Source organism: Nycticebus coucang, chromosome 13 (genome assembly GCF_027406575.1).
Source record: "Nycticebus coucang isolate mNycCou1 chromosome 13, mNycCou1.pri, whole genome shotgun sequence".
Classification (NCBI taxonomy): domain Eukaryota; kingdom Metazoa; phylum Chordata; class Mammalia; order Primates; family Lorisidae; genus Nycticebus; species Nycticebus coucang.
Genome location: NC_069792.1, coordinates 46785938 through 46858026, shown reverse-complemented (window position 1 = coordinate 46858026; position 72089 = coordinate 46785938). Strand labels below are relative to the sequence as shown.

Genomic DNA, 72089 nt, shown 5'->3' with positions numbered 1-72089 from the left:
GTAACAGGCAGGCCTTTGCACCCCAGGCCTGACAGAACATGAAGAGGGGGTAGATATCAAAGCAGAGAGCTAGACAGAGAAATGGAGAGAGAGAGAGAGAGAGAGAGAGAGAGAGAGACAGATGCAAGACCCGCTGCCTGGTACAAATGGTAATTCCTGCTTAAAGATGCAGCAGCCACAAGTTAGTAGTTCCTAAATACACTTTTCGACGTCCCTCTCCTTCCTTTTTCCAATCTCTTCTATAGCTCTCGGTTGACTAAACATACCACAAGGCAGAAAATGAGACAGCCTTTGGTTGAGTCCACAATGATCAACTTCCCATAGTACGGGGCACAGTGGAAAGCAAAGAAGAACTGACCTGGAGATGCAAAGGGAAGTGGTCCAGCTCTCCCCCAGGCAGTGCTATCTGGTGTGATCTGTTGTTTAGCTTTTTTTCTTTCAATTTCAAGTTAAGGTGATGATACAAACAACTGGGTTTGCATTTCCCAGGGAGACCCCTCTTATCGTTTTGTCCTACACCAAGAATGTGTGCCATATACCCTTACATAGTGTCCATTAAGTGGGAGCACACCAACCCCTCCCTTCCTGCTCTCTCCCTTGTTCCCCCTCCCCACAACCAGAGTTGAATTGAATTCTTCTCTTATGTTGGCTTGTAGATGATCTGTTGTTTAGCTTTAAAGACTGTGCCCTCTCCAGCAAAAGGGATATTGGAAATAGAAACAAGGATAGCTGCTCTTTGTAGCTGCAGAGGGCAGACAGAATCATAAACTGCAAATCAGTTTTGAGGTCTGCTTCATTTGATTCGCTGTAATAAAGTGTTAAGCTGAGAAAATGCACAAAAATTCTCTTATCCTGTTCTGTTTGTCAGTCAAATGTAAAATTGTCCTTGAAAACAAGTTTTTTCAAGAAACTTACATTTCAACAATTGTTTTCATGTTTTATAGAATGTATTCGTCAAGACCCTTTGGGCATGTTAAACTGCTGGCCTCGCTTATTAAACCATGAATTACCTGAATAATGGTTTCAAATTCCCACCTTCTTTAATAGTCTGAAGTCCCTTCAAATTCAATTCATTTCCCCTTGTACTTTAAGGTATATTCAACCCCAATAGACTTCTTTTTTTTTTTATTAAGTCATATACACATAGATCATGAATACAGTTACGCATTTGTGGGATTCAATGTGTTGATTATTCGTGCAAATTGGAGTGCTTACCTCCTACTAATTAACATAGCTTTCAAAAAAAAAAAACCATAGCTTTCATCTCATTTACTTAATCACATTGTTAAGACATTTGTGTTCAATACTTGACATATTTGACTTCCTATGTTAACTAAAATGATAAAACTCTATGTCTCATTCTATAGCATCATACAGATCACAAATGTATGATTTGAGGCAGTGACTTCTACTTTCCATAAGTTCTACCAGCAGATATTGAGTTCATAGTATAATTAACCTACTCAAACTTTTATTTCTATATTTATAAAGTAGAAAACAAAGCTATAATTCAAGTTCCCTTTATGGAAAATAAGAATTAGAATGCGTTCTTCCTTGGTTTCTTTTTCAGGCTTCCAATTCATTGTCTGTGTTGAGTTATTCAAAAATGTAGGATATAGATTATGCACAATATGCAAATTGTTGCCAAGAAAATTGTATTTTAAAACACATTTTCAGTATTTTTACTTAATTTGTTAAACACATGTACAGAAGGGTAATTGTAGCTGGGTATAGAATAGTGAGTTGTTTGAGTTTTCACTTAAAACTCTGATAATTCTTCAGTATATTATGGCATTGGTATTTTGTCAGAAGAAATCTCAAGCCTGTTTGGTTCTCTATTTCTTTCTAAGTAATCTATTATTCTCTGGCATTGACATTTTTGTTCTGAAAATATATTATTCCTAGCCCTAAAATACCAAAATATCAATAGGATACATGTAGAGGTTTTTCATTAATATTCTCTAGAGCAGTTGTCCTCAAACTTTTTAACAGGGGGCCAATTCACTGTCCCTCAGACCGTCGGAGTGCCGAACTATAGTTTAAAAAAAAACACTGAACAACTTCCTATGCACACTGTACATATCTTATTTTGAAGTAAAAAACAAAATGGGAACAAATACAATTCACACCACTTCTAGTGGCCCACCGGCCGCAGTTTGAGAACGCCTGCTCTAGAGTGTGGTGAGGCTTTCCATCTGTGATGAGATTTTTGGATTCACTGTGATATTTGATTCACTTTACTATAACACTCATGTTTTCTTTTTTCCAACTTATTTTGTACTCTCTGTGCAAATACTATTTTTCTTAAGTTAGAATTCCATGTACTCTCCGTACTCAACTTTCTGTCTTGTTTTACACTCGTTTTCATTTAATCTTCCTTTAAGAAAGACTATCAAGGGCAGTGCCTGTGGCTCAAGGAGTAGGGCTTTGGCCCCGTATACCAGAAGTGGTGGGTTCAAAGTCTGCCCTGGCCAAAAACTGGGAAAAAAAAGAAAAGGCTATTGGTGGCACCTGTGGCTTAAAGGAGTAGGGAGCTGGCCCCTTATGCCAGAGGTGACGGGTTCAAACCCAGCCCTGGCCAAAAAACTACAAAAAAAAAAGGACTATCAATTTTGTCCTGTATCTTACTAACATATTTTTCTGAATTGCCAATGTTTTCTACACTGCTCATTTAAATCACTTTTTCTGCCTCTTACTTTCTGTTTGCTGTTTCCACAATATCATTTTCATCTAAATTTCTTTGCTGTCTCCTGCTCTTAATGTCTTAAGAACATGAAAGAGACACAGGAGGAAGAGTATGTGGGCACCTCACCTAATGGGCACAATGTGTGGTTTGATACCATACCCCCTGGTGAGGGGTTCTTTTACAACTGAAGCTTTACCTTGGAAGTGAATGCAATGGAATCTAAAAATTTGAAGCCTCATATTAATTTGAAATAAAAAGGCAAAATGAAGAGATGGACATAATCATATTCGCATATAATAAGTGTAACTTTGGGTCTAGTAATCAGACATCTCTATAAAGAAAATTGACTGAGAAAGGAAGATAGAAATGGAATCATAGAAGTGGTTACAAGCTGGAGAAAGATTCATTGAATGACTAAAGAGGCTACAATGTGTTTGTCAGTTAATGGGAAAGAGCTGGTGTTGAGGCAGCTATTGTGGAGAAAAATTGCTGCTGCTGAAGGAAATGATGATCAATATAGCTGAGAAGACAGAAGAAAATAAGGATGAGAGCGTCACAGGTGCAGGTGCACTTTGCTTCTGAGTCCTGTGAGAAAAAGAACAGAAAGGAGGTGGGTAACTGAAAATGATGTCCAAGGGAAAATATTGAGAAAATAATCCCTATTGGTTTAAATTACTCCGTGAAAGGGGAAGTGACACCCAGGTCTCCAGTAGAATTTTAATGTAGAATTTTGTGGTGAGTTTGAGAAGAGTGGCAAAGGTTTTGATGGACTTCCATGGGAAATGGGAAAGACAGGACCACTGAAGATAGTTGCAAGTTCAAATGAAATCCAGCGTCATGAATTATAGCTCCTGCCTTGTGTGATTTCTCCACTATCCCTTGGCTATTCAGAAACAGTGAGTGGAAATATGGGGAGTTTGTAGTAGGGTCAAGGTTTTGCCAGAAGGGTGCTTGGCCATGGTGTTTAGACTGAGGAGGGATGAGAGTGCTAGAACTGGGCTGGCTACCTGGCACACAACATAGGTTTAGAGACTTCAAATTACTGTCAGGTCACAGAGCAGGTAGACACAAAATGAATAAGCTGCAACAAGCAGCATTTGGCAATTAAACAAAATTAGCACAATAGTGTTAAAGACTATCCCTACTTGCATCCACTTAACTCTTTGACTTCCTCTAACCTGAATCTCTTTTTCTCTTAGTATTATATAGGTCCCCCAGGTCCCTCTTCCCAACTCACATGAACTGCTTATTGACAATCTCCTCACAAGCAACACTCTCTTTATCTTACCTCGTACCTGCAGGATAACACACACCTTACCTGTCCAAATACTGGCCTCATTCAGGACCCAGTAATCAATTAAGCCTGTGATATTTTTATGTTCCTCACTTTTCAGTGAGGACACCACACCATTAAGATCCAAGTACCTGTGTGCATCCACGACACATGAGCATTCCCCACATAACAGGTTCTTTTCTTTTTTTGTTTGTTTGTTTTTTTTTGGCTGGGGCTGGGTTTGAACCCGCCACCTCCGGCATATGGGACCGGCGCCCTACTCCTTGAGCCACAGGCGCCACCCATACACATAAGAGGTTCTTTAGCACCATCTATGCTGTTCTTCAGATGCTCCTTCAACCTGCCCAGTATCCACAACAATAACCCCTCAACCACTCCCATGCACCCTTAACCACCTGTGTGATTCTCTGCTCACTGACAACTTTTTCTGAGACATGACTAAACCACCATTTTCTGTAACACATACCCATCTTTGTCCTCCTCTACAGAGATGCAAGTCCTGTCTTGCTTAATCCTCCAAGGCGGGGGTGCTCAACTTTCCTAGTGCTGTGAGCCTTTAGTACAGACCTAGTGGGTCGCAACCCACAGGTTGACAACCGCTGCTCTAATAGATATAAAACAGATGAGAGAGGTGTGAGCTGCAATATAATTCCATGAAGGCCAACAGATGGGAAACAGTCCATCGTCTCGAACTTCCTCAGGCAGGGAAGAGGGTGTGTCGGGACATAATATTCATTCCTTGACAAGAGCTCCAGGGCACAGGTCAACTTTTGGAGGCTAAAATAAGCAACTAGAAAGAAGTGAACTAACTCCTACCAATCCAACTAAGCACACACTCTAGGTTCCCCAAAACCTATGTTCCCAAGAAAGCACAGAGAAAAGACATGACTCTTAAGAGTACATTTATTGGAAGAATCTCTTGATTCTTATTTTAAGGTAGTGATTTTTTTCTCACAGGAAATGCAAGGAAGCAGAGAGACCCTGGAAACTCAGCACTACGGGGGGGGGGGGGCCTGAAGGCACCAGGCCAAATTTCAGCCTGCATGGCATCATGTATAGGGCACAGGCTCTCTGTTGGGCATGGGTGGGGAATGGTTCTGACACAATTGGGGGCTGCCCTTTTCCAGAGAATCTTCTTACCCTTCTGTTTTATTCCACATTTAGAAATCCACTGCCAACAAGGAAGAATTTACTTTCTAATGTGATGTTCAGTAGGAGGCCATCCCTTCAGTGACAGAGATGGGGAAGACATATGCTCCTAAGCATGTCCTCATGCATCTTCTCTATGCTTCCATGAGTGGGGCAAGAAGAGTCTGCCTGCCATTCTTAACTGTAAGTTCTCTGTTGGCTCATGCTTGGCATAAAATGTAGATTTTCTTAGGGCTGCCTGTCCTTCCTTTACTCACAAGTGAGGAGGGAGGAGGGGATAATCCCAGCTAGCAACTGAATTTGTTGTCCCAAACTGTTCTAGTTGACTAGCTTTAGAGCTTCTTTGGGGTTGGGGGTTGGACATCCCACCTTCAGAATTTGTTGATACCACATGTCTCAGTTGTTTCTGACCTAGGCTCACTCTTGAGGGCCTTGAATTATTCCCTGAAATGCTAAACCTTTCAGAGAGTTAGGCCAAGACCCTCATGTGAAGACCTCTCTGGATCGCTCAACAGATGATCTTTTGAGCCATTCCTCAGGCTAAGTTCCTGATCCTTCTGAGTATCTTTGTTAAGTGAAGCATTTCTCAGTACCTCTCTTAGAAGCTTCCCATTTGGCTGAATCCAAAATTCTCTTGTGATGCTGATGCTCTGTTTTCTTCAGAGGCTCAGTGCTGAGAAAAAAAATCTCCAGGAAGGATTGGGGTTGGAATACAGACCTTGGAGGACTGACTTGGCAATGTGAGGTTGGGAACTGGAGGACAAAATTCTTCAAGGGATTTATTGATTACAGAGTATAAGCCCCACATAATTTGCTTCTCTTTCTGTGACACATTACAGACAAGATGGGAAATGTCAGATGGCATAAGACACTATGCCTCATTCTGGGGTTTATGAAAACACACTCCCCAGAACATAATCTTATCAGGTTCTGTGGTCAGAAACAAAGTGATAGAACTGGGAGTGGGAATTGAAATTTGGCCTGAGAAGGGACCTGAGTGAGGGTTAAGGACTGAGATTGGGCATGGTTTAACACATGGAGAAAGGTTGGAGATGGTTAACTACTGGGGATCCTTCAGCTGTGAAGGTATTTGAGACAGAAGAACACAGATGTTGCAGAACAGCCACTTGGGACAAGCAACACAAAGGGCAGGGACTCACCCTGCAGAGACAGGAGAGGTCAGGAGAGTCAGGAGAGCTGGATGTATTTTGCTCTATGTCATCCTCAAAGTTCTTAGGACACAGGAGCTGCTGTCCACGTGCAGGTCTTCTGGTTTGCCTTTGCTTGTTCACAAAGGAAGAGAATCTGCTGAGCCATGCTTGTTGGCTATTGATACCAACATTGTCCATGAAAAATTGACCATTTTTTGCCACATATACTGTGCACCTACGTTTTTGGCCCAAACATTCCGGAAAACACAACTCAACTCTTGGCCAAAAGACAAATGAGGGGAGGGTTAGCATTCCTCTGTAAACATGCAGATTGTGCCACCCTTCTGCAGACACACTCTCTGTGAAGACTGCCCCTTTCCCATGCTCATGGGAGCCATTCCCTCCTCACCACTTCAGGGCCTGCACACAAGTTTCACACACATGTGGCCACTGGGGCAAGTCCTTCAGAGATGCTCAGCCCAAGGGCAGCCATGATGGTCCCTGAGGCCTGTGCAGGTCTCCCAAACCTACCTGTGCAGAGCTTGAAAACATCTCTGAAGAGGCCACTGAATCCTCTCTGTGCAGAGCTCCCAACCCACTCTGTGCAGGAACACCATGGGCCACAGATTCCACCCCACAAGGCCAGGGCCTGCCATGCCAGCCCCACCACAGCCCCCTCCCTTAGTCATGCCACTAGGCGGAGGCCACGCTGGCTCATTCCCAGGCAAATATGGGATTCTCCTGGACTGGAGCCCCCAAAACTTAGTAGGCCCAAGAGGGAAAGCACAACAGCTCCTGGAGGCCCATTGCACAACCCCACTCCCAAGCCCTACTACCCGCATAAGATTTGCATTTGTGTTTATCCCTCAAAAATTAGGGCAAAAATTTGCACATTATACATAGCAAAGTTTGGTAGTTGGGAATCTGGCCTAAGGGTCTTTGGGAAAGAACTTGTTTTCTTTTTCTTTTCCTTCCACATTATGAAATCACCACGGTTTTTTTTTTTTTTTTTTTATGAGAAACACCTTTAATATATTTTCCAAACATCCACTCTTAATATTTTATTGTCTCTCACTGTGCATATATAGCACATGTTAACCTAAAAAGAAACCCTCTTCCACTTGATTAGAGTATATTTTGTGTCATTATAATAAAAATACCTAATGGCTACATCATACAGGGTGTCCTGAAAGTTGCCCCTAAAGTGGCCATACACAGGGAAAGTGGGAGATTATAGTTAAACGTACCTTTATTGACAAAATATTCACTATGAAATTTTACAAAGAGGTGGCCAACACATATAGAATATTTAGTAAATGTTCGTAACAATTTTATAATAAATACTTTGAAAATAAGAATACATTTAGCTACAATTCCTCACTTTCCCTGGGTATGGTGACTTGAGGGGCGACCTTTGGGACATTCTGTATTTTATCACATGTATATACTATAATTTAGTAATTACTTTATTTTTGCTTTTTATTTAATCATTTCCAATTAAATGCAAGAAATTGTGCTCTGATAAATACCATTATATATAGATATATTTACATCTCATTATTTTCATAAGACATATTCCTAGAAGCAGACTTACTGTAGGACTCCCTTATTAGCGTTTCTGCTGTCTGCAATTTTGGTTACCTGTAGTCAACTGTGGTTTGAAATGGGTATAATAAGATACTTTGAGGGAGAGAGAACACCACTATACTTTTGTTATAACATGTTGTTATAGTTGTTCTGTTTTATTAGTAGTTATTGTTGTTAATCTCTTACTGTACCTAACTTATAAATTAAACTTTAGGTACGTTCTTATAGGAATAAACAATATGTATACACATACACATATAGATGTGGTTTGGCACTACCTACAGTTTCAGGCATTTATTTACTGGGGGTGTTGGAATGTACCCCCTTAAGATAAAGGGGAACTTCTACACTGAATTTAAAGTATGAACATTCTTAAGGCTCTTGATAAACACTACCAGTTTACTCTCTTACCAGTAGTATATAATAATGCCCATTTATTTTTTAAATGATACTTTATCTTCAGTGGGATTTATTGTCATTAAAGAATCTTTTCCAATTTGAAATAAATATGGCATCTGTTAGCTGCTTTAATTCATATAGACTATTACTCATGAGTCTAAGCCATATAGAAAATGTTTCTCAGCAATTTGTGCATTGCTCACATCCTTTTCTTATTTTTCTATTGCAGAGATATTGTATTTACTATTGATTTGTACAAGTTATTTCTTGGGGGGTTTAAACCACTATTCTTCCTAATTCCTTTGATACAATTATAATAGTTCTAAATAAATGGCTGAGGATGAAATCACCACGGTTTTAAACTTATCTCTCCAGAAGGCCAGAACATCAGACTTGGGCAAAAAGAGAGAAACAGATGTTACAAGGTTGGCTACAGGGTCTCCGACAAATAAAGCCTTAGAATACGAAGGAGAAAAAACGCCAGAGATGGAGGCTCCTGCAGGAGTATTCTGACACTGGTTGGAGGGTCAGTGCCTCTGATTACTGGGACATAGTGGACAGCTCATCAGCACCATCTGGGGAGAATGTCTCCAGAACAAGCTTCTTTAGAGGGAAACATGTTCAGGTTGAGTCGCACCTAAAGTGCCATCTGGTGGTGCTGAAGAAGACAGGCTGTTGGTTCCTGATGATCAACATTTGAATCTGTGGGACCATTTTCTGGGATAAACTTGGTAAGAGACTGACATCTCTGAAAAGGCAGAGATCAAAATCACTTGACAGTCTTCAGAGAAAAGTCCCCTCTGATTAGAGCACACCATCTTCTCCCTGAGTGTCACATGGTGTGAAAGGAAGAAAGGCAAGTGCAGAATGTCCCCTGGGAATGTGGAATCCAAGGGAGGAACAGGCACTGGGAGCAGAGAGTGACTGCGTGGTGAGGGTGAAGTTAAGTCACATAAGGGGGTCCTCAGGTCAGAAGAGAAAATGGAGGGTGGAGGTGAAGAAGGCTCAGACAAGAGGCTGGTGTTAACATTCCTGGAGGGCTTCCTGGGAGTGCAGAGGACAGAGTGGGTGAAGATTGTCTCATGGAAACCACTGGAGTGAACATGCCTGTGGAGGGAGCAGCATCTTCAGGGACTCCCATGACAACAGTGGCTTGACTTTAGCAATTGTTCCATGGCACATCTCACAGGAGACGTCAGGATACACAGCTGATGCATGTGGATGGTACCACGGTGCTACCCTGGGGGTGCAGGAGACAGGAGGCCAAAAGCTACATTCACGACCAGGTCAAGGAAAGGGGAACCTACCCGTCTACCAGGGTGGGGAAACCTGAAGCCTGCTCCCCCTCACCTTACCCCATCCAGACTTCACAGTGCCCTCTGTGGCCTCCTCCCAAGGCCGACACTCACATCCCATTACCAAGGCTATGACCGCACATGACCATGGCAGGACACACTGAATCCCTGAAATGTATAGAGCACACTTTCCAAAGGGGCAGGAAACACATGGAAAGATTCATCACCTTTTCAGAGTAGAATTCAGCTTCCTTCACTCTTTTGTTTCTCTTTATGTAACTCTCCAAACCTGGGAAATTAGAATATTGGGTGATATGCAAGGAAGATAGGAGCACAGGGATCATACTGAAGTCCCTTTAGGGGAGACACCTGGGTTATTAAACTCTGGTGGCCCATACCAGCTGATGAGGTCAAATGGTCAACAGTAATATTATCAAGGTTCACATCTATATGGTTTCATTTATGAAGTACATTACCCCAATTGCTGGCCAAAATCACCACCCGTCAAAAGACATGACTAGTTACTTCAAAGAGGAAGCTGAGCACCCCGGAAGTCAAAGTGCCAATACAGTCAGGAGACAGAAGTGCTGACTCCAAACCAACAGTGGACATCTCTTGTGGACATCTAACATGGACACCTTCTGTGGAATACTCAGTGCCCAGGTCAGTCACTGCTTCCTGTCCAAACATGGGCAGAATGGAGACCCTGAGGAGGGTCTCATTGTTTAATATCTTCCTAGTACCCTTCCTCAGAGGGCTCTCTTTTCCCAGAGAGACTGTATCTAACAACTGACATCCTCTGAGAGAATAGACCTGGGGCCTCGCAGAAGTAACAGTAAGGGTCATCATTGAAGAACTCGGTCAAATACACACAACCTTACCTTTCAATGTTCCACCTTTCTTTCCCCTGTTGGCTCTGCCCTGATGCTGCTGAGAACAAAGGGAAAAGAATGGGAGGCTGAGACTCACTTCTCTCACACCTCCTCCCTAAGAGGCTCAGACATACATTATCTAAGAGTAATGTGCTTCGCCATTTTAACAAATAGAAAGGTGTTCCTCTTATTCATTTTAAAAGTGATAGAATATTCCAAATTTTCCTTCTCTGATAAACTCCAGGGAGGATTTTGTTGTGGAATCTCCATATGGTCTTCTCAGAAATCCTGTACTCAAGAACACAGAATCAGAAACCAACAGTCACATCTGCTCCCTCACAGGACCTTTATTCTGAGGACAGAGCTTGTATGGTCTGGACATTGCTCCACTGAGCAACTCAACATGAAGGAAGGGTTGGCTGAGTGATACCTAATATGGGAAAGCAACAATCAACAGTCACTTTCTCAATATGCCAATCCAGAAACACGAAGTCAATGATTGGGTATTCCTCCTAGAAGCCCCAACCACACACAGATAAGCAGCCTGTGAGCCTAATGTGGAAGCCTTCTTTTTCCTGAACCCCTATCTGTCCCCAGTCTCTGTCACTAGAGGAGTGAAGCTCAGTCACTCTCCAAGCCAGTCAGACTCATTTAGAAATGTAGGAATAGGAATGGGAAACAGCAGCAGGGAATCTCTTTTGAGTGCTCCTTACCTTTTGGATGTCTGAGTTTTTCCAAAAGGTTGGTGAAAATGCTTTCAACAGAAGGTAGCAGAAGCACAAAAGGAACAACCCCAAACCATTCAGAAAGGAGAGATAAGGGTTCATATTGCAGAAAGCCCGGGCAGAGCTCAGCCAGGGCTCAGTATGATCGTTCAGAATCCAGAGACTTCTGCACTGTCTGTACAGTGGGGCTGCCTGAAGCAAGTCAGTGCTGAGTGTGCCTGTGCTTGACTGTAGCCCCAGGCCCGCATCACACAGCACAGGAGAGTCACAAAGGGGTTCTGAGGGTGAGGAGGGGACAACAGGAGGAGGACAGCCACAGATCCCGCCCCCCAGCCATCCCAGCATACCTCTCTGCCCCTACTCAGACATCTGGGTCCTCCAGCCCTCCCCTCCATTCCATCTTACAACCTTACACCTTTTCTTCATACCATGTGTTTGCCTCAGTGAAATGTTCCATGTGTTGTATCTGTAACTCAGATATTACCTGAGTTCGCCTTTGCTTTGTGGAACCTTTGACTTGAGCCTTGGAAGTCTGAAACAACACTATCCACTTACAGTGGAGATGGCGGGTTTGAGCCAAGGCAAGCAACAATGACAACTGAAACCAAGAAATAGCTGGGCATTGTGGTGGGTACCTGTAGTCCCAAATACTTGGGAGGCTGAGCCAAGACAATTGCTTATGCCCAAAATTTTAAGGTTGCTGTGAGTAGTGACGACATGGCACTCTATGGAGGGTGACATTGTGAGACTCTGTTTCCCCCACCTCAAAAAAAAAAAAAAAAAAAAACAGTTCCCTCTTTTGGTTCAATCTTCCCATCGTTGTATTTATCATACTGTTTTTGTAATCCTATCTAAAGAACAGATATTCCCACCCCTCTATATTAATGTCATAACAGATCTGTGACCACCTCAAGCAAAGAAACTGTATGATAAAATGTTGACTCCCTCTGCCCATGTTGGCATGGTATGATGTAGAAGTGTCAAAGCCTTCAGGCAAAATCTGGTATCAGGCTGCCTTACCTGAATCTTCCATGGACCATGTGAACATGACCTTCTCTCAATGCCTTGGCACACACACAAAGCTTGAGAAGATGTGTTGTATATAATCACTTCCAGAAATTCCCAAATTTCAACAAGTATGCCAGACTTTGTTCAGGCGCTTCATGTCAGGTGTATATAATCCCAATACTCCTCCACCTTTTTCCTATACCTTCTTTATAAACTCTTTATCACATGATAGCTGTCCTCTGAACTGTCTTCCAACTTCTCAAGTCTCTCTTAAACTCTGCAGCCCTTCACTTGCCAACAGCTTCAGCTCTCTCCTCTCTTTGATGTACATCCTCGAGTTTTCATTTAAGAAATGCTTCCTTCTGGAAACTAGGAGAAACAGACATCTGTACACTGGGGGCTCTGCCCTTGACCTCATGATGTAAGTTAACCAGTAAGACCTACATTGTTCTGTAGTCCCAGCTGCTCGGGAGGCTGAGGCAAGAGAATCACGTAAGCCCAAGAGCTGGAGGTTGCTGTGAGCCGTGTGACGCCACGGCACTCTACCAAGGGCAGTAAAGTGAGACTCTGTCTCTACAAAAAAAAAAAAAAAAAAGACCTACATTGTTCAAAGCTATGCAAATGCAGAGAAGCAGTTTTACTACCACCAATATCTGTAATTGCAAAAGTGATCCCTGGAACAAATCAGATACCATGGGGCATAAATGCTCACATGCATCATGTTCCTTCTTCACAATGGCATCATACTGCCTCAGGATGTGCATCAGTTGGCTATTCATAAAACCAAAAAGTAGATTTAAAAACTAAAATTTCAACAATTGTGCAAATATTTTCAGGTTACTATATCATATCAAGGAATATTATACATTTTGTTTATTTTTTATATATACATAGAGTAATTCGCCCAGGTTGGAGTGAAGTGGTACAACCATAGCTCACTTAACCTCAGAATCGTGGGTTCAATACATCCTCCTGTCTTGGCCTTCAAACTATCTGGAACTACAAGCATGCATCACCTCTGATTTTTCTATATACAGAATCTTGCTATGTAGCTCTGGCTTGTTTTAAATTCCTGAACTCAAGCAATCCTGCCTCAGCCTCCCAAGGGATTACAGGCATGAACCAGGTGTTCCTGGCCTGGAATATTATATTCAATGAGACGACGAGAATATTTTACTTTTTAAATGTACTAACTAAAACACAAAACACAAACTTATATGAAAAACACAGTATTGGTGTATTGGTGTATATATTACAAACAAATACGCACACACACAAAGGTAGAAATGAAAATGCTAACCACATGGATGGCCATCTTAATTAACTTGATTGTGGTGATTATTTCACAATGACAACATATATCAAAATATCAAGTTATATACCCTAAATATACATACAATTTTCATTTGTCAAGTATACATCAATAAAGCTGGAGAAAATTCAAACTGGGAGACATTTTACAAAATAAACAACTGATTTTAATATGAGCAAAAGATTTAAATAAATGCATCATAAAAGTTGAGAACCAAAACATCAACAAGATTATGCAAAGATAAGGTGCTTAACCTCATTACTAATCACGAAACAGCAAATTAAAACTACATTGAGTACCACTACATACTGCTCGGATAGCTAAAATGAAAACACTGACAATACTGTGTTGATAAGAATGCAGAGTAACTGGGAAACTCAGACATTACTGGAGGGAATTTATGTTAGTACAAACATTTTGGAAAATTGTAAGGCAGTATCCCTGTACCCTTTAACAGAGCATTTCTAGTCCTTGCTGTGGACCCAAGAGAATTGAGTTCAGTGACTAACAAAAGATATGTAAAAAACATTCCTAGCAATTTGACTATCAATACCCTAATACCAAAAAAATCCTAATAAAGATGAATGAAAAAATATTGCAGTTTATTTACATCACAGATATGAATAAATATAGTTATATATATATATTTATCTGAGTATACAGGTATAATAGGAGATGAAGTCCTTGTTTTTTGGCGGTATCCCAATGATCACCTCTCATTTTGTGGCATTTTTTTTTAACTCTCTTTATACTGAATTTTGTGGAATAAAGTTTTGAATTTTGATAAGTTAAATCTGTCATTTGTTACTGTGAGTGTGTGTTTGTGTAGGTATGCTTGCAGGGACAGCAAACTGAACAAATACGCACACAGAATAACACCTTCATAAGAACCAAACATCAGACAAGCAATCACAGTACCCACTTTTATCATCATAACATGTAAAGAGTCACTGAAGAAGGTAAGAAAGATGGTTTTCTCAGGCCACAAAACCTCACAACACCTCCCCTACCTCCAGAGGTGTCAGGCCAGTACTGTGTGGCGAGAGAATCTATGCGCTTGGAGAAAGAAGTGCAAAGGACGGTAGGACTTCGACTTGGAACCACCCTATGACAGGGAAACAGCATAGGGTAGAATTCTGCTGGCACCTATGAAGGGAGCATGCAGACCACTCCCAGATAGGAATCTTTCACCCCTGCAGTGGGAACCTGAGCTCCAGCTAGCTCCATCACCAGCTCATGAAAGTGGCCTGAGGCCAGGAATAAATATGAAAGACAGGCCACAAGGACTGTGGTCCTTGGGCAAGTCTTAGTGCTTATAGCTTAGATCCAGTGGACTTGGGGTGTGCATAGCTTGTACACAGGCTGTGGTGGCCAAGAAAGTGCTCATATCACCCCTACCTCAACTCCAGGAAGTGCAGCTCGGGAAGAAGCTCCTACCACTTGGCAAAAGAAAGGAAAAAGTACAAGGATCTTTGTCACACATCTTGGGTACCAGCTCAGCCACCAGAAAATAAAGTACCTCACAGATGACTCAAGTTCCTGATTGCAGGCCTTAGCTCCTAAATGACATTACTACACTTAACCCTGGACCAGAAGGGAACGTGCTTCCCTGAAAGGAAGGTCTCAGCCCTGGCTGAATTCAGTAACTGCTGACGAAAGAGCACTTGGGCCTTGAACAAATACCAGCAGGCTCCAGGCCACATAGTCTTTTGTGACCAGAGCAGTAGTGGCTGTGGGAAAGGCTTGCATCATCGCTCCCCCAACTCCAGGCAGTCCAGCATGAATGAGACTCCTTCCATTTGGGAGAAAGTGAAGGAAGAGTGTCAGGTGGCAATCCAGAGAATTCTCACCTGCCTTATGCAGGCCCACCAAGGTGGTACCACCAGTAGGCGGCAGCAGTCATGGTTTTACTGATCTTGGTGCGCCCCCTAGTGCTGACATGGCTGCACTGACCAAACACTTAGATGGCAACACTCAAATCCCTCTGATTACCAAAAAGAATGGGTGGCAAAGAATGGGTACAAATGCCCAGACTGCAAAGATTAGAATTAATGCCTAACTCTTCAAAGCCCAGATACCAACAGACATCCAGAAGCTTATAGAACATCTAAGAAAACACGATTTCACCACATGAACAAAATGAGACACTAGTGACCAATCCCAGAGTGATGGAGATAAGCATAGTGGTAAACCTCAAGGTCATAAAGATATTATGTTATGATTTCGTCTGAAAGTATTATATTTTACCTTTTATATTAGCTCTGTTATCCATCTTACATTTTTTTGTGTGTGTTCAGTACAGGGTTATAAAAAGATGTTGTTTTTTTCCCTACCGATGTTCAATTATTTGACTCTTTTTCCCTCCACTGAATTGTCATGAAAGTTTTACCATTAAATCAAAAAATTGAGTGGAGAGGGGACTGACTTCTGGACTCTTGTTCTATTAGTCTACACCGTTTTAATACTACACTGTTTGAATTAATACCACACTACTTTAAATGAAAAATCTTAACTTTAATTCTTCAAATCTGATATTATGAGTTTACCAACTCTGATATTCTCCTCAAAGATTGAGCTTTTGATTGGGTTGCATTGACTCCATAGTTCAATCGAGTAATAAGTGACATTGTAACAATTTTCAATATATTTACTCAATTTAGAAATACCCTATATTTCTTCATTCTTTAGAGTCTTAAATTTCTGCATTTTTTCTTTTATGGTTTTCAATATAAAATATCTTTATATTTTTTGTTAGATCTTACCTAAATATTTTAAATTTATGCTATTTTTATTTATTTTATTTGATTTTTAAAGTGTTTATAATTGATATATAGAAATACAATTTCTAGGTATATGCCCAGCAGAGGAATTACAGGATTGAATGGCAGATCTATTTTTAGATCTCTGAGTGTTCTCCATATATCTTTCCAAAAGGAATGTATTAATTTGCATTCCCACCAGCAGTGCAGAAGAAAACCAAAAATCACAACATAACAAAGATATTTGTACCAGAATGTTTATTGCAGCCCAATTCATAATTGCTAAGTCATGGAAAAAGCCCAAGTGCCCATCGATCCACAAATGGATTAATAAATTGTGGTATATGTATACCATGGAATACTATGCAGCCTTAAAGAAAGATGGAGACTTTACCTCTTTCATGTTTACATGGATGGAGCTGGAACATATTCTTCTTAGTAAAGTATCCCAAGAATGGAAGAAAAAATACCCAATGTACACAGCCCTACTATGAAACTAATTTGGGACTCTCACATGAAAGCTATAACCCAGCTACAACTTAACAATAGGGGGAAGTGGGAAAGGGGGGGGTGGGTAGAGGGAGGGGAATCGGTGGGATCACACCTGTGGTGCATATTACAGGGGTATTTGCGAAACTTGGTAAATGTAGAATATAAATGTTTTGGCACAGTAACTGAGATAACGCCGGAAAGGCTATGTTAACCACTGTGATAAAAATGTGTCAAATGGTTTATGAAGTGAGTGTATGATGCCCCATAATCATATCATTGTATACAGTTATGATTTAATAAAAAAATTAAAAAAAAAAAAAAGAAAAAAAAAGGAAGGAAGGAAGGGAGGAAGAGTAGGAAGGAGGAAAAGAGAGAGAAAGGGATGGAGGAAGGAAGAAAGAAAGGAAAAAGAAAGAAGGAAGGAGGAAAGGAAGGGAAGAAGGAAGAAGGAAAGAAAGAAAGAAACAAAGAGGAAAGGAGGGAAAGAAGAAGGGAAACTGGTCACTCCTAACATTCCTAACACCTCCCAAAGAACCACGCACAGAATTGAAGGGTTTAATATGTTTTCTTAAAGAAGTTGTAGAATAGGGGGAAGGGGGAAAGGGTGGGGGGGTAGAAGGAAGGGGATTGGTGGGATTACACCTGCGGTGCATCTTACAAGGGTATATGTGAAACTTAGTAAATGTGGAACGTAAATGTCTTAGCACAATAACTAAGAAAATGCCAGGAAACCTATGTTAACCAGTGTGATGAAAATGTGTCAAACGGTCTATGAACTAAGTGTATGGTGCCCCATGATCATATTAATGTACACAGCTATGATTTAATAAAAAAAAAAAGAAGTTGTAAGACAAAAAAAAAAAAAGAAAAAAAAAGAAATACAATTTCTAACTATTTTACATATACACTACTTTTTCAGATTCATTTATTAATTCTAGTACTTTGCTTGCAGATTCCTCAGGGTACACAATTATGTCCTTTGTGATTAATAACACTTTCAATTATTCTTTCTTTTTCTAATACTAATACCTCTAACTTCTTTTTCTCTTTCTTTTTTTTATTGTTGGGGATTCATTGAGGTTATAATAAACCAGGTTACACTGATTGTATTTGTTAGGTAAAGTCCCTCTTACAATCGTGTGTTGCCCCACAAAGGTGTGGCAGATACCAAGACCCCATCTGCCTCCCTCCTTTCCTCTCTTTGCTTTTCCTTTCCCCCACCTCTAACTTATTTTTTGTGCCTTCTGGAAGTGTGCAGAGAAAGGTCAAATTGAAGTGGTGTTTCTTTTTGTGATGCCAGGAAGAAAGTGTTCAATGTTTTACCGTTAAGAATGAATTAGTTGAAGGATTTTTGTAGATACTTTTTATCAGATTAAGAAGGTTTCCTTTTGTTTTCTAGTTTCATGAACATTTTTGTCATGAATAATTACTTAATTGTATCAAGTGTCTTTTCTACCTCCATTGAGACAATTAGATTTTCTCATTTATTTAGGTAATGTGGTGAATCGATTGATTTTCTAAAACACAATAATTTCTAGAAAAAAAAACACATTAGTCACAAAATTCTGGTTCTGTTAGTTATTGTTGTGTCACAACCATCCCAACTGTCTCTGTCATAGAGGATAGACATGATGTAAGTTTTCAAGGATAACCATAAAGTCTTTCTTGATGTGTTGACTGCAGGGTGCTTTGCTCAGGCTCTCCTAGGCTGCAGGTTATAGTTAAAAGCAAGTGAAGAATACGTACATAAGTTCTTATACTATTTCCATTTCTCTTTTGTCTCCTTTGGTCATGGAATACAAGAGGAGTTCTAATAATTTGAACTCATTTACAGGGGCCACCAGTGACTCAAGGTCTCAGTCAGCAGGTCTAAATGACTATTGTTTCTTCTCACGAGCACTTGAGCTTATGTAATAAATCCCAGATTCTGGGTGAGTACACCAGGTAAATAAATTTGTACTGATGGCCTTATATTTAATCCCACTTCATCTTACACCCTTTTATAAACTTCTCTACTTTAGCCTTCAGGAGAGTGGCTACAAGCTCTAGCGCTGCCTTGCTCTGACTGCCAGGATTCAGGTCATGGACATTTACAATGTGCCTTTCATGGGGAACTTCTTCATCTTGGTGAAAGGACAAATGCCGACTTATCTGACCTGTAACCTGGTACGTCTCTCACAGGAAACTTATTTATATTGGCAGAAACACTCTTGCCTCTGCTTTGTGTTTAGTTTATTCCTGTCAAGAAAACCACTCTCCCCAAATATGCAGGAATAACTTTTACACTTTTTCTTTCCAACAGTTGTTGATTCACTTCAGAAACAAAGTTTGAAAATAAAAATATATATATATATATAAAACACACATAACCACTCTCTACGACAGCCTTATCCAGGATGAAAGTTAGGGCAGGAAAGTTACAGAAGCCAAGTGAGACACAGAGGGGGCAACACAAACAATATGAAATGACAGACATTTTTACTTATAGGCCCATGAAGGAAGATGGGACCCAGTTATGGCCAATAGGAAGTCACAGGGACAGTGTGCAGAGCCAGTAGTAGGTGCAGAAGAGGGAGATGGGACTTTGGGCTCAGGCCTTTACTGGGGTTCAGGGCATTACTCAAGGAGGTTTCCCATGAAAAGCTCTAACAAATGGGCTTAGAGGTTCCAAAGTTCTCTGTATTAAGTGAGAGTGCCCAAACGTCCCACTTCTCCTTGAAGCAGCCTACATGTTGCGTGAATTCTTATGCGCGGTCAGTGGCACAGAGTATAGAACCTGCTTTTTGAAATTGTATAGAAATAACAGGGGCTACAAGCTCTGGCAGCAAGTAGCAAAGTTCTTTATTCCTCTCCAGCTTATATAACTGGTGCTGCGTGTACACACTGTTAGTCACACAACTACATTGTAACAGTAGATTATCTCTTCTCTAATGTCTAACAGTCTACTGATTAACTAATATACATTCTTCTATGTTTTTACTCTACTGAAAATAACTTTCTTTGAAAAACATGCTGTCAGCCATTTAATCTCATAAAGATAAGGTCACAGAGCATAGCGGGGAGAAGGCTTATTAAATACCTGCTTTTTAGGCCTCAACCCATCTCGAGGCTGTAATATATCTTAAAAGAACACAGCCTGGACATTCCTAACATATGCTGTTGACTTGTATGCAAGTCCCCAGCCTCTAAGTCCAGCCATGAGTTATGGGAATTTTACCTCCTGCATACTCAGGTTGTAGGTTCTTTTTTGGAGTTCTATCTGGGTCTCTCCTAGACTGTACCAAACAAGATGGTTTACTGCTCACTCTGAGACTGGCAGAGCCCAAGACATGTAGGCTTTTGGCCTATACCTACATCTTCCACATCTCAGCCTGATGTAGGCATAGGCCCTGCCAGGATCAAGCACCAAAGTGGAGCTACATGAGCCCTGCCAGGATCAAGCACCAAAGTGGAGCTACATTGTCACCATCAAGTCCCAGGATTTGGTTTTCATCCTGATCTCATCTACAAAGAAAGGATTGACCCTTTCATATTCCCCTGGAGGTTTTCTTATTTTCCATGTGTGTGTGTTTTCTAGGCTTCAATATTTCCTTTCCCTATGCTGATTTTCAGGGCCTCTAGAAGAAACCACTTCATACTACAACCTTAATACCACTATTGTCTTGACAAATCCTAATTGCCACAGACCCTAGTTCTCCCATCGCTGTGCCATGACCCTCACTTTATCTTCAATCATCACGGAAGATCTTGTGAATATCACTGCAATTTATGTATCACTGTTGAGCCACTCTCCCAGGAAGGACAGGATTCCGGCTATAGTAAATTTTAAAATAACCGAATTCCATAATTCCATTTTTGAGGGTTTGATTCCTGCATCCACTCCAGATACCATTTATCTCAAGAGTCCTCACGGGAAACAGAACGATCAAAGGTTAATATAAGTAAACTTTAACTTTGGCACTATTTACAAAGGCATGGGGGATGGGGATGGAAACCACCAGGGATAGTGCAAAACCCTGAGGCTAGTAACAGGAAGGCCTTTGCACCCCAGGCCTGACAGAACAAGAGGAGAGGGCAGTTATGAAAGCAGAGAAAGAGAAAGCAAGAGAGAGAGAGAGAGGCCTGTTGCCTGGTACAAATTGTAACTCTTAAAGATGCAGCAGCCACAAGTTAGTAGTTCATAAATAAACTGTTCTACGTCCCTCTCGTTCCTTCCTTCAGTATCTGCTGCAGCTCTCTACTGACTGACCCTAGCCGAAGATTCCCATAGCTCCAGGCACAACGGAAATCAAAGAAGAACTGATCTGGAGAACCAAAAGGAAGCTGTCCAGCTCACCCCCAGTCAGCGCTGTCTGCTGCAATCTCTTGTTTTGTTTTTCTTTTTTTATTTCCAGGTAATGTGAGTGTGAAAAAAAAAAAAAAAAAAAACAACTAGGATACAATATTTGCCTTTGTCAGGTAGAATCCTCTCTCACAGTTGTGTCCTACACACAAAAGCTGTGCCATATACCCTGACATAGTGTCCATTGATTGTGAGCACAGCAATCCCCCACCTCCTTTCCTCTCCCTGGCTCTGCCTCCACTCAACCTGAATTGAATTGAGTTACTCTCTTATGTGGGCTTGTAGATGACCTATTGTTTAGCTTTAAAGTCTGGGCCCTCTCTAGTAATAGGGATATTGGAAATAAAAACAAAGAATAGCTGTTCTTTGCAGCTACAGAGGGAAGACAGAATCACAAACTGCAATTCAGCTTTGATGTCTGGTTTATTTGATCTGCTGTAATAAAGTGTTACACTGAGAAAATGCACAAAATATTCTATTGTACTCTTCTGTCATGTATAAAGACTTAGGTAGAAATATTAAACTCTAAGCATCCTGTTCTGCTTGTCAGTCAAACATAAAAATGTCCTTGAAAACAATTTTTTTCACGAAACTTACATTTCAAAATTTTTTTTTTGTATTTTTTATATTTTATGGATTGTAATCTTTAAGAGCCTTTGAACATGTTACGCTGCTGGCCTCACATATTAATTCATGAATTACCTAAATAATGGTTTCAAATTTCCACCTCCTTTCATAGTCTTAAGAGCCTACAAATTTAATTCATTTCCCCCTTGTACTTTAAGGTAGATATCCAACCTCCATAGACCTCTTATTTTAAGTAAAATTTTAAAAATCTGTGTCTCATTCTATAACATCATATGTTTCCCAAGTGTGTGATTTGATTCAGTGGCTTCTACTTTCTATAAATTCTACCAGCAGATACTGAGTTCATAGTAGAATTAGCCTACTTAAACCTATATTTCTTTATTCATAATGTAGAAAACAAAGCCATAACTCAAGTTCTTTTTATGTAACATAAGAATTAGAATGTGTTAGTCCTTGGTTTTCTTTGTAGGCTTCAAATTCATGATCTTTGTTGAATTATTCAAAAATATAAGATATAGATTATGCACATTATATGAACTGCTGCCAAGAAAATTATACTTTAAAATCTATTTTCAGTATTTTTATTTAATTTTCTAAACGTATATACAGAAGAGTTAATGTAGCTGGGTATAGAATAGTGAGCTGTGAGAGTTTCCACTTAAAAATCTGATAATTTTATGGCATTGGTGTTTAGTCAGGAGAAATTTCAAGCCTCTTTTGTTTCTATTTCTTTCTAATTAATCTATTATTCTCTGGCATTGACACTTTTATTCTGAAAATAAATTATTCCTAGCCCTAAAATACCAAAATATCAATAAGATACATGTAGGGATTTTTCATTAAGATTCTCTGAAGCAGTGGTTCTCCATCTTCCTAATGCTGCGACCCTTTAATATTGTATGTGTTGTGGTGACCCCAACCATAAAATTATATTCATTGCTAGTTCATAACTGTAATTTTGCTACTGTTATGAATTGTAATATAAATATCTGATATGTAGGAGACCCACAGGTTGAGAACCGCTGCTCTACAGGGTGGTGAGGTTTTCAATCTGTGATGAGATTTTTGGATTCACTGTAATATTTGATTCACCTTACTATAACTTTCACGGTTTCTTCTTTCAATTTGTTCTGTCCTTTCTGTGCAAATACTATTTTTCTTAAGTTAGAATTCCATGTGCTCTCCATACCCAACTTTCTTTGCTGTTTTACAATCATTGTCATTTTAATCTTCCTTTAAGAAAGACTCTGAATTCTGTCCTGTATATTACTAACACATTTTTCTGAATTGCCAATTCTGTCTAAACGGCTGATTTAAATCACTTATTCTGCCGCTTACTTTCTGCTTTTTCCAGATCAATTGTATTTTCATCTAAATTTCTACTTTAGTACTTTTCTACTTTATGCTACTTTTTTCTAAATTTCTACACTCTTTCATGTTCTTAATGTTTAAGAACATGAAAGAGTGGTGGCACCTGTGGTTCATTGAGTAGGGTGCCAACCCCATATACTGAGGTTAGCGCGTTTGAACCTGGCCCCAGCCAAACTGCAACAAAAAAAAGCCAGGCATTGTACTGGGCATCTGCATTCACAGCTACTTAGGAGGCTGAGGCAAGGAATCACCTAAGGCCAATAGCTGGAGTTTACTAACCACAGCTGTGAGCTGTGACAGCACAGTACTCAACCGAGGGCAACAAAGTGAGACTTGGTCTCTAAAGCAAACGAACAAACAAACAAACCATGAAAGGGATAATTTCAAAACAGTTTTCTGTTCTCTTGCTTAAAGTGCTTTTGAGTTCAAATATCCTCATCAGGACATGTGGTATTGTTCCTATTCTCTTATTCTCCAAATACATTTCATAAATCATTCCTGTTCCTGAAAAATTATTCAATGATCTGGGAATTAATCCTGGAGTTTTGCAATAGACAATTAGATCTAGCCTCTCTCACCTAAAGGAAAACCCCATATTGTCTCTGTTTTGGGGCAGAGAAGTGGTCAGGATTCCTTTTATAAGCTAATGAAAGCTGTAATCATTGTCCACAGAAAATATTTGCAAATAGTTGAAGGATAAAGAATGACTGTCTTACTGAATTCTTCCATGCCATTGCACAATTCCTTCTAACAGGTGTCCAGTGAATAAAACACAGGTGTAGTAACAGATTTAAGTGGATGCTAATGGCAGAGTCTAATAGAAGATTTGGGTGATTTCTCCAACAATTATGCAACTGGTATGTTTGTTAGTACAGCAACAGGTAACATTTAATAAGTGCTAACTATGGGCAAGGCTTTAGACTAGGCCTTTAAGATATTAATTTATCTTGATCTTCATAACTTTTTGAGGATGCCTTTATTATTATTATTATCCCTATTTTACAAATAAGTAAATTAATTGCTCTCTGAGGTCAGTTACAGACAGTAAGTGAGAGCGCCAGGATTCAAGCCCATCCAGAGCTCATAGTCTTCATCACAGTCCTCTACAGGGAGTAGTGACCTCTTTATCACAAGAGGTGGTCAACCATGTAGACACATGACCACTAATCAGAGCTGTTATAAAAGCGATACATACATAAAGAGGATGAGTGAATGTCTACATCATTTTCATTTCTAAGAATCTATAACTTTAGGAGACCTAGAATCATCATGCTACATAAAAGAATAAATACCACCTTAACCCTCAAGTCAAGTCCTAGAGGAATAAATGAAATGTAACTCTCTTTCTTTGACATACGTAACACCAGAAACACCTTCAGAGGGGTTTAAAGAATGATCAGGAACTCAAGTGTGCCATAGTTCTTGCTTGTCCCAGGTGGATCTTCTCAACTTGATGATGGGCAGCAGGAGAGAGGGGCCCACCTTCCAGGGAAGAGGTCCAGCCCACTCATGGACCCTGGAGAAGCTCTGCAGAAAACTCTCAGTACTCTTCTGTCCTTCTGGAAATATTATCCAAGAGCCACTGTGTGACCTCAGGACACAGTGAAGGGGTACGCCTTTTCTCAACAATATCTCTGACTTTGGCCTGAATGTAGACTTTGGGGAGCCACATTTCTGGATGCTTTATAAACTGCTGAATGATTTCACATTTTCACTATGCTATGTCAAACCCTGCTTCACTAGGAAGACAGCAGACTCCTCATCCTCGAGCTCCACCCAAGACAACTTCTTCATCACCTCTGCCCCACAGCTGGGAAGCTTGGGGTTCTTCCTTCCAAATCAAGTGAGTCCTGTTTCCCCTGCCTCAGGAATTGGGACTGGGAATCTGTCATCCAATGTGCTGCCTCCAGAAAAAAGTGCTTTCAGGTGCTAGATCAGCTGGCTATAAACTTCTCATTGTGGAAGAAGAGTGAAGAACAAAGGCCAGGAAATGTTCTGAAAGCCTCTCGGGGCTATTCACATTGGAAAATTAATCCTTTCTGACAGTGACATCAAGGGATAGAAATCCCGCAACTGCACTATATGCTCTATCTCCTTTGATCCTCACAACACACCCCAAAGGTAATTAGAATCGTTATCTCATTTATCAGACGGAGAAATGGAGAATTGAGTTCCGTAAACTCACACCAAAAGCTAGTGGCAAAATTTGAACTCATACATTGCCCTGACTCCAAGTTCTCAAGACCAGATGGCAAAAATGTAGAGAAAGAGACAGAGAAAGAGAGAGGGACACAGAGAGGACTGATAGTGCTTTTTACTGAGATCTTAAACATTAGAACAGGATTAGCAAGGGGTTGTTCTGGTTAGTTGACTCAGTTCAAAGGTCTCCCCCACCTTCGTAAGTCTGTGGGTGTGTGCATGTGTGTAAATGTGCACTTACACAAGTACAGCATCTTCGCCAGGAGCTACATATATACCTTGCACTCCACAGTTAATGGTAAATCCTGATTGGCCCCTTCAGAAAAATGTTATTTCACTGTCAAAGCACTGATCATATTAACTACCAGGGAGCCTCAAAGCATTCAGGGAGCACCTCTTTTGCTTTAGCTTCTGCCTCTGATGCCAAGGAGAAGGATTTGGCACTTCTGTCTCTGAAAAACTCATCAGCACCATCACACGCATGCCCAGTGGCTCTTAATGCACCTCTAGCATTCATGTTGATGGAACTACAGGGCCCTCTTCCTGCAGTGGAAGGATCTGTTGTCCTCTTTCTCCAGGATTTTAGCAAAAATTATCTTTTCCCTGACAACCTCTTGGCATCCACTACTGTGTATCTCTGTGTTCCATACCAGTGTTTTGCAAATTTTCCACCTCATGGCACACTTGAAACTATACTTAAACTTCCATTGCACACTTAAATTATGCTGATCACAAAAGAGAATTTTAAAAAAGGAACATACTTATGTACTTTGAACTTCTTTCAAAAATCATTTAATTAATGATCATTAAAATCACTGCTTCATACCATTGCTCAGAAACCTCTGATCTCTGGATCAACATTTTCTCGTTTCCTCATTGATTACAACAACCACTTGTTTTGTGGTGCCACCTTTCTTATAGTTTTAAACACTTAACACCTTGTGGTTGCCCTCAAAGTAGTACCCTATTGATCAGTCTGTTAATTTACATACCCAAAATATGTAGGTTTACATCATATAAAGGATTGCTTGTATCTATTGTCAGAAAGGATTAGTACCACCTACATCTGCTATATTAGTACCTGATGAACATAGCACAAAGTTCTTAACCTAAACTTCTTCACAGGTTGATTCCTGCCTGCTTGTATACTCAGATCCTTATAAGGTTATGTCACACATTTTTGCCTGAAAATGTCTGAACTCTGACTTTGAGGTTTTCTCCATGAAGAAGAGCTTGGACATCATGTGTTAGGTGATGAAGAGAAAGTTAGTCATTGTCAAGAGACAGACAATTATAAATAGCGCTGCAATAAACATTCTGTTGAAAATGACTTTGTATTAAAATTATTTTTATTCTTCTAGGTAGATATATAGTAATGGAATTGACAGATCATATGGAAGATCAACTTTTAGATCTCAAAGAATTCTCCTTATGATGGAATTGAAATACATTCTTCTTAGTAAAGTATTGCAAGAATGGAAAAATGAACATCCAATGTATGCAATACCAATTTGAACCAATTTATGAATAATTACATGTTCACATGAACAATGAAACACAAAAATAGTTTAGTACGGGGGGTGGGGTGGAGGAGGTAGAGGGAAGGATGATTGACAGGAGGGAGGGTATGTGGGCATCTCACCTAATGGGCAAAATGTGTGAGGGGTTCTTTTACAACTTGAACCTAACCTTGGAAGTGAGAACAATGTAATCTAAAAATTTGTAGCCTCATATTAATTTGAAATGAAATAAAGAGATCGACACAATCCTATTTCCATATAATAAATATACCTTTGGGTCCAGTAATCAGACATCTCTATAAAGAAGTCTGGCTGAGAAAAGAAGACAGAAATGCAATCATAGCTAGAAGGGGGTAGAAGATGGAGAAGGATTCATTGAATGACTAAAGAGACTACAATGTGGCAGTTAATGGGAACGAGCTGGTGTAGAGACAGATTTGGTAAGAAAAGGCAGCTGAAATATTCAATGATCAATGTAACTAAGAAGACAGTAGAACATAAGGATGAGGGCATATTGGGTGCAGGTGCACTTTGCTTCTGTGTCTTGAGAGAAAAAGAACAGAAAGGAAGAAGGTACCTGAAAACGATGTCCAAGGGAAAATATTGAATACTACCTGTGGGTTTAAATTTCTCCATAAAGGGAGATGTGACACGCAGGTTACTAGGAGAGTTTCAATGTAAAGTTCTGTGGTGAGTTTGTAGAGTGGCAAAGGTTTGGATACACTGCCATGGGTAACAAGAAAGACAGGACCACCAAAATTTGTTTAGAGTCAAAATGAAATGCAGCATCATAAATTACAGCTCCTGATTGTGTGACTTCTTCACTATCTCTCAGCTATTCAGAAACAGGGACTGAAAATATGGGCAGCTTGTCGTATGGTCAAGGTTTTACTGGAAATGTGCCTGGCCATGCCCTTTAGACTGGGGAGGGATGAGAGTGCTAGACCTGGGCTGGCTGCCTGGCACACAACACAGTTTTAGAAGCTACAAATGACTGTCAGGTCAAAGAGTAGGTAGACACAAAATGAAAAAGCTGCAACAAGCAGCATTTGGCAATTAAACAACATTAGCACAATAGTGTTAAAGACTATCCCTATTTATCCACTTAACTATTTGGCTTCCTCTAACCTGAATCTCTTTTTCTTTTAGCATGATATATGATTTCTGGATCCCTCTTCCCAGGCCACATAAACTTTTGCTTATTGGCAATTTCCTCACAAGCAACGCTCTCTTTATCTCATCTAATACCTCCGAGATAACATGCACCTTACGCGTCCAAATATTGGCCACATTCAAAACCCAGTTATCAATTAAGCCTGTAATATTTTTATGTTCCTCAAATTCCAGTGAAGAAACCACACCATTAAGGTCCAAGTACCTGTGTGCTGCTATGACACATGATCATGCCCCACATAAAAGGTTCCTTACCACCAACTACCCTTTTCATCAGATCCTTTTTCAAACAGCCCAGCGTGCACCACAGCAATAACCCCTCAACCACTCCCACCCACCTCACCCACCTGTGTGATCCTCTGGTCACTGACAACATTTTCGGAGACATGATTAAACCACCATTTTCTGTAATACATACCTATCTTTATCCTGCTCTACATATATGAAAGAACTATCTTGTTTAATCCTCTAGACAGTGGTTCTCAACATTCTAAATGGTGTGAGCCTTTAATAAAGATCCTGTGGTTGAGCCACAGGTTGAGAACAGCTGCTCTAAGGGATATAAAACGGATAATGAGAGAGAAGGTGTGAGCTGCAATATAATTTCATAAAGGCCAAGAGATGGGAAGCAGCCCATCTTCTCAAACATCCTCAGGCAGGGAAGTAGGTGTGGCGGGACACAATATCCATTCCTTAACAAGAGCTCCAGGGCACTGGTCAACTTCTGGAGGCCAAAATAAGCAACTTGGAAAAAGTGAACTACCTCCTACCATCCCGCCTAAGCATACACTCTGAGTTCCCCAACTCCTATACCCCAAAGACAGCACAAAGAAAAGACATGACTCTCAGGAGAAAATTTATTAGGAAGAATCTCTTGATTTTTATTTTAAGGGTTAGAGTTTTCCTTTCATGCAATGCAAGGAAGCGGAGAGACTCAGCAATCTCAGCAGTGCAGGGGGGCCTGAAGGCACCTGACCAATGTGCAACCTTCACGAGGTCATGCATACAGCATAGGCTCTCTGTTGGGCATGGGTTGGAAATGGTCCTGACACAATTGGTGGCTGCCCTTTTCCAGAAAATCTTACCCCTTCTGTTTTATTCTGCATTTAGAAATCCACTGACAACAAGGAATCATTTACTTTCTAATGTGATGTTCACTCCCCCCCACCCTTCCATCATAGGGAGGGGGAAGACATGTCCTCCAAAAGCACGTCCTCATGCATCTTGTCTATGCTTCCATGAGGGGTGAACAGAAGAGTCAGCCTGCCATTCATAATTGTGCATTCTCTGTTGGCTCATGCTTGGTATAAAACAGAGATTGTCCTAGGGCTCCCTATACCCTGTGACCACAGATAAGGAGGAACGAGGGGATACTCCAAGCTGACAACTGAATTTGTTGTCCCAAACTATTCTACATGACTAGCTTCAGAGCTTCTTCTTGGAGGGTGCTTGGATATCCCACCTTCAGAATTTGTGATCCCACGTGTTCCAGTTTATTGAGAAGTAAGCTCACTCTTGAAGCTCGTGAATTATTCCCTGATTTCTTAGGCCTTTCACAGAGTTAGACCCACCCAGATACTTATCTGAAGACACTCTGAATCACTCAACAGATAATCTTTTGGGCCATTCCTCACGCTAATTCCTGATCCTTCTGAGTATCCTTGTTAAGTGAAGCATTTCTCAGCATCTCTCTTGGAAACTTCCAGTTTGGTTGAATCCAAAATTCTTTTGTGATGCTGCTGCCCTGTTTTCTTCAGAAGCTCAGGGCTGACAGAAAAATCTCAAAGGATGGGGGCTGGAATGCAGACCTTGGAGGACTGGCTGAGCAATGTGATGTTGGGAACTAGAGGACAAAGTTCTTCCAGGGATTTCTTGATTACAGAGTATAACCCCACATAATTTTCTGCTCTTTTTGAGACACATTCCAGACCAGATGGGAAATGTCAGATGGCTAACACACTGTGCCTCATTTTGGGGTTTATGAAAACACATCCCCCAGAATCTAAGCTGTGAGAGGGAAAAAGGTGATAGGCTAGGGAGGGGAAATTTAAATTTAGCCTGAGACTGAACCTGAGTGAGGGTTAAGGACTGAGATTGGGCAGGGTTTGACACAGAGGTTGGAGATAGTTAATTACTGGGGATTCTTCAGCTATGAAGGTATTTGACATTGAAGAACACAGATGTTGAGGAACAGGGACAAGCACCACAAAGGTCAGAGACTCACCCTGAAGAGACAGGAGCTTCCAGGAGAGCTGGATGTATTTGGCTCTCTGTCATCAAAGTTCTTAGGACACAGGAAATGCTGTGAACGTGCAGGTCTCTGGTTTTCCTCTGCTGGTTCACAAAGGAAGGGAATCTGCTGAGCCATGCTTGTTGGCTATTGATGCTAACATTGTCCATGAAAAACTGACCATATTTTGCCACATATACTGTGCATCCACATTTTTGGCCCCCAAATTTCAGAAAACATAACTCAGTTCTTGGCCGGAAGAAACACATGTGGGGAAGACTAACATTCCTCCGTAAACATGCAGATTGTGCCACCCTTCCACAGCCACCCACTCTGTGAAGGCTGCCCCTTCCTTTGCTCCTGGGAGCCATTCTCCACTCACCACATCAGGGACCACATACAACTTTCTCACATATGTGGCTATTGGGGCAGGACCTTCTGAGCTGCTCAACCCAAAGGCAGCCATGATGTTCCCTGAGACCCATGCAGGGCTCTCAAACACCTCTCTGCAGGGCTCAAACCCTCTTTGCGCAGGTCCCCAGCTTCTTCTGCGCCAGTCTCCCAACCCCTTCTGTGCAACACCATGGGCCACAGATTTGATCCTCCTAGGCCAGGGCTTGCCTTGCCAGACCCACCACAGGCCCCTCCCTTGGTCATGGCACTAGGCAGAGGCCACACTGGCTCACTCCCACCACATCTTGGATTCTCCTGGACTGGATCTCCATGAACTCAGGAAGCTCAAGAAGGAAAGCACAACAGCTCCTCGAGACACATTGGACAACCCCACTCTCAAGCCCTACCACCCACATAAGATGAGCACTCTTGTTTATCCCTCAAAAATTGGGGCAAAAAGATGAACAATATACATGGCAAATTTTGGTAGTTGGGAATCTGGCCTAAGTTGCTTTGGAAAAGAACACATTTTCTTTCCCTTTTCCTTCCATGCCATCAAATATTCACAGTTTTAAACCTGTGTCTCCGAGAGGGCCAGGACAACTTGGGTAGGGAGACATAAACAGTTGCTACTAGGTTGGCTATAGGATCTCACACAAATGAAGCCTTAGAAGGCGAAGGGGAATAAACTTCAGAGATGGAGGCTCCCGCAGGAGAATTCTGACACTGCTTGGAGAGTCAGTGCCTGTGATTGCTGGGACATGGTGGATAGCTCCTCAGCACCATCTGGGGAAAACGTCTCCAGAACAAGCTTCCTTAGATGGAAACATGTTCAGGTTAAGTCACAGCTAAAGTGCCTTCTGGTGGTGGTGAAGCAGACAGGCTGTTGGTTCCTGATGACAAACATGGGAATCCGTGTGACTATTTTCTGGGATAAACTTGGTAAGAGATTGACATCCTAGGAAAGGCAGAGATCAAAATCACTTCACAGTGCTCAGAGAGAAAGTCATCTCTGCTTGGAGAACAACATCTGCTCCCTGAGTGTTGCATGGAGGGAGAGGAAGAAAGCAAGTGGCTGGGGTGCAGAATGTCCACTGGGAATGTGGAATCCAAGGGAGAAACAGGCATCGGGAGCAGAGAGTGACTGAGTGCTGAGGGTGAAGTTAAGTCACATAAGGTCAGAAGAGAAGATGGAGGGTGGAGGTGAAGAAAGCTCAGATAGAAAGGCTGGTGTTAATTTTTCTGGGGTGCTTCCTAAGAGTGCAGAGAAGAGGGTGGGTGAAGATTGTCTCATGAAAACAGCAGGAGAGGATATGCCGGTGTGGGGAGCAGCATCTTCAGGAACTCCCAGGACAACAGTGGCTTGAATTTAACAGTTGTTCCATGGCACATCTCACAGAGGGTCTGGACACGTGGGTGATGAATTTGGACAGTACCACAGTGCTAGCCTAGGGGCTGCAGAATACAAGAGGGACATAGCTGTGGACAGAACCAGAACAAAGAAAGAGGGGCCTACTTTTCTACCAGGGTAGGACCTCCTGAAGCATGCTCCCTGTCACCTCAACCTACCATGACTTCACAATGCCCTCTGTGGTCTCCTCCCAGGCCGTTACTCACATCAGCACTCCATATCTACACCCTCCCATGAACAGGGCAGGACGCACTGAATCCATGAAATGTATACAGCGTGCTTTCCAAAGGGTCCAAGAAACACATGAAAATATTCATCACCTTTTCAGAGTAGAATTAAGCTTCTTTCACTCTTCTGGTTCTCTTTAGGTAACTCTGCAAACCTGGGAAATCATGAGAGTAGGTGATATGTAAGGAAGATAGGAGCACAGAGATCATACTGGAGTCCCTTTAGGGGAGAACCTTGGGTAAAACTCTGATGGCCCCAAATCCGCTGACAAGTTCAAATGGTCAACAGTAATATTAACAGATTCAAGACTGTACGGTTTCATTCATGAAGTACATTACTTCACCTGCTGCTAAAAAACACATGAAGCTCAGACATCATTGGTTACTTCGAAGAGGAAGCTGAGCACCCAAGAAGTCAAAGTGCTGATACAGTCAAGAGACAGAAGTGCTGATTATAAACCAACATGTAGTCTTTCCTGGACATCTCATATGGCCACCTATTGGGGAATACCCAGTGTTAAGGTCAGTCACTGCTTCCTGCCCACAAATGGGCAGAGCAGAGACCCTGAGAGGTATCTCGTTGCTTAATATCTTCCTATGAGCCTTTCTTGGAGTCTGCCTTTCTTGGAGTCACATCTGCTCCCTCAGAGGACCCTGCATTCTGAGGACAGAGCTTGGAAGGCCTGGACATAGCTCTCCTGAGCAGCTCAACATGAAGGAAGGGTTGGCTCAGTGATACCCAATACAGGAAAGCAACAATCAAGTGTCACTTTCTCAACATGCCAATCCAGAATCAAGAAGTCATGTATTTTGGGATTTATCAAGAAGCCCCCACCACACCAAGTTGGGCAGCCTGTGAGCCTAACTTGGAAGCTTCATCCTCCTGAACCCCTAGCCCTGTCCAACCTCTCCCCCTGGAGGAGTGATGCTCTATAACTCTCCAAGCCAATCAGACTCATTTAGAAATATGGGAATAGGATTTGGAAACAGCAACAGGGAATCCCTCTTGGGAGTTCCTTACCTTTTGGATGTCTGAGTTTTTCCAGAAGTTTGGTGAAAATGCTTTCAACACAAGGTAGCAGAGGCACAAAAGCAACAATCTGAAACAGAAGCAGAACTCAGCCAGGGCTCAGTATAGTTGTTCAGAAAACAGGAACTCTTCTGCACTGTCTGGAGAGTGGGGCTGCCTGAAGCAACTGAGTGCTGAGGGTGTCCAGGCTTGGCTGTAGCCCCAGGACTGCATCACACAGCACAGGAGAGTCACAAAGGGGTTTTGAGGGTGTGGAGGGAACAACAGGAGGAGGGCAGCCACAGCCCCCACCCACCATCCCAGAAAACCCTCTGCCCCTGTTGAGACTTCTAGGTCCCTCTGCCCTCCCCTACCATCCCATTTTATGACTTTACACATTCTTCACACTATATGTTTGCCTCAATGAAATGTTCCATTTGTTTTATGTGTAACCAGCTATTACCTGAGTCCCCCTGTGCTTTGTGCAGCCTTTGACTTGGACATTGGAAGTCTGAAATAGCTGGAATTTCTGCTTCTACCAGACATTTTATACTCTCAGAATTACACAGATCCTCAAATCCGTGTTAGCTACAGAATTTTTTTGCCTAACTCTAACCTAGATATAAAATCTAAAGTTCTATTACACTTATTTTAGTCTTATGAATGTTGAATAGAAAATGTTTTCAAGTTAGCCTTTAGTGTTTCAATCAGAGTAGCTGACTCAAATAAAATGAATAATACCCAACAATCCAAAACTAAAATAAGTTGAGTTTTTTATGAGAAGGACCCCCCGGACAATTGAAGCTGCTTCAAAAATACACTATTGGGACTTGATCAAACTAAAAAGCTTCTGCACAGCCAAGAACACAGTAAATAAAGCAAGCAAACAGCCCTCAGAATGGGAGAAGATATTTGCAGGTTATGTCTCCAACAAAGGTTTAATAACCAGAATCCACAGAGAACTCAAACGCATTAGCAAGAAAAGAACAAGGGATCCCATCGCAGGCTGGGCAAGGGACTTGAAGAGAAACTTCTCTGAAGAAGACAGGCGCACGGCCTTCAGACATATGAAAAAAAGCTCATCATCTTTAAATGCAAATCAAAACTACTTTGAGATATCATCTAACTCCAGTGAGACTAGCCTATATCACAAAATCCCAAGACCAGAGATGTTGGCGTGGATGTGGAGAAAAGGGAACACTTTTGCACTGCTGGTGGGAATGCAAATTAATACATTCCTTTTGGAAAGAGATATGGAGAACACTTAGAGATCTAAAAATAGATCTGCCATTCAATCCTGTAATCCCCCTACTGGGCATATATCCAGAAGACCAAAAATCACACCATAACAAAGATGTTTGTATCAGAATATTTATTGCAGCCCTATTCATAATTGCTAAGTCATGGAAAAAGCCCAAGTGCCCATCGATCCATGACTGGATTAATAAATTGTGGTATATGTACACCATGGAATATTATGCAGCCTTAAAGAAAGATGGAGACTTTACCTCTTTCATGTTTACATGGATGGAACTGGAACATATTCTTCTTAGTAGTGTCTCAAGAATGGAAGAAAAAGTACCCAATGTACTCACCCTTATTATGAAACTAATTTAGGACCTTCACATGAAAGCTATAACCCAGTTACAACCTAAGAATAGGGAAAAAGGGGAAAGGGAGGGGAGGGAGGGGGATTAATGGGATTACACCTGCGGTGCATCTTACAAGGGTATATGTGAATCCTAGTAAATGTGGAATGTAAAGGTCTTCACAAAATAACTAAGAAAATGCTACAAAAGCTATGTTAACTAATGTGATGAAAATGCATCAAACGATCTATGAACCAAGTGTATGGTGCCCCACGATTATACTAATGTACACAGCTATGGTTTAATAAAAAAAAAAGAAAAAATATAATTAAGACTTCGAGTGATATGGGGGTAAATTTAGAGCACTTATTTTTCTGAAGTTAATGTAACAAACTGTACAAGGACTTCAGACATACTACATACACACAACCGCACCCACACATATTTACATGCCTTGATGAATGAATCTAATATTTTCAAATTCAGGAATCAATTCCCTCCTATTACTTCAATCTTCCATTCATTATATTGACTATACCTTTATTTTTTTATTATTATTATTTTTTATTAAATCATAACTGTATACATGTAAATGTTTTGGCACAGTAACTGAGATAACACCGGAAAGGCTATGTTAACCACTGTGACTATACCTTTATTTCTAACTCTACCCAAGGAATAGAGAGTCCCAGACCTCTACATTAATTTCATTACAGGTCTGTGGCTCCCCCAAGCCAGGCATAGCTCACAGTGTGAATAAATTGTTTGCTCCCTCACCCCATGGTGGTGAAATAGGGCCTAGGAGTGTCAAGGCCTTCAGGCAGAATCTGGTCTTGAGCAGCCTCACCTGAGTCTTCCATGGGCCATGTGAACATGATCTTTCCTATAGTCAGGCTCTTCATGTCAGGTGTATATACTCCCTATATTTCTCCACCTTTTTCCTAGATCTTCTTTGTAAACTTTTTGTCAGATGCTAGCTCTCCTCTGAACTGTCTCCCAACTTATCATGTTTTTCTGAAACTTTGTAGCCCTTCACTTTCCAAGAGCTTCCACTCTCTTCTCCCTTTGATATGCATCCTCAATCAAGTTTTCAGTTCAGAAATATTTCCTTCTGGAAACTAGGAGGCACAGCCATGTGTATATTTGGGGCTCTGCCCTTGACCACATAATGCAGTTTTAACAGTAAGTCCTACATAGTTCAAGATCTAGACAAATGCGGAGAAGTGCTTTTCCTACTACCAGCATTTGTAACTGCCAAGTGGTCTCTGGAACAAATCCGATACTGTGGGGCGTACCTGCACCCACACATCGCGTTCCTGGCATTATACTGCCTCACAGATGTGCACTAGTTGGCTATTCATAAAACCAGAAAGTGGACATAAAAACTAAAATTTCAACAAATGTGGAATTATTGTGCAAATTATTATGCTAATATCATGGAATGTTATACATTTTGTTTTTATAGACAGAATCACTCACATGGGCTTAACGAAGTGGTACAATCATAACTCACTTTATCATTAGTCTCCTGGGTTCAAGAGATCTTCCTGCCTCAGCCACCTACAGTTATGCATCACCCCTAATTTTTGTAGAGACAGGGTCTTGCTATGTTGATGTGACTGGTTTTGAAAACATGTCCTCAGACAATTCTGCCTCAGTCTCCCAAGACATTAAAGGCATGACCAGGTGCACCTGGCCTGGAATAATATATTCAATGAGATAATGAGAATATTTAAATTTTTTCAGTGTATTAACTGAGACACAAAATACAAAATTAGATGAAAAACCAAATATTGTTGTTTGTATTACACACACACAAAGGTAGAAATGAAAATGCTAACCACATGAATGGACGTGTTAATTAACTGCATTGGAGTGATTCTTTCACAATGATGACATATATCAAAATATCAAGTTATAACCCTATATAAATACAATTTTTGTCATGTATACATCAATAAAGCTGGAGAAAATTCAAACTCAGAGACATTTTCCAAAATAAACAACTGATTTTAAAATGGACAAAAGATTTAAATAATATATCATAAAAGATGAGATCCAAATCATCAACAAGATTATGCAAAGATAAGATGCTCAACCTTGTTACTCATCAGGAAACAGCAAATTAAACTTACAATAAGTACCACTACATACTGCTCAGATAGCTAAAATGAAAACACAGACAATACGAAGTGTTGACAAGAATGCAGAGTAACTGGAAATCTCATATATTGCTAGTGGGAATTTATGTTAGTAAAACCATTTTGGAAAATTGTTGGGCAGTATCCCTGTACCCTTTAAGAGAGCATTTCTAATCCTAGCTGTATACCCAAGAGAATTGAGTGCAGTGACTACCAAAAGACATGTAAAAAACTTTCATAGCAAATTCACTTATAATACCCTAAACGAAAAAAAATTCTAATAATGAAATATGAAATAAAATTTGCCGTTTATTTACATCATAGATGTGAATAGATATAGTTGTATATATATTTATCTGAGTATACAGGTATAATAGGAGATGAGGTCCTTGTTTCTTAGATGTATCCTCATGATCACCTCTCATTTTGTGGCTTGTCTTTTAGCTCTCCTTATAATGGATTTTGTTGAATAAAGTTCTGAATTTTGGTAAGCTGCAGTCTATAATTGGTTATCGTGTGTGTTTATGTAGGTATGTCTTGTTTAAAAATCTTGGCATAGTTGAGAGGTGGAGCAAAGATGGCCAAATAGTCCCCTCCAGGTATTGTCCCTCTGCAAGAACACCAAATTGAACAGCTATGCACACGGAAAAACACCTTTATAAGAACCAAAGATCAGACAAGCAATCACAGTACCTACTTTTACCATCATAACATGTAAAGAGTCACTTAAGAAGGTAAGAAAAATGGGTTTATCAGTCCACAACACCTCACAACACCTCCCATACCTCCAGAGGTGTCAGGCCAGCACTGTGTGTTGAGAGAATCTATGTGCTTGGAGAAAGGAGGACAGAGAACTGTAGGACTGGGTATTGGAACACACGGCCACCCGGTCACAGGGAAACCACACAGGGCAGAATTCTGCTGGCACCCAAGAAGGGAGCATACAGACGAGCCCCAGAAGGGAATCTTTCACCCCTGCAGTGGGAACCTGAGCTCCAGCTAACTCCATCACCAGCTCAAGAAAGTGGCCTGAGGCCAGGAAAAAATGTAAAAGATACTCAGGCCACAATGACTGTGGTCCTTAGGCAAGTCTTAGTGCTGTTCTGAGCTTCGATCCAGTGGACCCGGGGTATGCATAGCTGAAAAACCAGCTGTGGTGGCCAAGGGAGTGTTCGCATCACCCGTACCTCAACTCCAGGAAGTGCAGCTTATGGAGAGCTTTTCCACTTTGGAAAAGGAAAGGGAAGAGTACAGGGTACTTTGTCACATCATAAAATAAAGTACCACAGAGATGCCTGAAGTCCCTGGTTACAGACCTTAGATCCTAGATGACATTACTAGACTTGACCCTGGACCAGAGGGAACGTGCTTCCCTAAAGGGAAAGACCCAGCCCTAGCAGGATTCACTACCTACTGGTGAAAGAGCACTTGGGCCTTGAACAAACACCAGGAGTAGCCAGGCTACATAGACTGGTGTGACTAGTGCAGTGGTGGCTGTGGGAAGGGCTTGCATCATCACTCCCTCAACTCCTGGCACCCCAGCATGGAGAATGAGTCTCTTATTTTGTGGAAAGTGAAGGAAGAGAGTGAGATGGTAATCCATGGAATTCTCCCTGCCTTACAGAGGTCCAACAAGGCGGTACTACCAGTAGGTGGTAGGAGTCATGATGTTACTAGTCTTAGTGCGCTCCCTAGTGCTGACATGGCTGCACTGACCAAATACTTAGATTGCAACACTCAAATTCCCTTGCCTACCAAAAACCACAGGTACAAATGCCCAGACTGCAAAGATTAGAATTAATACCTAACTTTTCAAAACCCAGATACCAAAAGACATCCACAAGTATCTAGAACATCCAAGAAAACACGATCTCTCCAAATGAACTAAATAAGACACCAGTGGCCAATCCCAGAGTGATGGAGATGAGTATCTTTGTATACCTTAAGGTCATGAAGATAGCATCTTATGATTTCTTTGGGAAGTATTGTATTTTACCTTTTATATTTGGCTGTATGGTCCATCTTAGGTTTTTTTTGTGTGTTGTGTTCAGTACAATTTTAGAAAAAGATGTTGTGGCTGTTATTTTTTTTTCCCTACAGATGTTCAATTATTTTACTTTTCTTTCCTCCACTGAATTGTCATTAAATCAACACATTGAGTGCAGAGGGGACTGAATTCTGGAGTCCTATTCTCTTAATCCACACCATTTTATTTCATACTACACTGTTTGAATTAATACCACACTACATTAAATGAAAAATCTTAACTTTAATTATTCAAATCTGGTAGTATGAGTATTATGAGATTACCAACTCTGCCCTTCCCCTCAAAGATTTGAGCTTTTGATTGGGTTTCATTGACTCCATAGTTCAATCCAGTAACAAATGACATTGTAACAATTTTCAGTATGTTTACCTAATTTATAAATACTCTATATCTCTCCATTCTTTAGTCTTAAATTTCTCTCTGCATTTTTCCTTTTTTGGTTTTCATTATGAAAAATCTTTATATTTTTCATTAGATCTTACCTGAATGTTTGATGTTTTATGCTAGTTTTATTTCTTTTATTTCATTTTAAAGTGTTTATAATTGATAATTAGAAATACAATTTTTAACTATTCTACATATAGACAAGTTTTTCAGATTCACTTAATTCTTGTACTTTGCTTGCAGTTTCCTCGGGGTACACAATTATGTCCTTTGTGATTAATAACACTTTCAATTATTCTTTCCTTTTCCAATATTAATACTTCTAACTTCTTTTTCTTTTTATTTAATGTTGAGGATTCATTGAGGGTACAAGAAACCAGTTTACACTGATTGCATTTGTTAGGTAAAGTCCCTCTCACAATCATCTCTTGCCCCCAAAAGGTGTGGCACACACCAAGACCCCAGCCGCCTCCCTCCTTCCCTCTCTCTGCTTTTCCTTTCCCCCACCTCTAACTTATTTTTCGTGCCTTTTGGAAGTGTGAAGAAAAAAGGTCAAATTGAAGTGGTGTTTCTGTTTCTAACCCCAGGAAGAAAGTGTTCAATGTTTTACCATTAAGAATGAATTAGCTGAAGGATTTTTGAGGATACTCTTTATCAGATTAAGAAAGTTTCTTTTTATTTTTTAATTTGCTGAGCATTTTTGTCATGAATGATTACTTAATTTTATCAAGTGTCTTTACTACCTCCATTGAGGTAATTAGATTTTCTCCTTTATTTTGGTAATGTGGTAAATTGATTGATTTTCTAAAACACACTAATTCCCAGAAAAAAACCTACATTGGTCACCAAATTTCGGTTCTGTTAGTTATTCTTGTGTTACAACCACCCCACTGTCTCTGGCCTACAGACATGGACACCACGAAAGTTTTCAAGGATAATCCTAAAGTCTTTCTTTCTTTCTTTTTTTTTTTTTTTTTGTAGAGACAGAGCACTTTACTGCCCTCAGTAGAGTGCCGTGACGTCACACGGCTCACAGCAACCTCCAGCTCTTGGGCTTACGCCGTTCTCTTGCCTCAGCCTCCCGAGTAGCTGGGACTACAGGCGCCGGTCACAATGCCTGTCTATTTTTTGTTGCAGTTTGGCCGGGGCGGGTTTGAACCCGCCACCCTCGGCATATGGGGCCGGCGCCCTACTCACTGAGCCACAAGTGCCGCCCAACCTAAAGTCTTTCTTGATGCGTTGACTGCAGGGTGCTTTGCTCAGGCTGTCCTAGGCTGAGGGTTATAATTAAAGGGGAGTGGAGAATTTGCACGTAAGTTCTTACAATATTTCCATTTCTCCTTGGTCTCCTTGGGTCACAGAATACAAGAGGGGTTCTAATACTTTGAACTCATTTACAGGGGCCACCATTGAATCCAGGTTTCAATGAGCAGGTCTGACTATTGTTGCTTATCCGGAGCACTTGACCTTACATAATAAATCCCAGATTCTGGGCCAGTACACCTATGTAAATAAATTTGTACTGATGGCCTTATGTTTTATCCCTCTTCATTTTACAACTTTTATAATCTTCTCTTCTTTATCCTTGTGACTCTCAGGAGATTGGCTACAAGCTCTAAGCCCTGCCTAACTACAGCTATGAAGAATTAAGTCAGGGACGTTTACAGTGTGCCTTTCCTGGGGAACTTCTTTATTTTGGGTGAAAAACCAACCCCAACTTATCTGACCTGTAACCAGTATGACGCTCGCAGGAAACTTATTTATATTCCCGGAGGCCCTTGTGGCTGTGTCTTGTGTTAAGTTTATTCCTGTAAAAAAAAACCACTCTCCCCAAATATGCAAGAATAATTTTTACACTTTTTCCTTCCAACACTTGTTGATTGACTTTGCAGAAATAAAGTTTGAAAATAAAAAAATAAATAAATAAAAGAACAGAACAGATAACTTACACTCTCTAGGAGAGCCTTATCCAGGATAAAAGTTAGGGCAGGGCTCTCCCCGCCCCTGTCCGCGCCAGTTGTGCGCGGAGGTCTGGGGCCCGGGCTCCACTGCAGTCCTCCGCGACCTGCAGCCGGGCCACCTCCGCCAGCCCCGGCGGGGGGTCGCCGTGACAGACCACTGGGTGGGGTCGGACGCCAGCCTGAGAACGCTGTCCGGACCAGGTAGGGAAGCGGCTGGCGCGGGGCGGGAAGGCCGCCGGGAGGAGGCGGAGCCGGCTGGGTCCCCTGCGCTCCTCCTCCTGCCGCGCACGCCCCCACCGTGCTGCCATTCCTCTCTGCTGGAACAGCGCTACCGGAGGAAACGGAAGAAGCCGCAGGCCATTGAGGGGAACTGGGATGAGGCCGAGAAATGTGTCAAGATCGCCAGGGAGGCCCCGAACGTGGGCACCAGGAGAAGGCCGAGTGCTTCCTGCAGAAGCTGAGAAGCTCCACCCACTGCCCTCAGGCCTCGCACTATTGGAAATAATGATGAAAAATAGAAGCATAGATGGAAATAGCGCTCCTTGCCGAAAACCATCAGGAGGTGATGATCAAAGTAAGCCTAATTGGAGGAAGGACAGCACATCTGGTAGTGGTGAAGGTGGAAAAGGCTATACCAAAGACCAAATAGATGGAGTTCTCAGTATAAACAAATGTAAAAATTACTATGAAGTACTTGGAGTTAGGAAAGATGCTGGTGATGAAAATTGAAAAAAAAAAAAAAAAGCTTATAGAAAGCTTGCTTTAAAGTTTCATCCAGACAAAAACCATACACCTGGAGCAACAGATGCTTTCAAAAAGATTGGAAACGCTTATGCTGTTTTAAGTAATGCAGAACAACGAAAACAATACGACCTCACATGCAATGAAGAACAAGCTTAGAATCACCAAAACAATGGGAGATTTAATTTCATAGAGGTTGTCAAGCTGATAGAACTCCAGAAGACTTGTTTAATATATTTTTTGGTGGTGGATTTCCTTCAGGTAGTGTACATTCATTTTTAAATGTAGGGGCTGGTTACAGACATTAACAAAATCAACATCAACATAGTGGCCATGAAAGAGATGAAGAAAGAAGAGCTGGAGGTTTTTCTATGTTTATCCAGCTGATGCCCATTATTGTATTGATCCTCCTGTCATTATTAAGCCAATTGATGGTCTCTAATCCTCATTATTTCTTATATCCCAGATCTGGATCAGGGCCAACCATTAAAATGTAGACAGAAAATTTGTGTGTTGTTTATTATGTCAACAAAGACTTTTAAAATGAATATAAAGGAATGTTATTATAGAAGGTACACCATGGGATATTATGGAGCCTTAAAAAAAGATGGAGACTTTAACCTCTTTCATGTTTACGTGGATGGAGCTGGAACACATTATTCTTAGCAAAGTATCTCAAGAATGGAAGTAAAAGTATCCAATTGCTCAAGTATTCATGTACTCATCCCCAGTATGAAACTAATTTATGGCTTTCATATGAAAGCTATAATCCTATTATAGCCTAAGAATATGGGGAAAGGGGAAAAGAGAAAGGGAGGGGAGGGAAGGGCGGAGGATGGGTGGAGGGAGGGTAATTGGTGGGACCACACCTATGGTGCATCTTATAAGGTATATGTGAAACTTACTAAATGCAGAATATAAATGTGTTTACACAATAATTAAGAAAATGCCAGGAAGGCTATGTTAACCAGTGTGATGAAAATATTTAAATTGTTTATAAAACCAGCACATGGTACCCCATGATTTCATTAATGTACATAGCTATGATTTAATAATAATAAAAAAAAACTATTGATACATTCCCTTTAAGTCAGAGGAACAGATAGCAATGGAGACACGGCATAGAAGTAAAGAACATGGCAAATAAATTTAAAAGAACAAAAAGAAAATTGTTAACATAAAAAACGTAGAAAAGAGTGTTGTAGAAAATTATGTGACTAATATCTGAAATAATTGATGGAAAGAAACACAAGAAAAAACAAGATATGCAGTATGCAGCAAAAGTATACCGTGATGATCTTCTCCGAGGGAAGGCGGATGCCTTGTGCATGGACAACTGTAAGGAATTAGAGCGGCTGACCAGTCTTTATAAAGGAGAATGAAGTGGGATTTTTATGTATACCTTTTTTGTTTTTTCTGTAAGTTTAGTATCATCATGAAAGATGAAGAAAAAGATTTGATATTAAAAACTAATCTGACCTGTTGGTTCCCAAATCTTGAACAGTTTATGACCCACTGGCTCCTTTAAGTAGTAAGAATTGAAAACTAAAATTAATATTTTAGATATGCTTCTGCAATTATTTGCATTTTCCAAGCTTATATGATTCCTAACTAAAAATGTCTGGAGAGAATATTGTCACACCTGTAGAAATTTCCAGTTTTAGTGATTCTCCATGTTTCCTTTGTCATGTAAATATTTATGGAATGATCATTTTGTGTACATAAAGATTATTGCCTTCTTATTTAATTTTTTTAATGTTTAGCTCCATGAGACACTTCAGTTAAAATTGATGCAATAAATTTTACATGACACAATTACATTTTTCTTATCAACCTGTCAAATACATGGAGTTTAAACCATGAAACTTTAAAAAAAAAAACTATTTAACTTTATATAAAATTTTATAGCATTATCAGCTTAGAGGGAATTAATATTTTTATTATTGCCATTATATTCCAAAATATATATTGAGATAAATAAACTGGTGTAGAGAATCAGTTTACTATTTAGTTTTATGAATTGCTATACATATACATGCATAGAAATGAAAAGCTATACTGGTAGATTTTAAGAGAAAAAAAGGGAATGACTATACACGTTAAATTAAAAGGGTCTTCAACAGTAAAGTGCAGTTATGCCATTTGCAACTTCAGTAATTAAAAGGCTCCCAAATGTTCATGTATATTTCTTTGAAGGCTGCTAAAATTTATTCTTTATAGAGGACCGCCTATTTTTCTCCCCACAGAAATTGCAGTTTGTTAGTCATCATTTAAGCAGGATCCAAAATTAGATGGATTTTTTTTTTACAAGTAAGTAAGAAGAATTATTACCAAAATACAGCTTTGTGCCTTTTAAACATATAAGTAGATTACAGTACACTTACTGGATCAGAGCATGATCTGTTTGGCCACATGCAACAGTAAACAGAAATACAGCAGCAGGTAGAATAGTGATTTAAAGCAAGTCATCCTCAAAAATTCTGAGTTAAAAATCTATTCACCCTTGAATAATTGTATTAATCCCGTAGGAACTAGAAAAAACAACCTAGAAACTGAAGTTTTTGGTGCCTATGTATCGGATGTAAAAGTTTTGATTTCTTGTCTTCTGTGTTTAACAATTGTAATATTTCAATGATTTTACTTCATACTCAGTTAATGGAACATGAACATATCTTTGGTGGATTTTTGGTAGCAAGAAAATGCTAGGTACTGGCTTTTTCCTTCTGTTTAAAGAGTTTTCTCTGAATTTAGTTAATTTATGCCATTTGTTGAATAAAACTGCTGAAATGATCTTTTTTTATTTATATTTATTTTATTGTATTTATTTTATTATCTTTAGTATACTGGGGACTTCAAAATATTCCAAAGGGAGCTTCTACAAGGACTGTTGTGAGTATAACTACATGTATTTTTATTTATTTATTTATTTTTTATTGTTGGGGATTCATTGAGGGTACAATAAGCCTGGTTACACTGATTGCAATTGTTAGGTAAAGTCCCTCTTGCAATCATGTCTTGCCCCCATAAAGTGTGACACACACCAAGGCCCCACTCCCCTCCCTCCGTCCGTCTTTCTGCTTTCCCCCCCATAACCTTAATTGTCATTAATTGTCCTTATATCAAAATTGAGTACATAGGATTCATGCTTCTCCATTCTTGATGGAATACTATTCAGCCATTAAAAAAAATGGAGACTTTACATCCTTCGTATTAACGTGGATGGAAGTGGAAGACGTTATTCTGAAATGATCTCTTAAAAATGCTCTCTTGGAACCCCTTTTCCAGGTAAATCAGTAGAAATTCCTGATTGAATTAGGAGGTCAAACTAAGCAACATGCTGTATTAGGAAAACTGGACACCTTAACCAACTTGTTTATGGAAATCTGACCTTTAAGAGAAAATAGAAGTGCTTCAATGAAAATCCAATTTTAAATATTTTCTTGAACCCATAGAGTCAAGTTTTTTTTAAAAAAAGGAATAGCATTCTAATAAATTTTGAAAGTTCATATATATCAGAAACGTCATAAAAATTTAAATGAAAATTTCAACTATTTTTCCAGTTTTAATGGGAAATTTATATTACTATGGTTCATAATTATACCAACTTACTTTTCTGATGCCTAGGTTCTTTTTTCCTTAATTCCACCTTTAAGGGGATCAGTGAAGTTAGTTACCAAGTAAAGTAATATAAAGTGTATATCATAAAAGTCATACATGACTTTTGCAAAGTATTATATGTCATTTGGAGTGCTGAATTCCGTTAACATTTTATAAAATGCTAGGGTAATCATAATTAATAAATAAAATTTTCAAACAACTGTGGAAAGCAACTGGTTGAGTGCCTGACCACACAAGGCACAAAAATGTTAAGTAAAGATTGAGTCCTTAATGTCACCTATATCCTGGTGTAAAGGACTAACAAATGTCTAAGACCTTTGGGTTAACTTTACCAAGTAAGAAGACTAGATATCTTGAGATGTAAAATGTTCATGTTTACTACTCTTTTTAAATAAAAATCTCAATATTTTCTATCTTATTTTTAGCTACACGAGTGTAGCAATTTCATTGCATCATTTTAATCAGCACCTATAAATCCTTAGTCTTTTGAGTTTGGTTTTACTAGTTTCTCTAACTGGTATTTTGAGTTTTGTTTTACTAGTTTGTCTAACTGGAATAAGTTTGGCAGAGTTATATTTATTATGCTTTACATTTCTATCTCTTTTTTATAAACACACACATATATGTATACAAACATTACTGTCCTTCTCAGGGCTTGTGGGGAAAAGAAATTTTCTCCATTTGATTCCTTAGTTCCTGAATAGATTAGTGCTAGTCATTTAGTCATTTCTAAGTTTCAGAATTTATTTTGATGAAATAAGAAAAATGAATTCTCAGCAATGAAAAACGTCCATTTAGTATCAATTGAAGAAGTGAAAATAATATATATGTTGGAAACAGATTACACTTGAATGCTTAAGTACGTATTTGTTTCATAATCACTACATGCTTATTTATGATTTACAAAGATTTTGTGAAGAAAAGTGATGTCCCTAAGGCATATATGTGCCATTGCAATCAACTACTCTGCTTTTCTGTCAGCTCAGGTGTTCACAGGAGCAGGAATGTGGAATGCCAGCCTTTCACTTTAATTGCACTTTTATGCTTAATTTTCTTTCTATTAAATCTTCAGTTATACTAGTATGTAAAATAGTTACTAAATGATTAATCTTATAATTTACAATTGTCATTTAAAAAATACAAACACATGACATGCTAATGTTATTTAATGTATTCCAATATATTTCATTAAAAAAAATCTCTCACCTGTGTTAAGGCAGTGAAATATTTCTTGATGTTAGGACAAATGAACCATCTTTCCAGTTAAACAAGTTTTATGTCAGAGGACCAAGTGGTTAAAAGAAGAAAATTTGTGCATTTACTTAGCTTCCCCATTCCCATTCGAAGCTTGGGTTCAGTACTACCCATATCACTATCCATCTTCATACTGAGCGAAGTAAACTGAAAGGAAGTTCATAATTTTTTTTCTTATCTAAACAGAAAAACTAATGAAATGGAACCATAAATCTGAGTTTTAATCTTCACTACATAGCTGAAAACCTTGTCTATTGGCCATGTTGGATTACTACCTAATAAAAAATCCATAAAATACTCTATAAGCCAGTGGAAAAAAAGAGTAGTCTGGCAGTAACTTCTAAAATGTTCTTAAATTCTTTTCAATTATAAAGAAAAAATAGATAGAATAAGGCTTTTCAAGAAATTCTTGCACATTTCTCTAATAATCTGGCAGACACAGTCTTAGAATTCAGGCTTCCTTTTTTGTGTCATTAGTATTAAATACTTTCATATGAATCAAACTTTTTCCCCCAAAATATTAATTAAAAACATACTCCTTATATTAAGAATTATATACCACAATTTTGTAAACTCCCTATGTGTAACTCTTTTCTGTTGATATGTGATTCCTCTTCATTTAATTTGATTATCTGCTGGTGTTGGGGCCAATAGATTTGTGAATATCCTGTGGATGAATCCATATATAGGTGTATATATATAATTTTTTTCCAGTTAATACCTCAACTGTGTGATTGTTAAGTATATACCACACTGTGTTTGCACAGAGCAGGGCTTCCGTTAACAATGGGTATTTTTATTTCTAATTTTGAAAATCAGTTCACTGAATTTCATTGGTGTGAAAATTTTCTGTTCTTCTTTTTCATGACTGAATATAGGTTCCTATTGAAAGGCCTGTATTTCAACTATATATTAATTTTATCTTTCAATATCTAGAAATCTGGAAGTATACATGGGTAAGAAGTATTTCTTAAAATGCCTTAGTTTAATAAGTTATTAAAAATTGCGATGACTGGTTGCCAAGACGTCTAGTAACTGCATAGCGGATGGCACCTGGCATGAAGGTAATTCTCATTCACTTTGGCACCAGGTTCTGCGCATTCCAATCTGATATTCTACTTTGCCATTTAAGTACACCACTAAAATTATAGATATTTTTCATGACATTGGAGGGTTTCAGTCATTAGTTTCAAAATGGATTGCTTTTGAATTGTAGGACTATACCAATGAGGGGAAGCACACATAAATGATGTTTTTGTCGTGTTAATGCCGAATGGGTGGTCAGTGACTTAGAGGTTAGGCCTGCTTTGTGAAATGTTTTGAGATAGAGAGGGCTAAAAGCTCTGATGGCAAATAGCAACTGTTTTTATTTCTGACCAGTTTTTATAGCCAGTCTTTCACATCCTGCACGTACACACTATTAATCTCAAATTACACAGTGACCTTAAGGTTACAATGCAAAGCTAAATTAACTTTCCCTTAATGCGCATGTCTACTGATAAAACTGTTACTGCTACACATTCCTCTAAAACTTCTATAATACCACATATAGTAGTAAAGAAAAACATGCTGTTAGCCAAATGCCCACAAACCGGTAAGTACCAGCTGCAGGGGAGTGGGCTGCTTGTTTACCCGTTCTCTGAAGTCCATACCATCTGGAGGTAGAGACCTTATCTTACAAAAAGCACAGTGTGGAGATTCCAAAAGACTTACAGTGATGTGTCTGCAGGTGCCAGTCCCCATAGCCAGTTTCTGAGCACTGGACTTTTACCTCCAAGGTACCCAGGCTTTATCGACCTATTTAGGGTTCAGCCTCGTTTCAGCCTGACTGTGCTAAGTAAGAATTTTGTCTCTGCACCATCTCAGAAAGGTGGGCAGAGAGGCATATAGGCTTTCTGCCTATATGTTTTTAAATTTATTTGTACTAAGAAATGCTTCTTACCTACTTTGTTTTCTTTTAGTTTGGTTTTTAGATTGCTGCATAGGATTTTCCACTTAGTTTCCTTTGTATTTTGAATAGCTGCAGGTAGCTTTCAATATGTGGTAAAATTTTAATGGAAGCCTTGTATAAATTAAATGAAGTAAAACTGGTAAAGAATAGTTTACTTGTCTATGCTCAATTCAGGTTTATAAAGTAGGTTTAAAAATGAAATGTCTAATTTGTAAAATATTTAATGTTATATCAGACAGATAAATTTTCTGTGTGAGAATTCTGTCAAAGAAAATGCTTTTCATTTTTAATGAATGTTCTGCTGAATGAATTAGGATGCATTTTTGTCTTTCAGTCTCTGTAGTTTATCTCACTATATTAATAAAGAGGTCTGTTCTCACTGTAAAAAAAATAAATAAATAAAAAAAGTTCGGGCAGGGATACCAGCCAAGTGAGACACACAGGGGGCAATACAAACAATGTGGAAAACATGAAATGACAGAAGTTTATGACTTGTAGGCCCATGAAGGAAGACGGGAACCAGTTAGGGACAATAGGAAGGTCACAGGGACAGTATGCACAGCCAGGAGGAGGTGAGCAGGAGAGAGATGGGCTTAGGCCTTTACTGGTGTCCAGGACATTACTTAAGCAGGTTTCCCACGGGGAGCTCTAACAGATGGGCTTAGAGCAAGAGGTGCACATCCCAGCGGGTCACAGAATGACTAAGAGATGGTCACTGTGCACATCTGCACAGGCTATATGGGATATCAGGGTCACAGGAATGAGTCAGTTTGATGGAGTCAACATGTCCCAGAGGGAGGTAATCACCCACAGAGGATTGTATAAGAAGAGATATCTGGACCAACCACACTGAAGAACTGGGAGGAGCTTGAGAAGAGAAACAGTGTCGAGGACAACTGTGTCCTGCTTCCAGTATGAGAAGCTTGGGCCTATATTCACAATGGATGCTGAGGAACATCAAATATAAAAATCTACTACACAGCCTCAAAATTCACTCCTAAACATGCTCTTCTACTCCTGCTGATGTAAATTGAAAACACCCTGTAGTTCCTTCAGTATACAGGCTCTCTTCTCCAGAAGCAGGTACCACCCCATCTGTGTGATGCTGAGAACTAACTCAAGGGCCTAGACAGACAATGAGGGGAGTTAGGGGTGGGATGTGAGGAGAGTCACCTCAGCTTGTGTGCTGTCACTGGAAGACTTTTCTTCTAACACTGAGCGTGAGATTCCCTAACACAGCAAAAGAACTTCTGGGAAGATGGGGGCCAGGGAGACAGGTGTTCAAAAGTTATTGGTATTGAGTGTGAGTGCTCTAACATTCCACGACTTTCTGCAGTGGCCTACATCTTCCCCATCTCAGCTTGATGTAGGGATGAGCCCTGGAGGATCCAGCACCAAAGTGGGGTTACAATTCTAAATCCTCACCAATCAGTCCCTCGTCTTGGTTTTCATCCTAATCCAAAGAAAAGATTGACCCTTTCTAATGGCCCTGGAGGTTTTCTTATTTTCCACATGTGTGCTTGTTGGCTTCAATATCTCCATCCCCTATGCTGATTTCCAGGGCTTGCAGAAGAAACCAGTTCATACTACAACCTTTATACCCCTTTGTCTTGACAAATCCTAATTGACACAGACCCTGGATTTCCCATTGCTGTGCCATGACCCTCACTTTATCCTCAACCACCACTGGTGATCTTCTGAATATCACTGCATTTCATGGATCACTGTTGAGCCATTCTCTCAAGAAGGAGAGGATTCCTGCCATATTAAATGTTAAACTAACCCAATTCCATAATTCCATCTTTGAGGGTTTTATTCCTGCATCCACTCCAGATACCATTTATCACAAGAATCCTCACAGGAAACAGAACTATCACAGATTAATATAAGTGAAGTTTAATAACGGCACTATTTACAAAGGCATGGGGGAGGGGGAGGGAAACCACCAGGGATAGTGCAAAATCCTGGGGTTAGTAACAGGAAGGCCTTTGCACCCCAGGCCTGACAGAATAAGAGGAGGGGGCCAGTTATGAAAGCAGAGGGAGAGAGAGAGGCCCGCTGCCTGGTACAAATCGTAACTCTTAAAGATGCAGCAGCCACAAGTTAGTAGTTCATCAATAGACTTTTCTACCTCCCCCCTCTCCTTCCTCCAATGTCTGCTGCAGCTCTCTATTGACTGACCCTACCAGAAGATTCCCATCACTCCTGGCACAGTGGAAAGCAAAGAAAAAGTGATCTGGACAAGGAAAAGGATGCTGTCCAGCTCACCCCAGTCAGTGCTGTCTGCTGCGATCCATCGTTTAGCTTTTCTTTTATTTCCAGTTAATGTGAGTAAAAAAAACAACCAGGATACAATATTTGCATTTGTCAGGTAGAGTCCTCTCTTGCAGTTGTGTCCTATACATAAAAAGTGTGCCATATACCCTGACATAGTGTCCATTCAGTGTGAGCACACCAATCCCCTCGCCTCCTCTTCTCTCCCTCGCTCTGCCTCCCCCCAACCTGAATTGAATTGAGTTATTTTCTTATGTGGGCTTGTAGATGATCTATTGGTTAGCTTTAAAGACTGGGCCCTCTCTAGCAAAAGAGGTATTGGAAATAAAAACAAAGGATCGCTGTTCTTTGCAGCTGCAGAGGCAGACAGAATCACAATCTGCAATTCAGCTTTGAGGTCTGGTTTCTGTGATTTTCTGTAAAAATTTTTAAGCTGAGAAAATGCACAAAATATTCTATTGTACTCTTTTGTCAAGTATAAAGACTTGGGTAGAAATATTAAACTCTAAGCATCCCTTTCTGCTTGTCAGTCAAATATAAAAATGTCCTTGAAAACAATTTCTTTCAAGAAACTTACATTTCAACAATTATTTTTATATTTTATGGATTGTAATCTTTAGGAGCCTTTGGGCATGTTACACTGCTGGCCTCACGTATTAATTCATGAATTACCTAAATTATGGTTTCAAATTTCCACCCCCTTTCATAGTTTTAACAGCCTCCAAATTTAATACATTTCTCCTTTGTACTTTAAGGTAGATATCCAACCTCAATAGACTTCTTATTAAAACTAAAATTTTAAGGACCTGTGTCTATAATATCATCAACAAGTGTGTGATATGATGCAGTGACTTCTACTTCCTATAAGTTCTACCAGCAGATATTTAGTTCACAGTAGAATTTCTATTTATAAAGCAGAAAGCAAAGCCATAACTCAAGTTCCCTTTATGTAATATAAAAATTAGAATGTGTTCTTCTTTGGTTTCCTTTTTGAGCTTCAAATTCATGGTCTGTGTTGAATTATTCAAAAATATAGGATATAGATTATGCACAATACAAAAACTGCTGCCAAGACAATTATATTTTAAAAACTACTTTCAGTAATTTTATTGAATTGTGTAAAGGCATGCACAGAAGAGTTAATGTTGCTGGACATAGAATGGTGAGCTGTGAGAGTTTCCACTTAAAACTCTGATAATTTTATGGCATTGCTGTTTTGTCAGGAGAAATCTCAAGCCTGTTTGGTTTTGTATTTTTTTTTTTTTTTTTTGTAGAGACAGAGTCTCACTTTATGGCCCTCGGTAGAGTGCCATGGCGTCACACACCTCACAGCAACCTCCAACTCCTGGGCTTAGGCGATTCTCTTGCCTCAGCCTCCCGAGTAGCTGGGACTACAGGCGCCTGCCACAACGCCCGGCTATTTTTTTGTTGCAGTTTGGCCGGGGCTGGGTTTGAACCTGCCACCCTCGGTATATGGGGCCGGCGCCCTGCTCACTGAGCCACAGGCGCCGCCCGATTTTCTATTTTTTTATAAGTAATCTATTATTCTCTGGCGTTGACATTTTTATTCTGAAAATAAATTATTCCTAGCCCTAAAATACCAAAATATCAATAGGATACATGCAGGAGGTTTTCATTAAGATTCTCTAGAGCACTAGTTCTCAACCTTCCTAATGCGGCGGCCCTTTAATATATTTCCTCATTTTGTGGTGACCCCAACCATAAAATTATTTTCATTGCTACTTCATAGCTTAACAGTAGTTTTGCTACTGTTATGAATCATAATATAAATATATGATATGCAGGAGACCCCCAAAGGGGTTGCGACCCATAGGTTGAGAACCGCTGCTCTACAATGTGGTGAGGCTTTTAATCTGTGATGAGATTTTTGGATTCACTGTAATATTTGATTCACCTTATTTAAACTTTCATGTTTTCTTTTTCTCAACTTCTTTTTTACTTTCTGTGCAAATACTTTCTTAACTTAGAGTTCCATGTACTCTTTATACTCTTTATACTTAACTTTCTTTCTTGTTTTACACTGATTGTCATTTTCATTTTCCTTTAAGAAAGACTATGAATTCTGTCCTGTATAGTACTAACGTATTTTTCTGAATTGCCAATTCTCTCTAAACTGCTGATTTAAATCTGTTTTTCTCCCACTTACTTTTAGCTTTTTCCAGATAAATTTTATTTTCATCTAAATTTCTTCTTTACACTGTCTCCTGTTCTCAATGTTTAAGAACATGAAAGAGTGGCGGTGCCTGTGGCTCAGTGAATAGTGCGCCGGCCCCATATACAGAGGGTAGCATGTTCAAACCCAGCACCAGCAAAACTGCAACAAAAATAGCTCGGCATTGTAGTGGGCACCTGCAGTCCCAGCTACTTGGGAGGCAGAGGCAAGGAATTGCCTAAGTCCAAGAGCTGGAGGTTGCTGTGAGTTGTGACACCACAGAACTCAACCAAGGGAGACAAAGTGAGACTCAGTCTGTAAACCAAACAAACAAACAAACAAAAAACATGATAGAGATAGTTACAAAACAGTTTTCTGTTCTCTTTCTTAAAGTGCTTTGAAGTTAAAATTTCCTCCTAAGGACATGTGGTATTGTTCCTATTCTCTTATTCGCCAAATACATTTCATAAATTAATTCCTATTTCCAAAAACTTATTCAATGAGCTGGGAATTAACTAAGTCTGGAGTTTTCAACACAATGAAATCTAGCCTCTCTGACCTAAATGAAAACCCCACATGTTCTCTGTTTAGGGGGAGAGAGGTGGTCAAGATTCCTTTCATAAGCTAATGAAAGCTGTAATCATTGTCCACAGAAAATATTTGCAAATAGTTGAAGAATAAAGAATCACTTTCTTACTGACTTCTTCCACGCCATTGCACAATTCCTTCTCTCTAATGGGTGTCTAGTAAATAGAACACAGACGTAATAACAGTTTGAGCTGACACTAATGGCAGAGTCTGATAGAAGATTTGGGTGAATTGTCCAACAATCATACAAACATACTAACAATCATAACAAAGTATGTTTGTTAGTATAGAACAGTTAAGATTCAATAAGTGCTAACTATCAGCCAGGCTTTATATTAGGACTTTCAGATATTAATTCAACTTGGTTTTCATAACTGTTTGAAGATGCCATTATTATTATCATTCTCATTTGAAATATAAGTAAATTAAATAGCTCTCTAAGGCCAGTTATAGACAGTAAGTGGGAGATCCAGGATTCAAGCGCAGCCAGAGCTCACACTCTTCATCATAGTCCTCTACAGGAGGTAGTGACCTCTTTATCACAAGATGTGGTCAACCTATAGACTCATGACCACTAATCAGAGCTGTTGTAAAAGCGACACATACATAATGTGGAATAAAGAATGTCTACACCCTTTTCATTTCAAGGAATCTAAAACTTTAGGAGGCCTACCATCATCATACTACAGAAAAGTATAAACACCACCTTAACCCTCAAGTCAAAACCTAGAGGAATGAATGAAATGTAACTCTCTTTCTTTTTCATACATTAACACCTGAAACACCTTCAGTGGGGTTTAAAGAATGATCAGGAGCTGAAGTAGGCCATAGTTCTTGCAGGTCGCAGGTGGATATTCTCAAGTTGATGATGGGCAGCAGGAGAGAGGGTCCCACCTACCAGAGAAGAGGTCCAGCCCATTCATGGACCCTGGAGAAGCTGTCCAGGACTAACTCTCACTTCTAACATGTCCTTCTAGGAAGTATTATCCGAGAGCTATGGTGTCTCCTCAGGACACAATGAAGGGATAAGTCTATTCTCAACAGTAACTCTGGCTTTGGCCTGAATGAAGACTTTGGGGAGCCACATTTCAGGATGCTTTATAAACTGCTGAATGATTTCACATTTTCACTATGTCGTGTCACACCCTGCTTCACTGAGAAGATAGTAGACTCCTCATCCTCAAGCTTTACCCAGGACAGCTTCTTCATCACTTCTGTCCCCGAGGTGGGAAGCTAGGGGTTCTTCCTTCTAAAATATGTGAGTCCTGTTTCTGCTGCCTCAGAAATAGGGACTTGGAATCTGTCATCCAGTGTGCTGCCTCCAGAAAAATTGCTAGCGGGGCCTAGACCAGATGGCTGTATACTTCTCTTTTGGGACATAGAGTGAAGGCCAAGGGCCAGGATCCTTTCTGAAAGCCTCTGGGGGCTATGCACATTGGAAAATAAATCCTTTCTGACAGGGAAATGAATGGACAAAAATCCAACAACTGCACTACGTGCTCTATCTCTTTTGATCCTCACAACTCCCCTCAAAGGTAATTAGAATTATTATGTCATTTATTAGATGATGAAATGGTGAATTGAGTTACCTAAACTCATACCAAAAGATAGTGGCAAAATTTGGAGTCATACATTGTCCTGACTCCAGTATCCAAGTTCTCAAGACCAGATGGCAAAAATGTAGAGAAAGAGAGAGGGACACAGAGGGGACCATCTCCCTCTGATAATGCTTTTTACTGGAATCTTGTCCATTAGAAGAGGATCAGCAAGGGGGTTTCTGATTAGTTTACCCAGTTCAAAAGTCCCTCCACCTTCAGAAGTCTCTCTGTGTGTGTGCATATGTGTAAATGTGCACTTACACAAGTACAGCATCTTAGACAGGAGCTACAAATACATCTTTCACTCCCACAGTTGATGATGCATCCTGATGAGCCCCTTCAGAACAGTGTTATTTGTCAAAGCACTGATCGGCTTTACTACCAGGGAGCCTCAAAGCGTTCATGGAGCACCTCTTTTGCTTTAGCTTCTGCCTCTGATGACAAAGCGAAGGATTTGGCACTTCTGTCTCAGAAAAACTCATCAGCACCATCACACTCATGCCCAGTGGCTCTTAATGCACCTCTAGCATTCATGTTGATTGAACTACAGGGCCCCCTTCCTGCAGTGGAAGTATCTATTGCCCTTTTTCCAGGATTTTAGCAAAAATTATCTTTTCCCTGACAACCTCTTGGCATCCACTATTGTGTATCTCTGTGTTCCATACCAGTGTTTTGCAAATTTTCTACCTTATGGCACACTCGAAGCTGTAGTTAAACTTCGATTGCACACTTACATTATGCTGATGAAAAAGGAAAATTTTCAAAAAGGAGTATACTTACTGTGCTTTGAACTTTTTTCAAAAATAATTTAATTAATGATCATTAAAATCACTGCTTCATACCGTTGTTCAGAAACCTCTCTCCTCTGGTTCCACTTTCTGTGGTTTCCTCATTGATTAGAACAACCACTTGTTTTTGTAGTGCTACTTTTCTTATAGTTTTTAACACTTATCACCTTGTGGTTGCCCTCAAAGTATTACGGTATTGATCAGTCTGTTAACTTATGTACCCAAATATCTAGGGTTGCATCATACAAAAGATTGCTTATGTCAATTGTCAATAAAGATTAGTATGGCCTACATCTGCTATAGTAAGTCTTAGTACCTGATGAACATAGCACAAAGTTCTTAACCTAACCTTCTTCCCAGGTTGATTGCCCCTTGCTTGTATACTCAGATCCTGATAAGTTTATGTCACACATTTTTCCCTGAAGATTCCCTCCGCTGTCTGAACTCAGACTTTGAGGTTTTCTCCATGAAGAAGAACTTGGACATCATGTGCTAGGTGATGGAGAGAGTGGGAGTGATTTTCAAGAGATAGACAAGTAGAAATAGAGCTGCAATACACCTTCTGGTGCAAATGTCTTTGTAGCTAAATGATTTTTGTTCTTCTAGGTAGATACCTAGTAATGGAATTGAGAGATCATAGGGATGATCAACTTTTAGATCTTTGAGAATTCTCCTTATGATGGAATTGAAATACATTCTTCTTAGTAAAGTATTGCAAGACTGGAAAAATGAATATCCAATGTATGCAATGCTAACTTGAACAAATTTATAAACAATTACATGTTTACATGAACAATAAAACACAAATATATTCTAGTACTTGGGCAGGAAAGAGGCAGAAGAGGGGAGGATGATTGACACAAGGAGGGAGGGTATGTGGGCATCTCACCTAATGGTCAAAATGCATGAGGGGTTCCTTTATGACTAGAACTTTACCTTGGAAGTGAGAACAATGTAATCTAAAAGTTTGTAGCCTGACATTATTTTGAAATACAATAAAGAGATCAACACAATCATATTTGCATATAATAAATATACCATTGGGTCCAGTAACCAGACATCTCTATAAAGAAGTCTGGCTGAGAAAAGAAGATAGAAATTCCATCATAGGTAGAACTGGGTACAAGATGGAGAAGGATTCATTGAATGACTAAGAGATGATGACGTGTCAGTTAATGGGAAAGAGCTGTTGTTGAGCCAGATATTGGAGAGAAAAGGCAGCAGTTGAAAGATTCAATAATCAATATGACTATGAAGATAGTAGAACATAAGGATGATGGCATATTGGGCGGAGGGGCACTTTGCTTCTGTGTCTTGAGAGAAAAAGAATGGAAAGGAGGAAAGTACCTGAAAATGATGAATACTCCCTCTGGGTTTAAATTTCTCTGTGAAGGAGGAAGTGACACGCATGTTACTAGGGGAGTTTAATGAGAGTTCTGTGGTGAATTTGTAAAGAGTGGCAAAGGTTTGGATGCATTTCCATGGGTAACAGGAAAGACAGGACCGCTGAAGATTGTTTAGAGTCCAAGTAAAATGCAGCATCATGAATTACAGCTCCTGCCTTGTGTGAGTTCCTCACTATCTCTCGGCTATTCAGACACAGGGAGTGAAAATATGGAAAGCTTGTCATAGGATCAAGGTTTTGCTGGGTTTATGGCCATGGACTTTAGACTAGGAGGGATGAAAGTGGTAGAACTGGGCTGGCTACCTGGCACAAAACACAGGTTTAGAGGCTTCAAATTATTGTCATTTCAAAGAGCAGGTAGACGCAAAATGAATAAGCTACAACAAGCAGCCTTTAGCAATTAAACAACATTAGCACAATAGTGTTAAAGACAGTCTTTACTTGCATCCACTTAACTATTTGGCTTCCTCTATCCTGAATCTCTTTTTCTCTTAGAATGATATATGTCCCCTGGCTCCCTCTTTCCAACCCACGTAAACTTTTTTTTATTGGTAATCTCACAGGCAATGCTCTCTTATCTCACCTACCTCCGAGATAACATGCACCTTACCCCTCCAAATAGTGGCCATATTCAGGACCCATTTATCAATTAAGCCTGTGATATTTTTCTGTTCCTCACTTTCCAGTGAGGAAACCACACCATTAAGGTCCAAGTACCTGTGTGCTTCCACAGCACATGAGCATGCCCCACATAACAGGTTCTTTAGCACCAACTACCCAGTTCTTCAGATCCTCCTTCAATCAGGCCAGTATCCATCACAGAAAAAAAGAGCTCGAATACTCCCACCCACCCTCACCCACCTGTGTGATCCTCTGCTCACTGACAACTTTTTCTGAGACATGATTAAACCACTATTTTCTGTAATACATACATGTCTTTGTCCTTCTCTACAGAAATGGAAGAACTATCTTGTTTAATCCTCTATAACAGTGGTTCTTAATGTTAAAAATGCCATACAGCCTTTAATACAGATCCTGTGGATTGCGACACACAGGTTTAGAGCCACTGCTGTAAGGGAAATAAAACAGATGATGACACAGGAGGTGTGAGGTGAAATATCATTCGATGAAGGCCAACAGATGCAAAGCAGCCCATCTCCTCAAACATCCTCAGACAGGGAAGAGGGTGTGGGGGGACACAATATCCACTCCTTAACAAGAGCTCCAGTACACTGGTCAACATTTGGAGGCCAAAATAAGCAACTAGGAAGAAGTTTACTAAATCCTACCATTCCGACTAAGCATACACTCCAGGTTTCCCAAAACCTGTGCCCCCAAATCACCACAGGGAAAAGACATGACTTTTAGGAGAACATTTATTGGAAAGAACTTCTTAATTCTGATTTTAAGGGAGTGAGTTTCCTCTCAGGAAATGCAGGGAAACAGAGAGACCCTGCGATCTCAGCAGTACAGGGGGGCCTGCAGGTGCCCAGTCAACTTGCAACTTGCACGGGGTGATGGATGGGTCACAGGCTGACTGTTGGCCATGGGTGGGGAACGGTTCTGAAACAATTGGGGGCTGTCCCTTCAAGAGAAACTTCTTGCCCCTTCTGTTTTATTTTGCATTTAGAAATACACATGCAACAAGAAAGCATTTACTTTTTAATGTGATGTTTCAGTAGGAGGCCACCCCTTTAGTGACAGGGATGGGGAAGACATGTGCTTCTAAGCATGTCCTCATGCATGTTGTCTATGCTCTCATGAGAGCTGCACAGAGGAGTCTGCCTGCCATTCTTAATTGTAAGTTCTCTGTTGGCTTATGCTTGGTATACAATGGAGATTGTCTTAGGAATCCCTGTCCTTCCTTTGGCCACAGGTGAGGAGGCAGGTGGGGATAATCCAAGCTGGCAACTGAATTTGTTGTCCCAAACTGTTCTACATGACTAGCTTTAGAGCTTCTTCTACATGGGGGCTTGGAGATCCCACCTTCAGAATTTGGTGTTCCCACGTGTTCCAGTTGTTTCTGACCTAGGCTCGCTCTTGAGGGCCTTGAATTTTTCCCTGATTATCCAGGCTTTCAGAGAGTTAGACCCAGATCCTTATCTGAAGACCTCTCTAGATCACTCAGCACATGACCTTTTCGACTATTCCTCAGGCTAAGTTCCTGATCCTTCTGAGTATCCTTGTTAAGTGAAGCATTTCTCAGCATCTCTCTTGAAAGCTACCAGTTTGACTGAATCCAAATTTCTCTTGTGATGATGCTCCCCAGTTTTCTTCAGAAGCTAAGAGCTGAGAGAAAAATCTCCAGAAGGATGGGAGCTGGAATACAACCTTGGAGGACTGGCTGGAGAATGTTGGGAACTGGAGTACAAAAGTCTTCCAGGGATTTCTTGATCACAAAGTATAAACCCCACATAATTTGCTGTTCTTTCTGTAACACATTCCAGATCAGGTGGGAAATGTCAGATGGCATAACACAATGAGCCTCATTCTGGGGTTTTTGAAAACACACGCCCCAGAACCTAATCTGGGATAGGTAACCAGGTGATACGACTGCAATCAGGAATTTTAATTGGGCCTGAGACTGGACTTGAGTGAAGGTTAAGAAATGGAGACTGGGCACTGTTTGACACATGGAGAGAGTCTGGAGATGGTTAATTACTGGGGATCTTTAGCTATGAAGGTATTTGAGATTGAAGAACACAGATTTTGAGGACCAGTCACCTGGGACAAATACCACAAAGGGCAGGGACTCAATCTGCAGTGACAGGTGAGCTGTATGTATTTTGCTCTGTGTCATCCTTAAAATTCTTAAGACATAGGAGCTGCTTTCCAAGTGCAGGTCTTCTGGTTTGCCTTTGCTGGTTCATAAAAAAGGGAATCTGCTGACCCATGCTTGCTGGCAAATGATACTAACATTGTCCATGAAAAAAAATTTACCATATTTTGCCATGTATACAGTGCACCCACATTTTTGGCCCAAACATTCTGGAAAACACAACCCAGCTCTTGGCCAGAAGAGACACATGTGGGGAGGGCTAACATTCCTCTGTAAAAATGAAGATTGTGCCACCCTTCCGCAGCAACCCACTCTGTGAAAGCTGTCCCTTCCCTTGATCCTGGGAGCCATTTGCTCCTCACCACTTCATAGGCCACAAACAACTTTCCTACATGTGGCCACTGGGGCAGGAGCTTATGAGCTGCTCTGCACAAAGGCAGCCATGATGGTCTGTGAGACCCACACAGGGCTCACAATATCCTCTGTGCAGGGCTCCAAACCCTCTCTGCACAAGACACCCAAACCCTCTGTGCAGTGCTCCCAACCCGCTCTGTGCAGCAACACCTTTGACCAAAGATTCCACTCCACAAGGCCAGGGCCTGCCTCACCAGCCCCACCACAGACCCCTCTCTTGGTCTTGAGGATAGGTGGAGGCTACACTGGCTCACTCCCACCCAATCTTGAATTCTCCTAGACTGGAGCCCAATAAACTCAGTAGGCCCAAGAAGGAAAGCACAATAACTCCTGGAGGCCCCCACATGGGATTGGGAATACACCCCCACTCCAAAGCCTTACTACCCACATATGATGTGCATTCTTGTTTATCCCTCAAAAATTGGGGCAAATAGTTGCACATTATACATGGCAAATTTTGGTAGTTGGGAGTCTGGCCTAAGTTGCTTTGAGAAAAAACCTGTTTTCTTGTCCTTTTCCTTCCATATCATGAAATCAGCATGGTTTTAAACTTGTCTCTCCAAGAGGGCCAGAACATCAGACTTGGGCAGGGAATGACAAATAGATGTTACAAGCTTGGCTGCAGGGTCTCTCACAGATGAAGACTTAGAATGCAAAGGGAAAGAAACTCCAGAGATAGAGGCTCCCACAGGAGAATTCTGACACTGCTTGGAGGGTCAGTGCCTCTGATTGTTGGGACATAGCGGACAGCTCATCAGCACCATCTGGGGAGAACATCTCTAGAACAAGCTTTCTTAGATGGAAACATGTTCAGGTTGAGTCACAGCTAATGTGCCACCTGGTGATGGTGAAGCAGACAGGCTGTTGGTTCCTGATGATCAACATTTGAATCATTGGGACCATTTTCTGGAATAAACTTAGTAAGAGATTGACATCTCAGGAAAGGCAGAGATCAAAATCACTTGACAGTGTTCAGAGAGAAAGTCCCCTCTGATTAGAGAACAACATCTGCTCCTTGAGTGTCACATGCTGGGAGAGGAAGAAAGGCAAGTGGCTGGGTGCTGAATGTTCACTGGGAATGTGGAATCCAAGGGAGGAACAGGCATTGGGAGCAGACAGTGACTGAGTGGTGAGGGTGAAGTTACGTGACATAAGGGGGTCTTCGGGTCAGTGGAGAAAATGGAGGGTGGAGGTGAAGATGGTTTGGATAGAGAGGCTGGTGTTAATTCTCCTGGAGTGCTTCCTGGGAGTGCAGAGGACAGAGTGGGTGAAGATTGTCTCACGGAAACCACAGAAGTGAACAGGCCTGAGGAGGGAGCAGCAGCATCGTGGACTTTCAGAACACCAGTGGCTTGACTTTAGCAGTTGTTCCATGGCATGTGTCACACGGGGAGTCTGGATACACAGCTGACAAATGTGGACTGTACCACAGTGATACCCTGGGGGCTACAGAAGACAGGAGGCACAAAACTGCTTCCAGGACCAGGTCAAGGAAAAAGAAACCTACTCATCTAGCAGAATGGGGCTGCGTGAAGCCTGCTCCCCCTCACCTCATCCCACCCTTGACTTCACAATACCCTCTGTGGCCTCATCCCAAGGCCGTCACTCACATCAACCATCCCATGCCTACCACCTTTTATACATTTCAGGGATTCAGTGTCTCCTGCAATGCATGACCATTGCAGGAGACACTGAATTCCTGAAATGTATAAAGCATGCTATCCAAAGGGTCCAGAAAACCCAAAGAAAGATTCATCACCCTTTTCAGAGTAGAATTCAGCTTCCTTCTCTCTTCTGCTTCTATTTACATAACTCTCCAAAAGTGGCAAAACTGGAGAATGGGTGATATGTAAGGAAGATAGGAGCACAGGGATCATGCTGGAGTGCCTTTATGGGAGACTCCTGGGTTATCGTACTCTTATGACCCAAAATCAGCCAACAAAGTCAAATGGTAAACAGTAATATTAATAGATTCAAGTCTGTGTCATTTCATTTATGAAGTACGTTATCCCACATGCTGCTCAAACCACCACGTGAAGCTCAGACATCAGTGTTTACTTCAAAGAGGAGGCTGAGCACCCAGGAAGTCAAAGTGCTCATACAGTCAGGAGACAGAAGTGCTGACTCCAAACCAACCTGTAGTTTTTCCTGGACATCTCCCTTGTCCACCTACTGGGGAATACCCGGTGCCCAGTCAGTCACTGCTTCCTGCCCACAGATGGACAGAGCGGGGACACTGAAGTGTCCTGTTGCTTAGTATCTTCCTAGGAACCTTGTTCAGAGGGCTCTCTTTTCCCAGAGAGAATGTATCTAGTAACTGACATCCTCTGAGAGCATGGACATAGGACCTCACGGAGGTAACAGGAAGACTCACAATTGGAGAGCTCAGTCAAATGCCCAGAACCTTACCTTTCAATGTTCCACCTTCCTTTTCCCTGTTGGCTCTGCCCTGATGCTGCTGAGAACAAAAGGGAAAGAATGAGAGGCTGAGACTCGCTTCTCTCACACCTCTTCCCTAAGGGGCTCAGACATTCATTATCCAAGAATAATGGGCCTCCCCATTTTATCAAAAAGAAACGTATTCTTCTTATCCATTTTTAACAGTAATGGAATATTTCCTATTTTTCTTCTCTCAGAAAATAAAGAGAGGATTTTGTTATTGAATCTCCTCTTACAGTTCTCAGAAGTTCTTTGCTCAAGGGGGACACAGAATCAGAAACCAACAGTCACATCTGCTCACTCAAAGGACCCTGTATTCTGAGGACAGAACTTAGATGGTCTGGACATTGTTCTGCTGAGCAGCTCAACCTGAAGGAAGGGTTGAATGAGTGATACCAAACATGAGAAAGATACAATCAAGTGTCACTTTCTCAATATGCCAATCCAGGATCACGAAGTCATGTGTTCAGGTATTTATCTTAGTCGTCTCCCCACACCCAGATAGGGAGCCTGTGAGCCTAAAGTGAGAGCCTTCATCCTCCTGAACCTTTAGCCCTGGCACACCTCTCTCTCTGGAGGTGTGATTCTCTTTCACTCTCTAAGCAAATCAGACTAATCTAGAAATGTGAGAATCGGATTGGGAAACAGCATCAGGGAATCTCTCGTGGGGGCTCCTTACCTTTTGGATGTCTGAGTCTTTCCAGAAGGTTGTGAAAATGCTTTCAATACAAGGTAGCAGAGGTACAAGAGAAACAATGTGAAACAGAAGCAGAACTCAGCCAGGGCTCAGTATAGTTGTTCAGAAAACAGGAACTCTTCTGCACTGTCTGGAGAGTGGGGCTGCCTGAAGCAACTGAGTGCTGAGGGTGTCCAGGCTTGGTGTAGCCTCAGGCCTGCATCACACAGCACAGGAGAATCACAAAGGGGTTTTGAGGGTGGGGAGGGGACATCTGGAGGAGGGCAGCCACAGCCCCCACCCACCATCCCAGCAGATCCTCTGCCCCTGTTGGGACTTCTGAGCCCCTCTTTCCTCCCCTGCCATCCCATTTTACAAATTCACCCTTTCTTCATACCGTATGTTTACCTCAGTGAAATGTTCCATTTGTTTCGTCTGTAACCAGCTATTACCTGAGTCCCCCTTTGCTTTGTGCAGCCTTTGACTTGGACCTTGTAAGTCAGAAATAGCTGGAATTTTTTCCTCTACCCAGAGATATATACTCTCAAGATTACACAGAGACTCAAATCCATCTTATCTACAGAATTTTGTTGCCTTACTCTAACCTAGATATAAAACCTAAAGTTCTATTACACTTTAGTTTTATAAATGTTGAATATAAAATATTTTCAAGTCAGCCTTTAGTGTTTCAATCAGAGTACCTGACCCAAATAAAACTAATAATGTTATTAAACATTCCAAAACTAAAATAAGTATAAAAAATGTATATAATTAAAACTTCAAGTGATATGGGGTTTAAATTTAGAGCACTTATATTTCTGAAGTTAGTGAAATTTAAACTGCACAAGAACTTTAGACATTGTCTACACACACACAGATACACAAATGCACATGCACATGCTCTGATGAGTGAGTCCAATATTTTCCAATTCAGGAACCAGTTCCCTCCTATTACTTCAATCTTCCATTCATTATATTGACCATAGCTTTTTTCCTAACCCTACCCAAGGAATAGATGGTCCAGGACTCTACATTAATTTCATTACAGGTGTTTGGCCCCCTGAAGCCAGGCATAGGTCACATTGTGATAAACTGTTGACTTTCTCAGCCTGTGGTGGCAAGGTAGGACCTAGGAGTGTCAAAGCCTTCAGGCAGAATCTGGTCTTGAGCAGCCTCACCTGAGTCTTCCATGGGCCATGTGAACGTGACTTTTCTTATAGTGAGGCTCTTCATGTCAGGTGTAGATACTCTCTATTTTGCTCCACCCTTTCCCTATACCTTCTTTGTAAACTGTTTCTCAGATGATAGCTGTCCTCTGAACTGTCTCCCAACTTCTCATGTCTCACCTAAATTCTGCAGCCCTTCACTTGCCAACATCTTCCAGTCTCTCCTCCCTTTGATATGCATGGTCAATCAAGTTTTCATTTCAGAAATATTTCCTTCTGGAAACTAGGAGACACAGACATCTGTATATTTAGGGCTCTGCCCCTGACCTCATAATGCAGTTTTAGCAGTAAGTCCTACCTAGTTCAAGATCTATGCAAATGCAAAGAACTGGCTTTCTTACCAAAAGCATTTGTAACTGGCAACTCAGGTTGTGGGGAGGGGGAACAAGGTAGAGGGGAGGAGGACAGGGGATGGGTGTGCTCCTACTTAGTGGACACCATGTATGGGTATATGGCACACCTTTTGGGTGTAGGACAAAACTATAAGAGGGGACTCCCTGACATGCAAATGTTATAACCTATTTGTTTTGTACCCTCACATTAACTTGAAATTAGAAATAAAAGCTAAACAGATCACAGCAGATCGCACTGACTGGGGGTGAGCTGGACAGCTTCCCTTTGCTTCTCCAGATCAGTTTGTCTTTGCTTTCCTCTGTGCCCTGCACTATGGAAAGTTGATCACTATGGAGTCAACAATAGGCAGCCTTATTTTCTGCCTTCTGCTATGTTTAGTCAACAGAAAACTGTAACAGAGATTGGAGGAAAGAAAGAGAGGGAGGTAGAAAAGTTTATTTTGGAACTACTAATTTGTGGCTGCTTCATCTTTAAGTAAGAGTTACCATTTGTAACAGGCAGCAGGCCCACACCAGTCTGTCTGTCTGTCTCTCTGTCTCTCTTTCTCTGTCTAGCTCTCGGCTTTGATAACTTCCCCCTCCTGTTGTTCGGTCAGGTCTGGGGTGCAAAGGCATTTGTGTTACTAGCCTCAGGGTTTTGCACTATCCCTGGTGGTTTCCATTCCCCTCCCCCTCATGCCTTTGTACATAGTAACTTTTTAAAACTTCACTTATATTATTTTTTGGATGGTTCTGTTTCTTGTAATGATCTTGTGATTAACAGTATCTGGAGTGGATACATTAATCAAAACCTCAAAAATGGAATTATGGAATGAGGTTATTCTAACATTTAATATAGCAGGAATCCTCTCCTTCCTGGGAGAACGACTCAGCGTTCATTGTGAACATAGGTTCAACATTCTCATACTGGAAGTAGGACATAGTTACCCTTGACAAATTTCTGTTCTCCACCTCTTCCCAGTTCTTTAGTGTAGTTGGTCCAGACATCTTTTTATACAATCCTTTGCTAGTTATCGCCTCTCTCTGGGACATATTGACTCCATCAACCTGACTCAGTCCTGTGACCCCGAAATTGCATATGGCCTGATCAGATTTGCACAGTGACTTCTCTTAGTCATGATGTGACTCTGTGGGATGTGCACCTGCTTGCTCTAATCCCATCTGTTAGAGCTCCCCATGGGAAACCTGCTTGAGTAATACCCTGGACACCAATAAAGGCCTGAGTCCAAAGGCCCATCTCTCTCCAGATCACCTCCTGCTGGATGAGCACACGATCCCTGGGACCACCTTATTGGCCCTAACTGGTTCTCCTCTTCCTTCAAGGGGAAATAAGTAACAAACTTCTGTTGTTTCATGTTTTTTATATTGTTTGTGTTGCTCCCTCTGTGTCTCACTTGGTGGATATCACTGCCCTAACTTTCATCCTGGACAAGGCTCTACTAGAGAGTGGTTATCTTAATAGGAATAAACTTAAGACCAGTCAGACAAGAGCCACAAGAGCATCTGCCAGTATAAATAAGTTTCCTACAAGACGCATACCTGCTTATAGGTCGGATAAGTAGGCATTGGTCCTTTCACCAAGATGAAGAAGTTCCCATGTAAGGCACATTGTAAACATCCATGACTTAATCCGTTGCAGCCAGAGCAAGGCAGGGCTAGAGCTTGTAGCCCTCTCCTGAGAGACACAAGACCAAAGTAGAGAAGGAAACAAAAGGGTGTAAGACCAAGTGGGATAAAATACAATGCCATGAGTGCAAATTTATTTACATGGGTGTACTCGCCCAGATCCGGAATTTGTTATGTAAGCTCAAGTGCTGGGGAGAAGCAACAATATTCAGTTAGACATGCTGATTGAGACCCAGACCTAGTGTTGGCCCCTTGAAATGAGTTCGCAGTATTAGAACTCCTCTTGTATTTTGTGACCAAAATGGAAATGGAAATGTTATATGTAACTTATGTTCATTTTGTCCACTCTCTTTTAACTATAACCCCCAGCTTAGGAGAGTGTGAACAAAGCACCCTTCAGTCAAAGCATCAAGAAGGACTTTACGATTATCCTTGAAAACTTCCATTGTGTGCATCCTCTGTAGGCCAGAGAAAGTGGGGTAGTTGTGACACAGTAAGAACTAACAGAAAGAGAATTTGGTGACCAATGTGGGTATTTTCCAGGAATGAGTTTGATGTTTGAAAATCAATCAATTCACCACATTACTAAAATAAAGGGGAAAAAGAATTATCTCAAGGAGGTAGAAAAGACACTTGTTAAAATTAAGTAATCATTCATTGTGAAAATGTTCATGAGACTGAAAAATAAAAGTAAATTTTCTTAATCTGATAAAGAGTATCTACAAAAATACTTCAGGCAAATCATACTTAATGGTAGAACATTGAACAATTTCTTCCTGGGGTCAGAATTTTTCCACACTTCCAGTATATATGATAAATAAGTTAAAGGTATTAATATTGGAAAAGAAATGAATAATGGAAAGTGTTATTAATTACAAAAGACATAATTGGGTATCCTAAAGAATCTGCAAGCAACATAGAGAATTAATAAGTGAATCTGACATGATTGCAAGAGGGACTTTACCTAACAAATGCAGTCAGTGTAACCTGGCTTATTGTACCCTCAATGAATCCCCAACAATAAATAAATAAATCTGAAAAAAATGTATATAAGTAAAAAATGCAAAATTGTATTTCCATATATCAAATATAAGCACTTTAAAATGAAAGAAAAGAAACAAAAATAGCATAAAAACTCAACATTTAGATAAGATCTAAAAAAAGAGAAAAAAAAAATTCATACTGAAAACCAAAACAAAAATGCTGAGAAATGTAAGACTCTAAATGAATGGAGAGATATTGGTATTTATCAATATAGTAAATATACTAAAAAAATTTAAATGTATTTTTTTTTTTTTTTTGTAGAGACAGAATCTCACTGTACCGCCCTCGGTAGAGTGTCGTGGCGTCACACAGCTCACAGAAACCTCTAACTCTTGGGCTTACGCGATTCTCTTGCCTCAGCCTCCCGAGCAGCTGGGACTACAGGCGCCCGCCACAAGGCCCGGCTATTTTTTTGTTGCAGTTTGGCCGGGGCTGGGTTTGAACCCGCCACCCTCGGCATATGGGGCCGGCGCCCTACTTCACTGAGCCATAGGCGCCGCCCTTTTTTTATTACTAAACTGAACTATGCAGTCAAAAGCTCAATCTTTGAAGAAGAGAACACATTGTCTGTTGTTTGGTTCTTACGAAGGTGTTTTTCTGTGTGCATAATTGTTGAATTTGGTGTTCCTGCAGGGGACAGTTCCTGGAGGGTTCTATTTGGTGAGTGGTGCCTTATTTAGTTCATTTGGTGAGGTTTTGTTTTCCAGCATGTTCTTGAAGCTTGTGGATGTTTATTGTTGTCTGGGCATTGAAGAGTTCGGTATTTACTCTAATCCTTGCAGTCTGGGTATATTTGTAGCCATTGTTTTTGGTATTCAGAGGGAATTGAGTGTTGGATCTAAGTCTTTGGTAACTGCAGCCACGTCAAAAGTAGGGGGTGCTCACGCACAGAAACGCCAAGAGTCTTGCAACCTCCTGGTGGTACTGCCTTGGTGGGCCTGGGTAAGGTTGGCGAGAATTCCCTAGATTACCATCTCACTCTCTTCCTTCACTTTTCCCCAAATGGAATGAGTCTCATTCTCTATGCTGAGCTGCCTGGAGTTGGGGGAGTGATGATGCAAGGCCTTCCCACAGCCACCACTGCTGGAATTGCTCTGGTCACAGCAGACTATGTAGCCTGGAGACTGCTGGTGTTTATTTAAGGCCCAAGTCCTCTTTAGTTAGCAGGTGTGAATTTTGCCAGGGCTGGGTCATTCCCTTCAGGAAGCATGTTCCCTTGTAGTTCAGGGTTATGTTTAGTAATGTCATCCAGGAGCTAATGTCTGCCATCAGGAACTCCATCTGTGTGGCACTTGATTTTCTGGTGGCTGAGGTGGCAGCCAACGTGTATGATAAAGTCCCCTGTACGCTTCCCTTTCCTTTTCCCAACTGGAAGTAGCTTGTCACTGAGGTACACTGCCTGGAGTTGGAGGAGGGGTGATGTGAGCCCTCCCTTGTCAACAGAGCTGATTTTCCAGCTATGCGCACCCCAAGTCCATTGTTCCTGGCCTCAGGCCACTTTCATGAGCTGGTGGTGGAGCTAGCTGGAATTCAGTTTTCTAATGCTGGGGTGGAAGATTCCCTTCTGGGGCTGGTGTGAATGCTCCCTTCATGGGTGCCAGTGAAATTCTGCTCTGTGTTTTGTTCCCCTGTGATAGGGTGGCCCTGAGTTCCAATGTGAAGTCTCACAGTCCTTTGCCCTTCTTTCCCCAAGCGCATAGATTCTCTCTGCACCCAGCACTGGCCTGACACTGGTGGGGGGATAGTGGAGTGTTGTGATGTTGTGTGGCCAAAGCAAACCACCTTTCCCACCTTCTTCAGTGACTCTTTCTATGTTACAATGATAAAACTAGGTACTATGATTGCTTGTCTGTTGTTTGGTTCTTATGAAGGTATTTTTCTGTGCGCATAGTTGTTGAATTTGGTATTCCTGCAGGGGACAATTCCTGGAGGGTTCTATTTAGCCATCTTGCACCACTTGTTGACTATGCAAAGATTTTTACACAGGTCATACCTACACACACACACACACACACACACACACAGAGAAACTCACAATAACAAATGATAGATTGCAACTTATCAAAACTCAGAACTGTATTCAGCAAAATTCGTGATAAGGAAAGTTAAAGGATGAGCTAAATGAGAGGTGATCATCAGGATACATCCAAAAAACAAGGACCTCATCTCCTATTATACTTGTATACTCAGATGAATATATATATATATATTTATTATATGTGTGTGTATATTGTGTATCTATTCATATCTATGATGAAAATAAACTGAAAATTATGTTTTTATTCGTCATTATTAGGATATTTTCTGGTTTGGGGTGCTATGGAGTCAAGTTGCTATGAACATTTTTTACCTGTCTTTTGGGAGTCATTGCACTCAATTCTCTTGGGTATACCACTAGCACTAGAAATTCTCTGTTAAAGGGTACAGGGTACTGTCCAGCAATTTTCCAAAACATTTGTACCAACATAAATTCCCACTAGCAAAGTACGAGATTCCCAGTTACTCTGCATTATTCTCAACACTTAATATTGTCAGTGTTTTTGTTTTAACTATATGAGTAATACTCAGTAGTAGTCACTGTAGTTTTAATTTGCTGTTTCCTGATGAGAAATGGGGTTCAGCATCTTACATTTGTGCAAACATGTTAATTATCTGAATCTCATCTTTTATGATGCATTTATTTAAATCTTTTACCTATTTTAAAATCAGTTGTTTATTTTGTAAAATGTCTCTCAGTTTGATTTTTCTCCCGTTTTATTGATGTATACTTGTTAAGTAAAAATTGTGTGTATTTAGGGTATATAATTTGGTAGTTTGACATATGCCCTCATTGTGAAATCATCACCATAATCACAGGTACATTCATTTGGTTAGCATATTCATTTCTACCTTTGCGTGTGTAATATAAACAACAATATTGTGTTTTTCATCTGATTTTGTATTTTGTGTTTTAGTTGAAACAATGAAAATTTTAAATATTCTCATTATCTCATTTAACACAATATTCCAGGCCAGGTGCACCTGGTTCATGCCTGTAATCTCTTGGGAGGCTGAGAAGAATTGTTTGAGGATATGATTTTAAAACCGGTCAGATCAACATAGCAAGACCCTGTCTCTACAAAAATTAGAGCTGATGCATGACTGTAGTTCAAGATAGTTTAGAGACTGAGGAAGGAGGGTCTCTTGTACCCAGGGGTCTAATGTTACAGTGAGCTATGATTGTACCACATCGCTCCAGCCTGGCTGAGTGACTCTGTCTATACAACAAGAAAATGTATAATATTCCATGATATGAGTATAATAAACTGCACAATAATTCCAGAATTATTGACATTTTAGTTTTTATGTCCCCTTTTTGATTTTATGAATAGCCAACTAGTGCACATTGTAGTGTGAGGCACTGTAATGCCAAGAACGCGATGTATGGGAGCAGTTATTTCCCACAGTATCAGATTTGGTCCAGAGGTTACTTGGCAGTTACCAATGCTAAGGGTAGGGAAACCATCTCTCTGCATTTGCATAGATCTTGACCTATGTAGGACTTACTGCTAAAATTGCATTATGAGGTCAAGGGCAGAACCCCAAATATGTAGATGTCTGTGCCTCCTAGTTTCCAGAAGAAAATAATTCTTAAATAAAAACTTGATTGAGGATGCATAGCAAAGGGAGGAGAGAACGGAAGCTCTTGGCAAGTGAAGGGCTACAGAGTTTCAGAGAGACATGAGAAGTTGGGAGACAGTTCAGAGGACAGCTATCTTCTGAGAAAGTTTACAAAGAAGGTATATAAAAAAGGTGAAGGAATACAGGGAGTATATACACCTGACATGA

At 40.5% G+C, this 72089-nt stretch overlaps 1 pseudogene; it reads left to right on the top strand.

Moving 5' to 3' along the window:
* Positions 1-18811: 18811 nt before the first annotated feature.
* Positions 18812-43437, top strand: LOC128563368 (dnaJ homolog subfamily B member 14-like; annotated as a pseudogene).
* Positions 43438-72089: the final 28652 nt, after the last annotated feature.